At 35.9% G+C, this 72089-nt stretch overlaps 1 pseudogene; it reads left to right on the plus strand.

Annotated features, from left to right (window-relative positions):
* The first annotated feature begins 32219 nt into the window (after positions 1 to 32219).
* Positions 32220 to 37653, plus strand: LOC113938455 (annotated as a pseudogene).
* Positions 37654 to 72089: the final 34436 nt, after the last annotated feature.

Raw genomic sequence — 72089 nt, forward strand, 5'->3', positions numbered from 1 at the left:
TGGATGGCAGTAATACCATTTATTGGTATTAAATAAGGATTTAATAAAATAATTTATGTAATAAAATATGTATACTAAGTAATAAATATTAATTTCAAAGTTTATATTCTTTTTTAATTTATTTATTGTTATGTTAATCACCATATATTACATCATTAGTTTTTGATGTAGTGTTCCACGATTCATTGTTTGTTCATAACACCCAGTGCTCCATGCAGAATGTGCCCTCTTTAATACCCATCACCAGGCTAACCCATCCCCATACCCTCCTCCCCTCCAGAACCCTCAGTTTGTTTTTGAGTCCATCATCTCTCATGGTTCGTCTCCCCCTCTGACTTAATAAATTTAATTGCTGTTCCTCAAATAATGTGTCTGCTTCTACTCCCCTTCATTCTTCCCCTCCTGCTATCTTCTTCTTTTTCTTTTTTCTTAACATATGTTGCGTTGTTTCAGAAGTACAGATCTGTGATTCAACAGTCTTGCATAATTCACAGCGCTCACCGTAGCACATACCCTCCCCAATGTCTATCATCCAGCCACCCCATCCCTCCCACCCCCAACCACTCCAGTAACACTCAGTTTGTTTCCTGAGATTAAGAATTCCTCATATCGGTGAGGTCATATGATACATGTCTTTCTCTGATTGACTTATTTCACTAAGTATAACACCCTCCAGTTCCATCCACGTCATTGCAAATGGCAAGATCTCATTCCTTTTGATGGCTGCATAATATTCCATTGTGTATATATACCACCTCTTCTTTATCCATTCATCTGTCGATGGACATCTTGGCTCTTTCCACAGTTTGGCTATTGTGGACATTGCTGCTATAAACATTGGGGTGCATGTACCCCTTCGGGTCCCGACATTTGTATCTTTGTGGTGAATACCCAGTAGTGCAATTGCTGGATCGAATGGTAGCTCTAATTTCAACTGTTTGAGGAACCTCCATACTGTTTTCCAGAGTGGTTGCACCAGCTTGCATTCCCACCAACAGTGTAGGAGGGTTCCCCTTTCTCCACATCCCCGCCAACATCTGTCGTTCCCTGACTTGTTAATTTTAGCCAGTCTGACGGGTGTGAGGTGGTATCTCATTGAGGTTTTGATTTGGATTTCCCTGATGCCGAGCAATGTTGAGAACTTTTTCATGTGCCTGTTGGCCATTTGGATGTCTTCTTTGGAAAAATGTCTGTTCATGTCTTCTGCCCATTTCTTGATTGGATTCTTTGTTCTTTGGGTGTTGAGTTTGATAATTTCTTTATAGATTTTGGATACTAGCCCTTTATCTGATATGTCATTTGCAAATATCTTCTCCCATTCTGTCGGTTGTCTTTTGGTTTTGTGGGCTGTTTCTTTTGCTGTGCAAAAGCTTTTTATCTTGATGAAATCCCAATAGTTCATTTTTGCCCTGGCTTCCCTTGCCTTTGGCGATGTTTCTAGGAAGAAGTTGCTGTGGCTGAGGTCGAAGAGGTTGCTGCCTGTGTTCTCCTTTAGGATTTTGGTGGACTCCTGTCTCACGTTTAGGTCTTTCAACCATTTGGAGTCTATTTTTGTGTGTGGTGTAAGGAAATGGTCCAGTTTCATTCTTCCGCATGTGGCTGTCCAATTTTCCCAACACCATTTGTAGAAGAGACTGTCTTTTTTCCATTGGACATTCTTTCCTGCTTTATCAAAGATAAGTTGACCATAGAGTTGAGGGTCCATTTCTGGGCTCTCGATTCTGTTCCATTGATCTATGTGTCTGTTTTTGTGCCAGTACCATACTGTCTTGATGATGACAGCTTTGTAATAGAGCTGGAAGTCCGGAATTGTGATGCCACCAGCTTTGCTTTTCTTTTTTAATATTCCTCTGGCTATTCGGGGTCTCTTCTGGTTCCATACAAATTTTAGGATTATTTGTTCCATTTCTTTGAAAAAAGTGGATGGTATTTTGATGGGGATTGCATTGAATGTGTAGATTGCTCTAGGTAGCATTGACATCTTCACAATGTTGGTTCTCCCAATCCATGAGCATGGAACATTTTTCCATTTCTTTGTGTCTTCTTCAATTTCTTTCATGAGTATTTTATAGTTTTCTGAGTACAGATCCTTTGCCTCTTTGGTTAAATTTATTCCTAGGTATCTAATGGTTTTGGGTGCAATTGTAAATGGGATCGACTCCTTGATTTGTCTCTCTTCTCTCTTGTTGTTGGTGTATAGGAATGCCACTGATTTTTGTGCACTGATTTTATAGCCTGCTACTTTACTGAATTCCTGTATGAGTTCTAGCAGTTTTGGGGTGGAGCCTTTTGGGTTTTCCACATAGAGTATCATATCATCTGCAAAGAGTGAGAGTTTGACTTCCTCTTTGCCGATTTGGATGCCTTTGATTTCTTTTTGTTGTCTGATTGCTGTGGCTAGGACTTCTAATACTATGTTGAATAGCAGTGGTGAGAGTGGACATCCCTGCCGCGTTCCTGATCTTAGGGGAAAAGCTCTCAGCCTTTCCCCATTGAGAATGATATTCGCTGTAGGTTTTTCATAGATGGCTTTTATGATATTGAGGTATGTACCCTCTATCCCTATACTCTGAAGAGTTTTGATCAAGAAAGGATGCTGTACTTTGTCAAATGCTTTTTCTGCATCTATTGAGAGGATCATATGATTCTTGTTCTTTCATTTGTTAATGTATTGTATCACGTTGATTGATTTGCGGATGTTGAACCAGGCTTGCAGCCCAGGGATAAATCCCACTTGGTCATGGTGAATAATCCTTTTAATGTACTGTTGGATCCTATTGGCTAGTATTTTGGTGAGAATTTTTACATCCATGTTCATCAAAGATATTGGTCTGTAATTCTCCTTTTTGATGGGGTCTTTGTCCGGTTTTGGGATCAAGGTAATGCTGGCCTCATAAAATGAGTTTGGAAGTTTTCCTTCCATTTCTATTTTTTGGAACAGTTTCAGGAGAATAGGTATTAATTCTTCTTTAAATGTGTGATAGAATTCCCCTGGGAAGCCCTCTGGCCCTGGGCTTTTGTTTGTTGGGAGATTTTTGATGACTGCTTCAATTTCCTTAGTGGTTATAGGTCTGTTCAGGTTTTCTATTTCTTCCTGGTTCAACTTTTGTAGTTGATACATCTCTAGGAATGCACCCATTTCTTCCAGGTTATCTAATTTGCTGGCATAGAGTTGCTCATAATATGTTCTTATACTTGTTTGTATTTCTTTGGTGTTGGTTGTGATCTCTCCTCTTTCATTCATGATTTTGTTGATTTGGGTCATTTCTCTTTTCTTTTTGATCAGTCTGGCCAGGGGTTTATCAATCTTGTTAATTCTTTCAAAGAACCAGCTCCTAGTTCCATCGATCTGTTCTACTGTTCTTTTGTCTTCTAGTTCATTGATTTCTGCTCTGGTCTTTATTATTTCTCTTCTCCTGCTGGGTTTAGGCTTTATTTGCTGTTCTTTCTCCAGCTCTTTTAGGTGTAGGGTTAGGTTGTGTATTTGAGACCTTTCTTGTTTCTTGAGAAAGGCTTGTATTGCTATATACTTTCCTCTCAGGACTGCCTTTGCTGTATCCCAAAGATTTTGGACAGTTGTGTTTTCATTTTCATTGGTTTCCATGAATTTTTTTAATTCTTCTTTAATTTCCTGGTTGACCCTTTCATTCTTTAGTAGGATGCTCTTTAGCCTCCATGTATTTGAGTTCTTTCCGACTTTCCTCTTGTGATTGAATTCTAGTTTCAAAGCATTGTGGTCTGAAAATATGCAGGGAATGATCCCAATCTTTTGGTACCGGTTGAGACCTGATTTGTGACCTAGGATGTGATCAATTCTGGAGAATGTTCCATGGGCACTAGAGAAGAATGTGTATTCTGTTGCTTTGGGATGGAATGTTCTGAATATGTTTGTAAAGTCCATTTGGTCCAGTGTGTTATTTAAAGTCTTTATTTCCTTGTCGATCTTTTGCTTAGATGATATGTCCATTTCAGTGAGGGGGGTGTTAAAGTCCCCCACTATTATTGTATTGTTGTCAATGTGTTTCTTTGCTTTTGTTATTAATTGCCTTATATAATTGGCTGCTCCCATGTTCGGGGCATAGATATTTACAATTGTTAGATCTTCTTGTTGGATAGACCCTTTAAATAGGATATAGTGTCCTTCTTCATCTCTTATTACAGTCTTTGTTTTAAAATCTAGTTTGTCTGATATAAGGATTGCCACCCCAGCTTTCTTTTGGTGTCCATTAGCATGGTAAATGGTTTTCCACCCCCTCACTTTCAATCTGGGGGTGTCTTTGGGTCTAAAATGAGTCTCTTGCAGACAGCAGATGGATGGGTCTTGTTTTTTAATCCAATCTGATAGCCTGTGTCTTTTGATTGGGGCATTGAGCCCATTTACATTCAGGGTAACTATTGAAAGGTATGAATTTAGTGCCATTGTATTGCCTGTAAGGTGACTGTTACTATGTTGTCTGTGTTCCTTTCTGATCTTTGCTGCTTTTAGGCTCTCTCTTTGCTTAGAGAACCCCTTTCAATATTTCTTGGAGGGCTGGTTTCGTGTTTGCAAATTCCTTTAGTTTTTGTTTGTCCTGGAAGCTTTTTATCTCTCCTTCTATTTTCAATGTCAGCCTAGCTGGATATAGTATTCTTGGCTGCATATTTTTCTCATTTAGTGCTGTGAAGATATCTTGCCAGTCCTTCCTGGCCTACCAGGTCTCTGTGGATAGGTCTGTTGCCAATCTAATGTTTCTACCATTGTAGGTTACATATCTCTTCTCCCGAGCTGCTTTCAGGATTTTCTCTTTGTCTCTGAGACTCGTAAGTTTTACTATTAGATGTCGGGGTGTTGACCTATTATTATTGATTTTGAGAGGGGTTCTCTGTGCCTCCTGCATTTTGATGCCTGTTTCCTTCTTCACATTAGGGAAGTTCTCTGCTATTATTTGCTCCAATATACCTTCTGCCCCTCTCTCTCTCTTCTTCTTCTGGGATCCCAATTATTCTAATGTTGTTTCATCTTATCGTATCACTTATCTCTCTAATTCTGCCCTCGTGATCCTGTAGTTGTTTCTCTCTCTTTTTCTCAGCCTCTTTATTTTCCATCATTTGGTCTTCTATATCACTGATTCTCTCTTCTGCCTCATTTATCCTAGCAGTTAGTGCCCCCATTTTTGATTGCACCTCATCAATAGCCTTTTTGATTTCGACTTGGTTAGATTTTAGTTCTTTTATTTCTCCAGAAAGGTTTTCTCTAATAACTTCCACGCTTTTTTCGAGCCCAGCTAGTATCTTTAAAGTCATGATTCTGAACTCTATGTCCGACATCGTACTAATGTCCGTATTGAGTAGGTCCCTGGCTGACGGTACTACCTCTTGTTCTTTTTGCTGAGGTGATTTTTTTCTTCTTGTCATTTTGTCCAGAGGAGAATAGATGAATGAGAGAACAAAATGCTAACAGGTTTACAACGTCCCCAGCAAATATACTGTATACAAATTAGAAAAGACCTGAAACCAGGGGAAAAGAAAGGAAAAGAAAGAAAAAAGAAAGAGAAAAAAAAGAAAAAAAAGATAAAAACAAAAACAGAACAATACAAAAAAAGCAGAATATGATCAAATATGATCAGGCTAGTGCATAGATCAGTGCCACACACTAGATTTTGGGCGTATTTTGGTCTGTTAGAAAAAAGTGCCTCCTAAAATTTTAAAGGAAGAAAGACATATATGTACAAAATAAGGGTTGATACAATGAAGGGATTGAAGATGACTGTAAAGATGAAAATTATAAAAGATTTTATAAAAGGACTTGATAAGATAAGAAGTTGTTTGAAAAAAGAAAGAAGATTTAAGAAAAAAAAAGGAAAAAGGAAGAGAATGTGATCAGGCAGGAGACTAGAACAAAGCCATACACTAGTGATTTGGGGTATATTTTGATCTGTTAGAAGAAACTGTATCTCAAAATTTTAAAGAGAGAACAACTTATATATACATGCCAAAAATAAGGATAACTACTATGAAGGGATAAAATATGACTCTAAAAATGAAAAATAAAAAATGTTTTTTTTAAAAAAAAGGGATTGATAAGATGTTGGTTGAAAAAGGGAAAAAGAAAAATAAAAAAAAACAGTTAACAAAAATTAACTTTGATGAACTAATGAATCATGGTAAAAAAAAGCCATGAATTCTATGTGCAGTATTCCCCTAGCGCTGGAGTTCTCCCATTCTCCTTGATCGGTAAACTTGGTCTTGGCTTGCTGGCTGTTTGTGCTGATCTTCTGGGGGAGGGGCCTGTTGCTGTGGTTTCCAAATGTCTTTGCCGGAGGCGGAATTGCCCCGCCCCTGTCGTCCGGGCTAAGGAAGCTGCTCGGGTTTGCTCTCAGGAGCTTTTGTTCCCTGCAAGCTCTCGGTACAGCTTTGGAGGACCAGGGCGAAAATGGTGGCCTCCCAATCTCCACCCGGAGGAGCTGAGAACTCGGGGCCCCGCTCCTCAGTGCGCCCCCAGGGAAAAGCAGTCACTCCCGTCTCCCTGGTCTCCGGCCGCACTCCGTGCTCACCCGGCCTGTGACCGAGCGTTGCTATCTCTGGCACCCGACCCCGTGTGGAGTCTCCAAACCCAGCAGATCCCTGCGGTGCATTTCTGCTCCGCTCCTCCCCGGGAAGGAAGGGGAGTCTCCCCGGCTCTGCCGCTTGTTGGGTCCCTGCTGGAGGAGCAGTGGCCCGACTGGGCGTGGATCACAGTTTATGGCCACCCCGAGCTGAGAGCCCGTGACTCGGCTCCGTCTCTGCAGTTGGCTTCCCTGCTCCGATACCTGGGAGCTCTGCTGCACTCAGGCACCCCCGGTCTTTCTGTGACCCCGAGGGTCCTGAGACCACACTGTCCCGGGAGGATTCCACCCCCTGCTTAGCCACTGCAGTGACGTCCCTCAGCGGAGCCGACTTCTAACAGTTCCGATTTTGTGCTCCGCGGCTCTATCACTTGCCAGAAGCGGCTGGCGGAGGCCCCTCCCCCGCCACCTATGCTCCCGAATATCGCCTTGGATTCACTTCTCTGCACGTCCTACCTTCCAGTAAGTGGTCGCTTCTCTGTTCAGAGAGTTGTTGCTACTCTCCTCTTCGATCTCCTGTTGAGTTCGTAGGTGTTCAGAATGGTTTGATCCCTATTCAGCTGAATTCCTGAGACCAGACGAAATCTAGGTCTCCTACTCCTCCGCCATCTTGCTCCACCTCCCAAAGTTTATATTCTTAAATGAATTTCAAAGTCTGCCTTCCAAAATATTCTTAAATCTATATTGAAAATTAGTATTGGAGGGCTATTTTTAGGAGGATAATGTTAGCAACTTTAAAATTTATCTCTTTAAAATCTACAGCATTAAAATAAATAAATTAATTAATTTTTAAAAATCCACAGCATTAAGGATAGTATCACTTTCTTTTAAGTATTCTGTTGCACTTCCCTAGTTATAATGTCAAAAATGCCATTCAGTTTTATGTTTTTCAAAAAGTTTTTTTTTAATAAATATTTTAATTTATTTATTTGTCAGAGAGAGAGAGCGAGCGAGCACAAGCAGGGTGAGTGTCAAGCAGAGGGAAAAGCAGGCTCCCTGCTGAGCAAGGAGCCGGATGCAGGACTCAGTCCTAGGACCCTGGGATCATGACCTGAGCTGAACGCAGACACTTAACCAACTGAGCCACCCAGGCGTCCATCAGAAAATTTTAATGTAAATCACTGTAGCCAGAAACATACAATGAAACTTCCACTCTCCCCAATCACATATTTAGTGATTCAGCATCAGTTAAACATAGCTCAAGAAAAATTTTAATTGAATGAGTATGACATCCTTTTTAGAATCTAAAGCTAAACCCAGGGTGAGTCACATTATAGTTTCCACTACATTTTATTCCATATGTTCAAACTTAATGGCTATATAATTAAGGTCATTTAATGATCAATGTTTTAATCATTTAATCATTTAATGATTAATGTTTTAGATAGGTTTTAAACTAGTTTATTATCAAGATTTTCCCTCAATGTTATCACTGAGCTATAAGTGATATTTTAGAGTCATCTATCCTTTCAATATCAGGTTTTCAAAAATGTTAATACATAGCTCTGTACGAGCTGATAATATTTATATGACTATAATTTTAAAGCCTCTTCTCCATTAGTAAGTATAATCTTCAGAGTACCCTTTAATGACTTGATCTTGCTCTGTGATTTGCTTTGAATTGTTACTACCTAACTATATAATCACCTTGACATATCAACTGATGCTTTACCAGCATAAAAGTTCAGAATTAAAGCATTACAAGTATGGTAATTTGGTCTTAGTTAACTACAATATCGCTATCTAGCATCTAAAACAATGCCTAATATACAGGAGGTACTTAGTAAAAGTGAATTAAATAAAAACTGATCATCTAGCTTATATGAATTAAAATACTATATTCTCTTCCAAATAGAATTTCATCACTTCTGATATTTAGAAGTATGTTTTGTGTGTTCAGTTCCTAATACTCAGGGCTCATAGTGATTTTGCTGTTTATCACTGTCTTAAGACTATAGGTTAAAACTATAAAGGTCTATAAGAAAATGGAGAAAATCTTCATGACACTGGGTTATGCTAAAATTTCCTAAGTAGATTTCCTGTCCTGGAAAAGGACAGATCATAAAGAAAAAAAATTGATAAATTAGACTTCATCCAAAAAAATGAAAAGACACTCATCAAGAAAATGAAAATCTACAGAATAAAAGCAATAATAATAATAATAATCACATTGCATATATATGACAAATACTTATATCCAGACTAAAGTACTTATAATTTAATCAAAATACAGCCAACCCAGTAAAAATGGGCAAGATTTGAATAAATGCTTACCCAAAGAAGATACACAAAAAGATGCCCAACATCATCAGTCATCAGGTAAATGTTAATTAGAACCACAATGAGATACTTCTATACTCCCATTAGAGTGACTAAATTAAACTGTCTGACAATACTAAGGATCAATAAGGATGTGGAGCAGGTGGAGTTCTGTTGCTGGTGGGAATGTGAAATGGCACAATACTATGGAAAGCAGTTTGTAGGTCTTACATACTTAAATACATACTCACCATTTAAGATTCAACAATCTCTTTCCTAAACATTTTTAAAAAGAAAGAAAGAAAAGAAGGGAAGAAAGAGAGATAGAAACAAAGAAATAGAAAGAAACAAGCAAAGATTTGTACTAAATTTTCATAACAGCTTTATTTGTAATGGCCCCAAATTAGAAACATCCTAAATGTCTATCAACCAGTAAATGAACATACTGTTTTATATCCATAGAATAGAACACTACTCAGAAACTTTAAAGAAGCATCTATTTAAACAAAAAACAACACAAATAAACATATTATGCTAAGTGAAAGAAGTCAAAGACTACATATTATGATCCCATTTAGATAAATCCCTAGAAAAAACAAATACTACCAAAAGAAATAGGGTACCTATCCTTAAGAAATTCCAAAAAATCTGAGAGGAAAGAATGCTTCCAAATTCATTTTATGAGGTCAGCATTACCCTGATACAAAAATCAGATAAAGATACCCTCCACCAAGAAAGAGGAAATTAAAGGCCAATATCCCTGATGAACATAGATGTGAAAATCCTCAACAAAATAATAGCAAACTGATTTCAGCAATACATTGAAGAATCATACACCATGATCACGTCGGATTTATTTTAGAGATTCAAGGATAAACATTCACAAAACAATCAATGTGATATACCACGTTAATGAAACAAAGGATTAAAATCCTATGTTCATGTCAATAGATGCATAAAAGGCATTTGACAAAATTCAACAATTAGTAATAACAAAAACTCTTAACAAAGTGTGTACAGAAAGAACATGCCTCAACATAATACAAGTTAACAGCTAACAATGTACTCGAGAGTGAAAAACTAAAAGTTTTTCTCTAAGAAAAGTATGCCCACTCTCACCACTTTAATTCAACATAGTTATGAAAATCCTAGCTATAGCAATTAGGCAAAAAAAAATAGTCATCTAAATTAGAAAGAAGTAAAGCTGTTACTATTTACATGACATGATATTATATACAGACATACTTTGGAGATATTGTGATTCACTTCCAGACCAATGTAATAAAGCAAATATTATAATAAAGTGATTCAAAAGAAGTTTTTTTGTTTCTCAGTGCATATAAAATCTATGTATAGGGGTGCCTGGGTGGCTCAGGCCTTTGACTCAGGTCATGATCCCAGGGGCTGGGATGGAGCCTCGCATCCGGCTCCCTGATTAGCAGGGAGTCTGCTTCTCCCTCTGCCCCTACCCCAGCTTGTGCTCCCTCTCCCTCTCTCTCTCTCTCCCAGATACATCTAAAAAAATCTTTAAACAATCTATGTTTACACTATACAATAGCCTCTTAAGTGTGCAATAGCATTATTTCTAAGACACAATGTGCATGCCTTAACTAAAATATATGTTATACTAAAAATTGCTAACCGTTATCTGAACTTTCAGCAAATCATATTCTTTTTCCTTGTGGAGGATATTTTCTTGATGTTGATAGCTCCTGGCTGATCAGGGTGGTTGCTAAAGGCTGGGGTGGCTGTGGCAATTTCTTAAAATAACACAACAATAAAGTTTGCAGCATTCATTGACTATCCTTTTCACAAATGATTTGTCTGTAGCGTGTGATGCATTTGATAGCATTTCACTTGCTGTAGAACTGTTTTCAGAATTGGAATTAATCCTCTCAAACCCTGTCACTGCTTTATCAACTAAGTTTGTGTAATGTTCTAAATCCTTTGTTGTCATTTCAATAATCTTCACAGGATCATCACAAGGAGAAGTATACCTCTCAAGAAAACACTTTTTTTTTTTACTCATCCATAAGAAGAAACTCTTTATCTGCTCAAGTTTGATCATGAGATGCAGCCATTCAGTCCCATCTTCAGCCTCCACTTCTAATTCTAGTTCTCTTGTTATTTCCACCACATCTGCAGTTACTTCCTCCACTTAAGTCATGAACCCCTGAAAGACATCCATGAGGTTTGGTATCAACTTCTTTCAAACTTCTGTTAATGTTGATATTTTCACTTCTTCTCATTAATCATATATGCCCTTAATAGAATCTAGAATGGTGAATCTTTTCCAGAGGTTTTCAATTTACTTTCAATCAATATCTATGGCAGCTATAGCCTTGGGGTGGCTGGGTGATAGATATTGGGGAGGGTATGTGCTATGGTGAGCGCTGTGAATTGTGCAAGAGTGTTGAATCACAAATCTATACCTCTGAAACAAATAATACATTATATGTTTTAAAAAAAGAAGAAGATAGCAGGAGGGGAAGAATGAAGGGGGGAAATCGGAGGGGGAGACGAACCATGAGAGACAGTGGACTCTGAGAAACAAACTGAGGGTTCTAGAAGGGAGGGGGCTGGGGAGTGGGTTAGCCTGGTGATGGGTATTAAAGAGGGCACGTTCTGCATGGAGCACTGGGTGTTATACACAAACAATGAATCATGGAACACTACATCAAAAACTAATGATGTAATATATGGTGATTAACATAATAAAAAAAGTATAAAAAAAGAAATGCATTTTTTTAAATACTAAGATTTGAAAGTCAAAATGACTCCTTGATCCATGGGCTGTGGAATGGATGTTGTGTTAGCTGGCATGAAAACAATCATTGGTATCACTGTACATCTCCATCAGAGCTCTGAGGTGAGCAGTTACTGTCAATGAACAGTAATATTTTGAAAGGAACTTTTTTTCTGAGCAGTAGGTCTCCACAGGGGGCTTAAATTATTGAGTAAACCATGTTATAAACCGAAGTACTATCATCCAAGATTTTCTGTGCCATTTATAAAGCACAGGCAGAGGGGATTTAACATAAATTTTAAGGGTTCTAGGATTTTGGAGATGGTAAATCAGCATTTACCTCAACTTGAAGTTACCAGCTACATTAGCCTCTAACAGGAGTCAAATTGTCCTTGAAGATTTGAAGCCAGGCATTGACTCATCTTCTCTAGCTACATAAGTCTAAGATTGCATCTTCTTCCAATAAAAGGCTCTTTTGTCTGCATAGAAAATCTGTTAATGTAACCACCTTCATTTATTATCTTAGCTAAATCCAGATGGTTTGCTGCATGCAGCTTCTGATTCAGCACTTGCTGTTCTACCTTGTACTTTTATATTATAGAGATGGCTTCTTTCCTTAAACCTCATGGACCTGTCTCTGCTAGCTTCACACTTTTAGTCTGCAGCTGCCTCACCTCCCTCAAACATCAGAGAATTGAAGAGAGTTTGGGCTTTGCACTGGATTAGGCTTTGTTTAAGGGAATGTTGTGGGTGATTTGATCTATCCAGATCTCTACTATCAGCAATAAGGCAGTTTTGCTTTCTTATCATTTATGTATTCACTCAAGTATCACTTTTAATTTCCTTCAAGAACTTTTCCTTTGCATTCACAACTTGGCTAACTGGCACAAGAGGCCTAGCTTTTGTCCTATCTCAGCTTCGACATGCCTTCTCACTAAGCGTAATCATTTCTAGCTTTTGATTTAAAGTTAAAGATGTATGACTTGAACACTAAGAGGCCATTGTAGGGTTATTAATTGGCCTAATTTCAATGCTGTTGTGTCTTAGGGAATAGGGAGGCCACAGAAAGGGATAGAGATGGGGGAATGGTGGGTTACTTGAGCAGTTAGAACACACACATTTATCATTAAGTACTATTTTATATAGGCATGGTTCATGGCACCCAAAACAATTACAAAAGTAACATCAAAGATCACTGATCACAGATCACTATAACAAATACAGTAATAAATAACAAATACAGTAATAATGAAAAAGTTTGAAATACTGTGAGAATTAACAAAATGTGATACAGAGATATGAAGAAAGAAATACTGTTGGAAAAACGGTGCTGGTAGACTTGTTCAATTCAGGGTTGCCCCAAACCTTCAATTTGTGGGGGAAAAAAAGCAGTATCTGCAAAGTGCAATAAAGTGAGCACAATAAAATGAGGTATACCTGTATGAGATCATGTTATCTTCAAACAGAGACAATTACTTCTTCCTTTCAGTTTGGATGCCTTTTATTTCTTTTTCTTACCTTATTGTTCTGGCTTGAACTTCCAGTACTATGTTTAATAGTAGTAGTGAGAATGGGCACCCTTGTCTTTTTCCTGATCTTAGTGAAAGAGATTTCAATCCTTCACAATTGAGTATGATGTTAGCTGACATTCTATCATATATGGCTTTTATTATGTTGAGGTAAATTCCTTCTATACCTAACTTGTTGAGGGTTTTTATCCAGAAAAGATGTTATATTTTGTCTAATCCTTTCTTTTGTCTATTGAGATCATATGATTTTTATCTTTCATTCTATTAATGTGATGTATCATACTTATTGATTTGCATATGTTGAACCATCCTTGCATCCCAGGGATAAATCCCACTTTATCCTAGAGTATTATCCACTCTATGTGCTGTTAGATTCTGTTTACCAGTATTTTCTTGAGAATGTTTGCACCTATGTTCAAGAGATATTGGACTGTAATTTTCTTTTCTTGTGTAGTTCCCTTATCTGGCTTTGGTATCAGAGTAATTCTAACATTGTAAAATAAGTTTGAAGTATTTTCTCCTTTTCAATTTTTTGGAAGGGTTTGAGAAGAATTGTTATTATTTTTTTTGTATTAACCATGAATATATGAGTCTTCTGTGCAAGCTACTTTGACATATGCATTTATTTCAGTTAATGAATATGATAGCTTTTCTGTAATGCATTAAGAGAAATGTTTAAAGCACATGTAATAAAGATGTTTGGGTTTTTTAAATTGAAATTTATTTGACATATAACAATGTGTTATATTAATGCTTTCTTAAATGTTTAATAGAATTCACCAGTGAGGGAAGTCACCTGGCCCTGGATTTTTCTTTGTTGGGAAGCTTTTGATTACTGACTCATCTTCTTACTCATTATTTGTTTCTTCAGATTTTTTATGTGTTCATGATTTTCTCTTTTTCTTCATGATCCAGTCTTGGTTGGTGGTATGTTTCTGGCAATTTATCCATTTCTTGTAGATTATTCAATTTGTTGGCATATAATTGTTCATGGAAGTCTCTCATAAGCCTTTGTATTTCTGTGGTATCACTTGCAAAGTCTCCTATCATTTATGATTTTGAGTCTTCTCTCCTTTTCTTAGACCTTTCTAGCTGAAGATTTTTCAATTTTGTTTATCTTTTCAAAGACCAACCCTTAGTTTTGATATTTTCCTATTGTTTTTCTATTTCATTTATTTATGCTCTAATACTTACTATCCTTCCTTTTGGTCAATTTGGGTGAGTTTGTTCTTTTTTCTAGTTCCTTAAGGTGCTAAGTTTTTATGTGAAATATTTCTTTTTAAATATAGGTGTTTATCACTATAAACTTCTCTCTTTGGAAGGACTTTTCTGCATTCCATAAATTTTGGTATTTGTATGTTGTATTATCATTTTCATTTACCTCAAGATATTTTTTAAATTTTCTTTTTGATTTCTTCTTTGATCTATCAATTTTTTAAAGAGTGTGTTAATTGTCATATATCTGTGAATTTTTAGCTGTCCTTATGTCATTGATCTCTAGTTTCATTGCATTGTGGTTGGAAAGTCACTAGGTATAATTTCAATCTTCATAAGTTTGTTAACAGTTTTTTGTTGATCTGTCCTTAAGAATGTTTCATATGTACTGAAGAAGAATGTGTATTCTGCTTTTGGTGGTTGGAATGTTCTATATATGTGTCTTAGGTCCATTGGATCTATAGGGTCATTCAAGTATACTGTTTCCTTATTTATTTTCTGTCTCAGTGTTTTATCCATTGTTGAATGTGGGGTATTGAAGTCTCCTAGTACTATTGTATTGCTGTCTATTTCTCCCTTCATATCCATCAATATTTGCTTTATGTATTTACGTTTTCTGATGTTGGGTGCATATATATTTACAATTTTATATCTTCCTGATGAATTGGCTGCTTTGTCATTATATAATAATCTTCTTTTTGTCAGTGACAGTTTTCACTTAAAGTCTGTTTTTTTCTGAGGTAAATATACTCTCTTGCTCTCTTTTGGTTACTATTTACATATAGGATTTTTTTCTATCCATTCACTTTTAGCCCATGTGGTCCTTAAAGCTAAAGTGAGTCTTTTGTAAACAGCATATACTTGAGTTTTGGTTTTTTAAATCCATTCATCTACTCTATATTTTTTACTAGAAAATTTAATCCATTTATGTTTAAGCAATTATTAATAGGGAAGGATTTATTATTGCAGTTTTGTGTCTGTTTTGTAGGATTTTTTGTCCCTTTTGTCCTCTCTTTCTTTCCTTGTGACTCACTCAATTTTTCTAGAACATATTTTGGCCCCCTTCCCCTTCCCCTCCACTTTTTTGTATCTCCTATAGGTATTTCACTACTATGTGGCTTACATAAAACATAGCTATAATGGTCTATTTTAAACTGATAAACAACTTCAATTGCATATAAATTCTAGACTTTTCCTTCTACCTCCACACATTTTATGTTATTGATGCCACACTTTATGTCTTTTTATACTGTGTACCATTAACATATTTTTAAAAAGATTTTATTATTTATTTGTGAGAGCGAGAGAGAATGAGTGGGGAGAGGGGCAAAGGGAGAAGCAGATGCCCTGCTGAGCAAGGAAGCCAGATCCTGGGATCATGACCTGAGCCTAAAGGCAGAGGCCTAACCAATTGAGCCACTCAAGTGCCCCTAACATATTTTTGTAATAATAGCTATTTTAATACTTTTGTATTTTAACTCTTACGCTAGACTTAAAAGTGACTTATACAGCTGTGTTACAGCAGTATAGTATTTTGTATTTGTTTACATATTTACCTTGACCAGTGAGTTTTACACTTTCATATGCTTTTGTATTGTTGTACAATGGCTTTTATTTCAATCTGAAGGACTCCCTGTGGCATTATTTGTAAATCAAGCCTAGAGGTGATGAATTCCTTCAGCTTTTGTTTGTCTGGAAAGTTTTTTTCTCTTCTTTATTTTTGAAGGACAGTTTTACCACATATAGTATTCTTAGTTGTTTTTTTTCCTTCAGTGCTCTGAATATATCATTCATATCCCTTCTGAATTTCAAGGTTTCTACTGAGAAATCTGGTTGTTTTATGGGGGTGCCCTTGTACATGATGAGTTGTTTCTCTCTTATGGATTTCAAAATTCTCTCTTTGTCTTTGATTATAATGTGTCTTGAGATAGAATTATTTGGATACATCATATTTGGAATAGTTTTGGCTTCACAAATCTGAATGTCCATCTTCCTCCCCAGATTTGGAAATTTTCATCCATAATGTATTGGATGCTTGCTGGTAATCTTTAAGTCCCTTAGGCTTTTTTTACTCTTTTCCATTTTTTTTTTCTTTTTGTTCCTAGTACTGGATGATTTCAAATGACTTGTCCTCTAGTTTGCTGATTCTTTCCTCTGCTTGATAAAGCCAATTGTTATATAATTCCAGCAACATTTTTTAGTTCAATTATTATACTCTTCAGCTCCAAATTTCTCTTTTCTTCTTTTTTATAATAATATCTTTGTTGATATTTTTTGTTCATGTATCATTTTCTTAATTTTATTTAGCTATCTGTGTTCTTATAATTCATTTATAACTCTCTTAAAAATCAGCCTCTTTGGGCACATTCTGCGTGGAGCACTGGGTGTTATGCACAAACAATGAATCATGGAACACTACATCAAGAACTAATGATGTAATATATGGTGATTAACATAACAATAAAAAATAAAAAAGCATAAAAAATCAGCCTCTTTGATAATTTTGAATTCTTTGTCAAATAATAAAAAGATTTCCATTTCTTTAGGTTGGTTACTAGAGATTTATTTGTTCCTTTCATCGGGTCATGTTTCTCTGATTCCCTTTGTTCCTTGTAGCTTTGTGTTGATATCTATATATTTGAAGAAACAGCTATTCTTTCCAGTCTTTACCAGTTGGCTTCAACTGGGAAAGATATTCACAAATCACCTGAGCTAGACATTCTGGGAGCTTCTCAAACCCTCTCTATGGATGTATCTTCTCTGGGCTTTTGTATGTAAATTGCCAATTACAGGGATTTAAGATTTTTAACTTTTTTCAGGGGTCCATAATCTCTTGTTCCCTTGGGTGTTTGACTGCTCCACTGTAACCTAGGACATTGGAAGCATGCTCCACTTTTCCTCCCTTCTTGGAAAGAAGCCTCAGATTCTGCATCTTGTCCCAATCTTGTAGAACAATGCAGGGTATAGCAAGCTTCCTGCTTTTTCCCTTTGTTTTTAACTGTCCCTAGGCACCCAAACCATGTTCACCCCATCAGCTCTCCATGTACAACAAGACAGAAACCAGTCCTTTGGAAGCATCCCTAAAAACCAGAATGCTGGGGGCATGGTCCACTCCTCTCCCCCAGATTCTATGCCTCAGATTCTGCACATTCTCCCAATCTTGCACAGCTCTGCCAGCAGGAGCAAACCATTGCACCTTTCCTTGTTCTTAGCGGCCAAAACTATGCTAGTTCTGTTAGTACTCCTGGTGAGGTAAGACAGAAACTAGTTTTTCAGGCAGTGCACTGAGAGTCCAGGGTCATTGGATGCACACTCCACTTTCTCTTTTTCCATGAGAGAGGAGTCATAGACCAAGTCACTGAGCTATGCTGTTGGAGGAGGAGCTGATATGGGTAAAATGAGATTGCTCTTTTTACCCATTTCAATGTAGCTTTTTTTGGTTTTGTGCTTGTCTGAAGTACTGTAACTTCTTAAGTGGATTCAAAACTTCTCAGAAAAGTATTTTGGTCCATATGTTGTTGTTAAATTGGTGTTTCTGTGGGAGATAAGGGCTGAGACTTCCTATTCTGATTTCCTACTGACATTACTCCTGAATAGACATTCTAAATTGATTGAATCATAAGGAAAAGTAAGGTGTCTATCCTAAAAATACTTTGAAAAATCAGAGTATTTCTCTCTAATTACTCTAACAAGTTACAATTCTGTGCATTTTTATGTGGAATTTTTCTCAGAGGATGTCTTCAGAGTGGCTTATTTAACGTGTACTTATAATATCCTTTGTTATTGTACATTTTTCAAAATTAGGAGTGTTGCCTGACTGCTATTTTGTCCAATTAATATTTATAACCTAGGTTGTCCATTTCTTTCAGACCCATAGCCCAGCATCTGTTTAATGAGCTGATTCATGTCTTTGCTCATTTAGCTCTAAAAGGTTTGCTAGGCTATACATGGGAATGGAACAGTGTCATCAGAGTCCTGCAGTTTTAAAAAATGAAAACACAAGGTAATGCAGATAGAAACAGAACAAAGAAGGGAAAACCAGGCCATTTAACAGGATGCTATGAATACTCTTCAGATTTAATCCCCTATAACTTTAATTCTTGAAGGTACTGCACATCAATTCATTGACTCCAGACAAAGGCATTAGTCAGTGTCAATAAATATTTATTGGATAGCAATTGTGTACAAAGTGCTGTAGATCATTTGTTTTAAAATATTTTGTTCCTACCTGTATTAGTCAAGGTTCTCCAGAGAACATAAAACCAATAAGACATCTATCTATCTATCTATCTATCTATCTATCTATCTATCTATCTATCATGTATTATATCTATAATGTGTTTTTATATAATATATAAAGGATAATATATATTATACCTATAATATATGTTTATTGAAATTGTTCTAATGAACTGGTTTATACAATTATGAAGGCCCAAAAGTCTCACAATCTGCCATTTGTAAGCTGGAAACCCAGGAAGGCCAGTGGTATAATTCAGTCCAAGTCCAAAGGCCTGAAAACCAGAGGAGACAATGATATAAATTCCAGTGTGAAGGCTAGAGAAAATAAGGTGAGATACCTCAGCTCAATCAGTGAGGCAAGAATAAAGGATGAATTTCTCCTTCCTTCTACCTTTTTTCTGTTCAGGCTCTCAACAGACTGGATAATGCTCACCTACACTGGAGATGGCAATATAGAATTCACACATTAAAATACCATTTGCATTCAGAAACACCCTTACAGACATACCCAGAAATAATGTTTAATCCAGACACCCCATAGCCAATCAATCTGACACATAAAATTCACCATCACACTGACTTTACAATATTTTCAACTTATAAACGATGCAGATGACTACAGACAATCATACATCATTTGGAAAGGAAACCATTAGGGTATTGCATTTCTAGTTGTACAAATAAGCATCTTTCTTTTGTAAGTGTATTGTACAACATGAATTCCCTTTAATATGTATTCCTGTTCCATATATCCAACCAGCTATGCTGCTTCATCTCTTTTCATTTTATCTAAATTAATTGGGAAATCTTTCTGAGACCTCCTTGCCAAAACAAAGCCAAGGGCCATTACCAGGGCACCTTTTTGCCAACTAATGCTGATCAAATGAAAATAGAGCTACTAACATTGCAGCTAAAGGAAAATATTTTCAGCTTATTTTTTCCTCTTACATTTTACTTGGCAAGATAAATGGCAATATGTTTAATAATATGTTATAAAGAATAAAAACCATACTTTACCAAGAATAGGCAGTTTCTAATAATGTCAAGTAATCATAAACACAGTAATGGAGATCTTCATTTCCTTTCTATTTTTATCCTTTTGAAACAGTTGCATCAAAACTACATTTCAGGAAAATGGACTTGTTTCATTTTCCACTCTGAGCAAAAACTACAATATTAAATTAATTTGAAAAAAAGAACAAAGAGCTTAGTAAGAGAAAAAAATACTAGAAAACAGAGACAAAATACATAGAAGAATTATTACAATCTCAGTAAATATGTCATAATTTAAACATGGCTCTTTATTTAAATATAGACTAAGATATTGTGATACCAAGGAAAAACTATGTGGTTCCTAAATCACAATCCTCATAATTATAGGGAGACATAGAAAAGATAACTAACTTCTCTGAGTTCATGTTTTCATCTATAAAATAGAGATAATACCCACCATAGCAGTTGTGTTGAGGATCCATTAATAATAAGTGAAAAGACCTATCAGTGGCAATAAACATTGTCTAATATATGTACAAACAGAATAACAGAGTCAGCTGTATGGTATAAGTTTAATCAATTTTAGTTTCCTTGATACTATCTAGAATATTAAGACAAAAGATTTTAAAATATGAAAAACTTAAGGCCTTTTTATTTTGGCCATTTCTTTATTTCTTATGCTTATACCAACACTGGGAAAGCTGGGATAAAGTTAAAGACTCCTCAACATATGGTTCTTTAAAAAAAAATGAATTTGTTCATTATTTAGAATTGGGAGATGTTCACTTTGAAAGGAAATTTACTAGGATCGATTCCAATAACCGAAAGAAATAACTATTATAATATTTGTCTCGAACTTTTGTATATGACTATCCTCTAACAGAAATTATATTATCATAATTGGCAGAGTCAATGGTGATCTTGACAATACTATCTCAATTCTATTTCAGTGATGCACATATTACTTGAAAACATCTAAATTTACAAATAGCCCTACACTACATTAAAGTTATAAGACACTTCAATGGCTTCCTTGACTAAACATTAAGAGATTTTTTTAAGATTTTAAAAACTTTCTAGCTTTTTATTTTGAAATAGTTTCATATTTGCAAGTAAGTTACAAAAATAGTACCCAAAAAGTCTTTAAAAAGTAATTAAATAAGCTAGAGGGGAGAAGGCAATACTCTTCCTTACACTAGAATTCCAATTATACATGTAGAAATAATGATAGAAATAGAAAAATCACCATTTGGCAAACACTTCAGTAATAATTATCCCAAGCTTAAATTAATAGGCAAATATATGATCAAAACCAGAATATTTGCATAGTCTCAAAATACTTAGTAATTACAAAGTGAAAAATAATAACTTTATAGTAGCAAAACCTGGAATACATCACCTCAATTAAATGACCAAAGTTAGCATCACCAACAATGAGACGTATGGATATCATGTGATCCTTGATACGATACACTGAGAAGGGCACAACATCATTTTGTCGCATTCTTGCCAAGAAGAAGATATTTAAATAGGGCAAAAGTATTCTCCCAACACTAAGGGAAGGAAAGCTAGTTTCACAAGAATCTCCAAAATCTCTTTGTAACAATCTCTAAATGGATGAGATGTAAGTGTCTGAGATTATATAAAGACAAGATAAACTGGGATCAGTTAGAATATATCAGTTGGGGTACATGCTTAGCTGACTGGTTCTGGCTCAGGTCTTTCATGAGGCTGCAGTCCAGAGACTTGACTAGGGAAGGATTCAGACCCAAGTTCTTGGGAGGCCTCACCTCATCAATGGCTATCAGCAGGAGACCTCAGTTCTTTGCCATATGGGCCCCTGCACAAGCTACAGAGTTTCCTCACAATGTGCGTGATCTGAGAAAGACCAAATCAGAACAAATTTTGACAGAATCTACAGAGGCTTTTTATTACCTACTCTTTGAATTTGCATACTGTCATTTTCTTCCATTGTCTATTAGAAGTGAGTAACTTTTAATAAGGCCATACAACATACAAAGGTAAGAGAATGAGGGAATTTGTGGACAAATGTTAAAACCATAAAAATGGCATTATGTTAGACCAAGTGTTATGTCCTCTATGGAAGTTTAGAATCCTTTGCCTGGCATTTTCCTCTAAAGCAGCCATCTTTCCAAGCTGCTCAGAAATCCTCTACCTCATATGCTTCATTGTTTCACCTAATGGCCAGCACATGAATCCTTCTCATTCTTAATTTTCCTCCAGAACAAATGCTGGTTACATTTTCTTATTTCCAAATTTTCTACTATTAAAAAATTGTATCATGTCCACAATAAAATAAACAATCTATGAAAGACAATAATAATGATGATGATAACAATAACAAGGATAGTAGCTATCACTTACTGACCACATGAGAGAAAATGTGTTAAACATGTATTATGTAGATTGTTTCTTTTAATACCCAAATGGTGCTAATATGAGATGAAACAACTACCATTTAACTTTTAAAATTAAGGACTATGAAGTTTTAAAATGGTAAAAAATATGCCCAAGCCAGTGGTAAAACAGGTTTTAGACAAGAAAATATCTGATTGCAGAAACTATACTTTTAACTACTAGGCTATATATCAACCTTACAACAGTGTATGGAAAACAGAATGTAATTAAATGATGAATTTTGTGATCACCATAACACTAAAGCCTAGGAACGTAACCTTCCTTCACACTTCCATCAATACTCAACTCTGACTGAAGGTTAGCTTTCTCATATTATAGTCAAATGTGAGATGCAGGTTAAATGTTCCTCAGGATTCCCAGGCCAAGTAATTACGTGTCTCTATAATAGCAGTTCACCTAGTTTATTATAATTGCCTCTATTGTGATTTCTCCTACAGACCGTGAGTTTCTTGAAATCTGATTCTCTTTCATCTTTCTACCCACAGCCCATAGCCTATCACAAGGCACAAAGAAGACAATCAAGATATATTTGTTTAGTGAATACATGAATGTATGTCTTCTTCAGTTTAACAGTTGTACATATTAACCAAAACAAAGTCTTGATTTTAAAAAGGATTGATGGGGGGATGTGTTAGCCTGGTGATGGGTATTAAAGAGGGCACGTTCTACATGGAGCACTGGGTGTTATGCACAAACAATGACTCATGGAACAAACACTACATCAAAAACTAATGTATGGTGATTAACATAACAATAACAATTAAAAAAATAAATAAAAATAAAATATCACCTTTGGGTACCAAAAAAAAATAAATAAAAAGGATTGATATACCTAGAGAAAATGTATCATAGAAATTCCACTAAACAGGTTGGGTAAGATGGTTCAAATCACCTGCTTAAACTTTCATTTGCATACATTTGCATACACTGCGTGTTTTGAAAGTTTGTAGTTGTTCAACGACTAAATAAATATCAACATGAAGGAAATTCCTTTAAGTTTCAGAATCTGAACCAAAAAGTTTCAAGTCCCCAGAAATCATTCTTATTTTTCAGTCAGTAAGAAATAAAAACACCCTGACAAAATGTCACATTATAAGAGAAATAGATGTAGGAAAAGCTTTCCTTCGGGAGATGTTGTGTTCTAGAGTAGATGTTAACTTTTACACTTTATCCTTTACATGATACCTTGTCTGATAAAGACAGCAAATTTTCATAGCTCTAGCACTTAGAAGCATAGATTTTGACAAAATTTAACCAACCAATTTTATTTTTTTTTTGTAAAAACAATGCTGTAAGAACTTTTTTTTTTTTTTTACATAAAGCTTACAGAAAACTAAACTTTGGTAACTACTCAATCTTCTACTTAGAAACTTCTTACGTTTTTGTGTGTGTGACACAATATGCTCTGTATTTCAAATAATACGTGAGAAATTCAATTGGTTTAAAGAATTCAGAACCAAAAGATGGACCAGAGACCTTGACAAAAAGGTTATTCCTTTATTAGTTGGTTAATACACTTCACAAAATTAGACGATTTCTTTTTTTTTCTTTTTTTTTTCTTGCTTGAAAGACAGGCCCATTGAACCAACAACTGTAACACTGTTACAGAACACTGTAACAAAGAGCATGAGCTTTGGATTCAGACGTGAGTGGTTTTAGGTCCTTACTACCTAACTATTAGCTGAGAAACTTTAGGCAAATCACTTAAATCCTCTGATCTTGAGATTCTTTACCTATAAAATGTGGATAACAATATCTATTCATTACTACAAATATATTGTCTATAACATTTAAAGCAAATACTTCACATAGGAATGTGAGATGTTAATGATAATGATGATACTGATGATGATCATGATGACATCATGCCAAACCAAGGAACATTACAGAATCATCCACCAAGGTTAATAAATGAATACCACACATGTTATAATGCTTTACATACAATGCACACATATTTTTTCTACTCCCCCAGAAAACATATGTAAAATGTATTATTATTCCCTATTTTATAGTTGAGGAAACTAAGGTTCAATTAACTTGTTACAATTATCAATTTTGAGCACTTATTGGGTTCCAAGAAATTATATTATACATTTTATCTATGTTGCCTAATATAATTCTTAGAACAACCCTATGTACTAGACATTAATATACCCGTTTATATAACTGAGCAAATATGCAAAGGGAGATAAAGTAAACTTCACTCAACTACTAGTAAGTAGAATATCAAGATATGAACCTAGGTTATCTTCTGAAGCTTATGGTCTTAACCACTATAATGATTAGGGACTTTTAGTTATAAGCAAAAAATAAAAAATTAAAAAAGTAGGCAGTGGCTAATGAGAGCTGTCATAATCAATAGGACGAACAGTGGAAATTTCTTGGCAATGGCAAGAACCCAGGAAACTCCAGCTAACTAGAATAAAAAAATTATTAAGGATGGACTCATAGCAGACACAGACTAGTCAGGGTTCCTTTGCTGAAATAAAGTATAGCCATTTCTTCCATTCTTGATCAGTCAATCAAAATTTAATCTCAGAAGAGTCTGATTAGTAGAACAAACACCATGTGCCCATGGTAGGTAGTGAGAAAAGGAATCTGGCAGTAAAAGCCTTCAGGGATGACTTAGATTCCTGCAGTGGAATATGGGGACATAAATATACCATTTCACCAAGAATCTACCCTCAAAAGGGAGGGAAATCAGTAAACTTTCAGGATACAAAATTAATATACAAACTTTATTGCATTTCTATATACTAATAATGAATTATCAGAAAGAGAAAAAAAAGAAAACAATCCCAGTTACAATTGGATCAAAAAGAATAAAACACCTAGGAATAAATTTAACCTGTGAAAGACCTGTACACTGATAAAATAGAAGACATCGATGAAAGGAATTGAAGAAGACAAAATAAATGGAAAGATATAACATGTTCATGAATTAGAAAAATTAATACTCTTAAAATGTCCTTACTATCCAAAGGAATCTATAGATTCAGTGCAATCCCTACCAAAATGTCAATGACATTTTTCACAGAACTAGAACAAATAATTCTAAAATTTGTACCGAATCACAAAAGACCCCAAGTAGCCAAAGCAATCTTGAGAAAGAACAAAGTCAGAGGTATGGTAAACCTTGATTTCAAACTAAAGCTGTAGTAATCAAAACAATATGGTATTGGCATAAAACAAAAACAGTGATAAATGGAACAGAAAAAAGAGCCCAAAAGTAAACCCATGCATATATGGTCAATTAATTTATGACAAGGGATGCAAGAATATACGATGGGGAAAAGACAGTCTCTGAAATAAATGATGTTGGAAAAATTGGACAGCTATATTCAAAAGAATAAAAATCGACCACTATCTTACACCATACACAAAAACTAAGTCAAGATGGATTAAATACTTGAATTTAATACCTGAAATCATAAAATTTCTAGAAGAAAAGATAGGCAGTAAGCTCCTTGACATCAGCCATGTTTTTTGGATCTGACTCCAAAGGCAAGGACAACAGAAGCAAAAAGAAACATATGGGACTACATTAAACTAAAAACCTTCCGCACAGCAAAGGAAACCATCAACAAAATGAAAAGGCAACACACTGAATGAAAAGATATTTGTAAATCATATATTTGATGTTTGATAAGAGTCAATATCCAAAAACATAAAGAACTCATACAACTTAATAACAACAAAAAAACCCCAATTTGATTTAAAAAGGGGATAGGGTCTGGGTAGATATTTTTCCAAAGAAGACATACAGATGGCCAACAGAAACATGAAAAGATGCTTGACATCACTCATCAGGGAAATGCAAATCAAAACCACAATGTGATATCACCTCACATGAGTGAGATGACTAGTATCAAAAAGACAAGAAGTAACAAGTATTGGCAAGCATGTGGAGAAAAAGGAACCTTCCTGCACTGTTGGTGGGAACGTAAATGGGTGCAAACACTGTGGAAAACAGTATGTAGATTCCTCAAAAAATCTAAAAAACAACTACATATGATTCAACAATTCATCTTTTGGGTATCTACCCGAGGGAAATGAAAATACTAATTTGAAAAGATGTATGCCTCCCCATGTTTGTTATAGCCAAAATATGGAAACAATCTAAGTGTCCACTGATAGTTGAATGGATAAAGAAGATGTGGTATATATACAATGAAATGCTTTCTTGCCATTTGTGACAACATGAATGAATCTTGAGAGTATTATGCCATGTGAAATAAGTTAGACAGAGAAAGACAAATACTACATTATTTCACTTATAAGTGAAGTCTAAAAAGCAAAACAAACAACAAAATAAAACCCAGATTCATAGATACAGGAAACAGAATGGTGGTTGCCAGAGGGGTTGACTGGGGAAACATGAAATGTGTGAAGGGGATCAAAATGTATAAACTTCCAGTTATAAAATATGTAAGTCATGGGGATATAATGAACAGCCTGGGAAATACAATCAACAATATTGTATTAACTTTGTATGGTGGCAGATGATAACTAGATCAATTTTGGTAATGAGTTTGCAATGTATACAAATGACCAATTGCTCTGCTATACACATGAAACTAATAGAATATTATATGTCAGTTACACTTCAATTTAAAAAAAGCATAGAGATTCCAAATAATCAGTTGTTATATGCTCTTAGTTTGATTGGACATGTAATTCAGCAAATATTGTGATTTTTTTCCATGTAAATTTGCTCTGCTCAGTATTACTACTAAATATTGCATTCATCCTATTATGTGCAAGATATCAAGGTAATTTCTAAGGGTTCAACAATAAATAAAGCACAGTCTTGCCCTTAGGAAATGTACAGTCTGATGGAGATATCAACAAAAATGCAGAATCTCACAAAATCAGCATGGTAAGTGCCACCATGAGGTTGAGTGCAAAAGGTTATGGGAACCTAACCAATGGAGGACTCACTGCTGTCCCTTACTCATCTACTCTTCCCCCTCCCCACCCCACCACCAGGATAGGTGAGTTTGATCTCAACATATATGGATTGAATTGCTACTACCTGATGTTAATCAGCCTTTTTTTGCTCAAAAAGTAATAACTCAAAATAGGCACATTTCTTTTGAGTGGAAAGGCCAACTCTAGAACATAGTTTGTCTGACCTTTCTTAACTCACCCAATTTTATTCTATTCTTCATACTCTAGTTAGTATGTTCATTCTACCATCAACTTCTGGAGAAAAGACGGACAGAAAGTTTAGGTAAATATCTCTTGTTTAAAAAAGATGAATTTTTTTTCTTTGTTTCTTCTAAGCCAGTGCTTCCCAAGTTTAAGGTGACTAAAAATCACTGGATCTTGCTAAAATGTAGATTCTCCTTCAGGAGGGTGGGGTGGGGCTTGATGTTCTGCTCTGATATTCTGCTGTTATTGCTGCTCCTGGTTCACTTTGCACTGCAAGCATATTCATACTTATTCACACATCATATTTCAACATGCTTTATCATTTTCAGTAGTCCTACAAAAAAACACTTAAATCTGGTAAAACAACAAAAACCCCTATCATTGTCAGAATTTTATTGATAGGAAATTGATTATTAAACAAGCTACCAGTTTTGCAGGACATTGTGCATGTGGCTTGTTGGAAGCGGAACCAGCAATGTAAGAAGACTTGTGCTCTTTCTGCCATAATGCATAGCTTTCTCCATTCTGAAAGTCACCTTGCTTAGTTTTAATTCATACTAATTCTAATAATTATTTTTATTTTGCTTTTTGTTCATATTTGTTACTTCTTATCAATTCACATTATGAAAGCAATAATATTTATTCTCCACTAGACTGTCTTTTTAGACATTTTATGACTGTCATTAGAATTCATTAGAATATTTATTAAAGCTATACTTACTTGTAAAAAAGTGGCTTAAATTAATTTTTTTCTGTTATGAATATTATGTTGTTTAAAAAGAGAAAAGAAATGCTCTGGGGAATCTTTTTTTGTAAATAGGAGTTTGAGCAAAGTTTGCAGGTGAACATATGTAAGAAGTATAAATGTGCACATTTCTAGAAGAGAATTTGGAAATTTGCATTGTCATTATATGCCTCATATATGGATATTTTTGACATAGTTATTCCATTTATAATAATGTATGTCCAAATAAAATAATTTTTATGTACATTAAAATTTAACTATAAGATGTAACAATATAGTTTATAATGTACATTTAGAAATAACCAGGGACTTGGTAAATCAACCTTAGTAAAGTCATGCATTGGAATACAGGTATTATGTTGAAGAAAAATATGTTTTAAAAGATGCTTATATTTTAAGCAAACAAAAAGGGTTACAAAACAGCAATTTGGCAAATCAAATTTGTAAAAATGTATACACACACTTACCTATATGTACATATAAGTGTCACTTAACTCCGATCTCTATGCATGAATTTTCACATAAGTAATGAAATATAAAATGTTCGATTCCCTTCCCTGAGTGGACTATAACAAACAACAAAACATGCCTTACCCAAGTTTCCTTTAACCCCATGAAATAAATGTTAAACCCATTCTCAAAGGAAATATTTTGAATAGACATGAAATCATGAGCCTGCCTAGGGCCAATGTATTTGGAAGGTTCTTGCTTTAGGCTCATTTCAATAATCTTGTTTTTGAGTCCAGTAACTCGGCCTCATTTACTAGAAGATGTTTAAGCACAATTATTTCAGATAGTGTATTTGGTTTTTGACTTTGTAAGAAAAGTTTAAATAGATCTGAAAGCTTTCAAAGAGGAGTTACATACTTGCCACCCTATAGTAAAATTAAATAGCCTGAAAATAAAATGAAACAACAGATAAATCAAGGACCTCTCCAAATGACACAAAATTGCCTTTAAATTTATAGTTAAGAGTGTTTTTTTTTTTTATACCATCTTTGATTTTACTTATTTGGCCTTCTTTTGAGATTTTGTTTATTAAAAAAAAGAACTAAATCTATAACTGCTTTAGGGCTTCGAACTCCTTCAAAAGCAGACATCACGTATTTTTTTATCTTTTCAATCATGTAGCTTAACCTCGTACATTACACGAAATCAGTGCAGGATGCATATTAATCATCTGGATGAATAAATGGATGAATAGATGGATAAATATATGAGCCTATTCCTAAAGACTTGGATTTTAGGACTTACCTACTCAGTAAGAAAATAACATGCTGTCACGGTACCTATTTCAAGCAAAGCAAATAAAATTCTAAATGTTGTGACCAGGTTCTAAAGGACAGGCCCTAATATAACCTGTAGAATGACTGACCATCTGTAATTCTGGTCTTGTTTGTTCCTTCCTCCTCACTTAACTCCACAAGTCTCCTAGCAAAGGTCTATAAATAAAATCCTCTCCTCCCTGCGCTGTTTGCCCATCAGGAATAACAACAATAACATGTCCTTTTACTTCATACAACACTTTTGATTTATAAAACACTTTCACACATCACTCATTTCATTCTCATAATAACCATATGAAATAAAAACCAGGAAACAAAGGCTGAAAGAAGAAGAGAGTGTCAGCCTTTATAAGTGTTAGAGCCTATCCTCAGACTCACATCTCCTGAATGCAAATCCAACGTTCCTCCACAGGCCAGGACACATCCGCTCATCCCAGCTCCCTCCAGCACTGACAGAGTTAAAAGAATGGCCTCTAACAACCAGTCCCCCTGCTGGGTCTGCATTCCTTATTTTCTGTTAATTACCACATTGGCTGTCAACACTGTATATTTCAGGGAAAGTGACAATTTTACTTCCTTTTCTCAGACATTTGAAAGCTTCCTCTCCAGGAAGACAGCAGGTCTGGAGCAAACTATGGGAAGGACTGTGGCAAGGATTTCTCTCGGCGTTGGCAGCCTGCCCTCCCCTCACTCTGAATGGATTCAAACATGGAAGAGGTTAGATGACAGGCTGGAGAAATGGAACGTATATGAGACTTACGCAAAGTCTTCTACCTGGTGCCCCAAAAAGTTGACATTTTGGGGAATTTAGCTGGAATATCGCCTGACAAATAAGGTATGGGAAGAATGCCTTTAAATAAAGAGGATTTGTCAGGCAGTTAAAAATGTTATCAGAGAGAATGAAATTGAACAGGAAGCATGAAGGCTTCAAAACCATTCTCAGTGCTTAACCGGAGGAGCTGCTCCATTAGCTCAGCTAATTGAACACTCTGTTATCTCACCTGGATTGTCACTGCAGAAGAAGAAGGGGCTGTATTGTTGCTCCCTGAAACAGAATCTGACACTGGTGGAGAGAGGCAAGGGAGAGGATATATACTGATTACTTTATTTTGACATTAGATCTGTGCCTAGAATTAGCTGTGCTCAGATATAAATATCCTTTCAGACAGATCCATCCACAAGCAATCTATATTATAATTGGCAAAACTGGTCAAGAAGAAATAAGAGTAGAGAAAAAGGAAACTTTACCAATTCTTAGAAAGAAATAAAATCTATGTAGTGTTTTATTTGATGATGCAGGCATATAAAATAAGATGAACAGTCGTATTATACATGAACGATGACATGGTAAATGTAGAATAAAGTACTTTTCCCTTTTATACATGTGTTTTAGCTTTGTGCCCTTAATTTTCCAAAATTGTAAAATAAAAGGCATATCCCGTAATTCCAACTGAGTTTAAAGACATGCACATACTTGGGCTAGTTATTAGGCCACCTACTTAAATATAAAGTCAGATTCACATTTTATAACATATATTAAAATATATTTCAGCTGGTATATATTTTTTAATGAAAAATACCAACAATATAAGGTGAGAAGGACTTTCTCAGCCAAAATTCAATAGAAGAAATAACAAGAGCAACAAAAAATCTATTAAAAAATTGATACTGTAAAGACTGAAGTTTTTGCATGCCACAATATCATTTAAAAATCAACTAAACAGCAAATAAAGAACTAAAAAAATTGCACAAATATGAAAGTTTGGCTTAATGAATATTCTCAAAATGAGAACAAAAGCACTAAAACCAAGTAGAAAAATAATTTCATTAACTATTAGTAGCAGAAGAACAATAAATGCCCTATCAGTATATATATGAAAAACATTTAGCCTAGTAATTAAATAAATTGAAATATAAACAGTAAAATACCTCTTTAAAATGATTTTTAAATAAAAAATAGCAAATATTTTCTTAATTGATTAATGAAGGGAAAATATAACTTGAAATGTACCTAGTCAAAAAATGCTGGTGAGAAGGGATACTTGCACAAATTTTGTGAAAAGCAATTAGGCAATAATCACCTATTTTGAATCTCAATGACTCTACTTCTAGAATTCTATACAAGAGAAATAAACTGAGATGTGGGTAAATACTTATATACAAGGAGAATTATGATAGCATAAAGTAAAATAAAAATATCAGAAACAAATTTTTAAACAGTTCCATTTTATGCAATGCATGTAAAGGAAATGTGCACATTATTCAAATCATAGTTTCATAACAGATAAGACCAAATATATGGGATTGGTTTCAAAAGTATCTTGCTTACATAAAATGGAATACTATGAATCATTTAAAATATTTTGGAAATACATTCAATAGCTAAAAAAGGCATCTGCAATATTTTGTGAGGTAAAAAAAAGTAAGGTGCAAGAGAGCATGTCTAGTATAAACTCATATTTGTCATAAAATCAAATGACAGCTACTATGAACAAGGGGTGGTAATTCTTAATTCTCCTTCTCTAGCCATCTGTATTTCTGCTTCCTAGATTAACATTCATTACTTTTACAGTAAGAAAGAAAGTTAAGGAGGTATAAAGAATTAAGTTTCTGAAAAAAGGCTTACTAACATGGCAAAATATTTTTTTATGTAGTAACTAGTGTTATGTATGTGCATATGTGTATGTATGTGTATGATTGGAATAATATATATTCAAATGGTAGTACATTTTACATATGATCATTCAGTGTTTAATTTTCTCTACAATCAGAATTCTATCTCCATGCTTTTGCAAATGGAAAATAATGTATTACATGATTCTTTTTGAATAAATATGCAACAACTCATATAATAATAATAATTTAAAAAACCCAAATTCCAAAGTTAGAGAAAAAAAGAAAGAAATAAAAAGGTAGTGAGAAAAAAAAGAAAAGGTAGTGAGAAAACAAGCACTAATCAGGAACTAAAAATTGGGGATAGCTGAAATCTAATAGGTAAAATCAGCTCTGATGCTGATTTGGCACATGCCAAATCTGGGTGATGCACATGTTTTGAAGGAGAACGAGGGACAAGAGAAAACTATCCTGCTCAATGTTGACAACGTAGTGGCAAACCCCTACAAAATTCTAGCTGAAGAGCTACATGCACAGTGTAAAAATGAGCTCGAAATAAACCTGCTCCAGGACAGAAAAGTGAGAAAACTTTTCTGTAGGTTGCCACCCATAAGAACAAGGATAGTATGTATTTGAGCACAGTGTACATTAGCATGTTAGAATGCAGCAGCTATATTTTGTCTGTTATGACCGGCACCGTTCTAAGAATTTGATCAAGATTTATAGTTAACAGTAATCAATCTGCCAGGAGTTGTACATTGTCTGGTCCAATGGCCCAGAAGAAAGTAATTCCTGAAAATTTCTTTCCAAATCATATTTTTTGAAGTAGATGTAATCTGAATAGTAAGAGTCAAATGATACTGGCAGATGACTAGAGTTGTATTCAGTCATCAAAAATTGGTCCAGGACACAATCATAGTGTATGACCAAAATGTCTCCCAGAATTATGCAGGTTTCTAGGCTTCCACTCAACCTTGCCAGGCTTCAAAAAAGTGACCTTGCACCTGTGGCTTCATCCTTTCAGGTGGCTGGTATAATTGTGCTAAGAGACAACTTCATTCTCTTCCTCCGAGCCTCTTTCAAGGCACGAATGTCATATGGATTTTCCCTCTCTGCATAACCTTCACTCTCAGCTACCATTTCTCCTTCTCTCTTTTTGACATTGATTTTAACCCAAACTTTTCCATTTTTGGAAAGAATGTTAGGTTCAGCCAGTGTGCTCGCCCACACAGTAATACCAGTCTAGCAATTACCTTCTCTTCTGCCTATTCTCATCCAGACAGTTCAGGGTTGCCTAGGTATAGAACTAGCAGACTATCCCAACCACTAGACAATACAGCTGTGTTTACTGACAACTCCAATTTTTCCACATGGGCCAAAGGCACAGTCCACCCCCTCAGGCCCTTTTCTGTCATAAAAGTTTAAATGTATAGTTACAGTTTCTTGCTTAGGGGTCATCCCTGCTTTTAGCACCCACAGTTGCAACCATAGTCTCAAGACCATTGAATAAGTAGGAAAAAAAAAAGAGAGAAAGTTAAGGTGATGTGGAGAAGAATTAGATAGTCTTCCCTCATACTCTCTTCCCCAGATTCCCCCAAAAGTAGGGGAATCCTCTCTTTGGGGTGAATTCCCTCTATTGGCCCCCCTCATACTGAGTGTGAGCACACACTTGCAAAGTCATGCAAGTCAGGACTTCATGCCTTTATATCCTCCCACTTTAGACAACAGATGTTTCAAGTGGCTATCCCAGTTTTCTATCAAAATATTTCTTTGAAGATGATATGCATGTGATATGTCCATTTGATGTTATAACTCTTTGTACCTCATTGAATGCTATGAATTGTAAAAATGTATTTCTTCATCTGAAGCAATATAACTGGGTGGTCCAAATTGGTACTGTATCTTCTGTTGCAATTTTTTTATAGTGTTGTGAGCATTTGCATTAACCATCGGGTATGCAAAACCTAGTCCAGAATGTATCTATTCCTGTCAGAACCCATTTACACCATCCCAGGGCTACTGATAGTTGCCTGATATAATCTATTTACCAGCTGTGTCAGGGCCCTGCCCCTGGGGAGTCTGCCCCACAGCCATCTGCAGATTGTCTTTCTTGGTGGCAGACGGAACAGGTCTTGCTGGCATTTTTTGCCTCTGAGAGTGCGGCAGGAATATGTCCATCCTCATCCATCTCTGCATTGCTGCAGCTGCTCCATTTCCTCTGGTTTCATGAACCTGGCTGACCTCCTCCAGCAACTGCACCAGGATGTCAATTTGTTGGTGCCCATCAGCTTTTGATCCTGCAAAATTGTTCTTCTGATGCACATTAATACATCCTACCTAAGGCACCAAATATATTCCCATGGTGATTTCCCTAGGTCCATGCCTCATACAGACATTCCTTTAACAACACAGTTTTCCATTTGTCATCTTCTTGAACATATGGCCAGGCCATTGACCACTGTTCATGAGTTTATACACATCTAAACATAACCAGCCCCTAAAAAGGAAGTAAGCCATTGAAGGTGTTATCAATAAAGATGTTAAAAGGATTTAAGTTCCCTGGTTAACTTTCTATAAAAGACCAACTCTAAAAGCCCTTGTTGGCAGCCTTGGGATCCTTCTCATTCCTGAGAGCTTTTTCTGTATCTTCACTTGATAAACTTCTATCGCTTTACTCAAAAATAAATAAATAAAATAAATACCTGAGTTCTTATTGTCATTCAGTTATTCCATCACTACAAGGAAAACGGCATGCAATTTACCCCACAGAGTTGATTTGTTCTTACCTTCATCAATCAGAGTTTCTACAGGAGTCAGTCAGAGTGCAGTGGCCTTTCAAACAGGGTGCTTGCAATGATTATCCATAAACCAAGCAGTTTTCTTTTGATCAATTGAGATCTGTTCACAGGGCACCACTCATATGGCAATATCAGGTGCCAACTAAGATGGTCTCAAATCAGCCCTAGAGGAAAAGAGGTTATCTGCTCATGAATATGGTAAATACCTCCTTGCATTTCTCAAGTAGCATCTTCCTATGTAAACAATTTCAATTATATTACAGAACTCTTTTGGACACTGATTTCCTTCTTAAAGTGTTTCTCTGACATTATCGAGGACATTATGGGTATTTTGGGTTTTAGGGTCAATTTTATGATCCTTAGTAATAGGGGTAGTTTCCAGTAATGCCCAAAGCAAGTCAATAATTGTCACTTAAATGGCTTATACCATACTGCCACATCTAGAAATTTTCTGGTACAACTCCCAGCTATTGCTGCTGAGAGGCACTCATGGGATTTTGCCATAACCTCCAGTCTATATAAAAGCAAGTTATAGATATTTTCAGAATTGTATCTGAGTGTGGGCCATAAAAGTCCAAAAGTATTGACTAAGGCACTCCTTTTTTTAAATTCCGACATGCCTTAGTGTTATTCAGACTCCCATCAAATACTGCCTTTTCTCAGGCGGTTTTATAGATAGGAGCTAACAATATTCCTAGTTGTGGAATTTGTATCCTGCAAAACCCCAACAACCTGACAAAGTACTGTTTTTCTTGCTTAGTGTCAGGTAGGAAATACAGCAGTTTACTTTTGGCTGTCCATGGAATATCATGGATGTCTCCTGCCTAGGTTATTCCCTAAGTAATTTCACCATTTAAGTGAGTCTTAAGATCTTTCCTGGATTTATCAACCACATTTAATCATGGGTGTCACCATTACATTTAAGCCTGTCCTAGCATGTTCTTCAGTTTATGATATTATAATCTCAAGATAGTGTATTACTACACTTGGTACCAGCCTTGAGTCCCAATCTCTTCTACCCAAATTGTGACAGTAAACTGGTGAATTCATTAGCCTTGTGGCAATGTAATAAAGGTAAATTGGGATGCTTCCTATATGGCAGCAACCTGGTTGGCTCTTTTATAAGATGAGAATAGAGCATAAAGCATTTGTAGGATCAGTCATCGAGTTCCAGTCTTCTTTACCTTGTATTTTTCACACTTTTGAAAGCATACAAGGGACTGCTGTTGCTAGAGGAAGTACTACTTTATTCAAGCCTTGATAATCTACTCTTTGTCTTTATGAGTCATCTTCCTTCCTCATGGGTCACACAGGTTAACTGTACAGAGAATTTGACAGTATCAGTACTCCAAATTCTAACTTGTCACTAATTACAGTGATAATTTATTTTTCTCTACCAGATATCTAATACTGTTTTCCAATTAACAACTGTGTGATATTCTGTAAATTTTCATTTAGCATGTCCAATTAATACTAGTTGAAGGACAAACTTATATAGCTTCTATTTTACAATATTAGATAGGATAAATATTTTCTAGTCAGATATAAATATTCATCTCAATAATGCAATTCACATAAAAGAGATAACCCCATCATATAAAGTCTGCTCAAATATTTTAATTTTTATCCAAACTTTTACCTTAACCATCAACTATTACATGTCCATATCCTCCCATTATAATTGTGGCCCCTGTTAGGATTTCACCAATAAGTTTTAGAATCACAGTGTACAGGGGTTCCATGTCAAGGAGCTCCAGGAATGTTTCTTTTCAAATCACTGTTCACTTTGTCCACACATGTGCATATGGCCTTATGGCCCCAGCCAAGGGTCAAGTAAAGAAACTAGTCAATCTTCATCCTCTTTAGTTTACCAGACTATCACTTTCTGGTAATTCGAACTCAGGTTTCTCATTGTGATCTTTGCCTTCTGTTTTTTTTTTTTTTTTGTTGTTGTTGTTGTTGTTGTTGTTGTTTTTTAATTCCTCCAAATTAGGATAAATAGAACAGATTTATTTACAGCTCTTCAATTTTGGGGGACCAGGACTGGATCCCAACTGTCTATCAAATCTCTGAAGACTTTTGTTTTGAACTCATCATTTATTCTTTCCACTCCTTAATAATGATTTAAAGACTTTCAACCTGTTGGGATGAATCTCTTGACCATTCTCTTTTTCATTCCCCATTGCCTTGTGAATCATTCTAATATTTTTTAGAATCTTTAAGTCTCATAGGGAAAGCTGAAACAACAAATCTGATATGGCTTTTTGGATCTTTGCTTGATTTTTACAGCAGGTGATAAGGAATACCCATGCAAGGGCCCACTTAATCAAAGCATTTACCATGACTTAGCAAAAGAGAATATTAAATGGATGAACATCCCAATAATCATAAAACCAAAAGTGCTGCTGCTGGGGGCACCTGGCGTGGGCAAGAGCTCTCTGGCGCACATCTTCGGTGGTGTCGAGGATGGGCCTGAAGCAGAGGCCGCAGGGCACAGATATGATCGGTCCATCATGGTGGATGGAGAAGAGGCATCACTCATGGTCTATGACATTTGGGAGCAGGATAGCAGCCGCTGGCTACCTGGTCACTGCATGGCTATGGGGGATGTGTATGTCATCGTGTACTCAGTGACGGATAAGGGAAGCTTCAAGAAAGCCTCAGAGCTGCGGGTCCATCTGTGGCAGGCACGGCAGATGGACGACATGCCCATTATCCTAGTGGGCAACAAGAGCGACCTGGTGCGCTCTCGAGAGGTCTCCTTGGATGAGGGCCGGGCCTGTGCCGTGGTCTTCAACTGCAAGTTTACTGAGACATCCGCGGCATTGCACCACAATGTCCAGGCCTTGTTCAAGGGTGTTGTGCACCAGATACGCCTGCGCAGGGACAGCAAAGAGGCCAATGCACGTCGACAAGTGAGTACCCGGCGGTGAGAGAGTCTTGGCAAGAAGGCAAAGCGTTTCTTGGGCCACATCGTAGCACGCAACAGCCGCAAGATGGCCTTTCGTGCCAAGTCCAAGTCCTGCCACGATCTCTCTGTGCTCTAGACTCCAAAGGCACATACTGCATTGTGCATACAAATGGACAGATTGGGGGCTGGCCCAGCCACCTGCCCTGGGTGCCTCAGGGCTGGCTCGGACTCTGGGCATACCCCACCTCATGGTCATGGACAGATAGACAGTGCTGCCCGGGCAGCTCCCAGTGGCCATCAAGGGCTGGGCCCACAGTGATGCGTGTACAGGCCAGTGTGTGTCCCAAACAGCAGCCCAAGTCCAGCCCATGGGGCAGGCCTGTGTGTGGGGACAGGACTCTAGCTTTCTCCACACTTGGGGTGTGCACGCTCTGGAGGGAAACTGTTCAGTGCAGTGGTTATTTGTTTACATGCAAATTTTTGTAATAAAAGACTATTTCCTGATTTAAAAAAACAACAACAACAATCCAGCATGCCCTAAATATGCAGCATATTAGCCACTTTATTTGGGGAGTTCCACTTATCAATTAAAGGAAGGAAAGGACAATTCCATTTTTTAGTATAAACCAACTTTACAATGTCTTTTACTCAGTCCACCAGGCTAGCTGTTACTTTAGGAAAAACCTGTTGTGTGTTTGAATAATGTACAGCAGCCAGTTTTGATGGTTCAATAGCAAAATATCAGTTGTGCATTAACACAAACATCCGCCTCCATTCCACAGCATTAAAAACCAAAAAGGTTACTTTGAAGTTAGTTACTCTCATAACTTACTTTAATAAAGTTTCCTCAGGGGGCTGACTATATTAATCCACAAAATGAGAAAACTTTTTCACAATATATCCCCAGTTTCAGTAGTTTCTTGATTTTGCAAACACATAAACATGCACCTGCTACCTGGACTACCTTCTTGATGACCATAAATCATAGAAGTGCTATCTGTGTTTTCCAGAACACATTTCTCCATTGTAAATAGCCCTAAAGCGAATGGTCATAGCTCAGACAGGCTAAAATTTGATGCGAAGACCTATTCCAACCCCATCCTTTACTTTCATTTTTTCTATTACAGAAAAAAAAATTTAACCAAGTATAGAATATTGGCTTGTTTCTCACTATATTATGTTTTTGTATATATCAAGTGAGCCAACTCCTCAGGTAATAGGTCTACCATTTCCAAATTCCATTGATAACTTACCTATAGTAACTGATCATATCACAACTTCCACCTCATACCACTATTTGGTAACCATCCAGGTATCAGGGATTTGTCATCCTCACCCCCATCACCCTTCCTTTTCCCAAACAATGTTTTCATCATGTTTCAGTGAGTCAGTGTTATTCTAGTGAATTCCACTTCTGAAGCCAACTATATCAGGGGGCCCCAAGACAACCTTCATGCTCAATGATTAGCTGGAATGACTCACAGGACTCAGAAAAGTTATCATAGTGATGGCTACAGTTTATTACAGTGAAAGCATACAGACTGAAGTCAAGAAAAGAAAAAGGAACATGGGCAGATGCCAGGAGAAACCAGGAATAAGCTTCTAGATGTTTACTCTCAATAGAGTCTCATGGACACACTAAATTCTGTTAGAACTAGTCAATGAATTCAAAATTTTCAGAATACAACATGTATATGATCAGTTACTCCTCACAATCCCAATCACAGGTCCTGGACCTGTGCTATAGTAAAAGCACCTTTTTGCACTGAAAAGAAAAAAGAAAGGGAAGACAGGCAGATGACCAATAGGTGCATGAAAAGGTGCTTGACATTAATAATCTTCAGGGACATGCAAATCAAAACCACAATGAGATACCACGTCACACCTGTTAGAATGGCTCATTGAAAGGACAAAAGATGGCGAGTATTGGCAAGGAGGTGGAGAAAAAGGAACTCTTGTGCACTGTTGGTGTGGATGTAAGTCAGTACTGGCAGTATGGAGAACAGTATGGAAGCTCCTTAAAAAATTAATTATAGAACTACTATATGATCCAGCAATACCACTTTTGGATATATACCCAAAGGAAATGAAAATAGGATATTGAAGAAATATTTTACACTCTCATGTTCTTTGTAGTATTATTCACCATAAGCCAAGACACATAAACAACCTAAATACCTGTCAATATATGAATGGATAAAGAGAATGTGATATATATATAGAGAGAGATATATCTCTCTTTCTAAATATATATATATCATACATGAGTATGTGTTATAGATTTATAGATATGTGATATATTTAATACATATGTTACTAATACATGTCTCAATATGTATCATATATATCATATAATATGAATATATACTATCACATATATATGAATATTATTTAGTTATAAAAACAAAGGAAATCCTTCCATTTGCAAAAGCATGGATGGATTTTGAGACTATTACGTTAAATGAATTAAGTCAGACAAAGAAAGAAAAAGACTATATGATATTACTTATATATTAATCTAAAATTCAAGACTCACAGAAACAGAGAGTAGAATGTTGGTTACCCAAGAGTAGGGGGTAGGAAATAGGGAGGTACTGGTCAGAATATAAATTTTCAGTTACAAGATGAAAAGTTCTGGAGATCTAATGTATAGCATGGTGATTATAGTTAATAATACTTTATCATATACTTGAAAGTGCTGAGAGAGTAGATCTTAATTTTCTTACCACACACACCTACACATACACACACACACACACACAAAATTGGTAATTATGTGATAGGATGGAGGTGTTAGCTAACACTATAGTGGTAATTATTTAGCAATATATAAGCGCACAAAATCAACATATTTTACATCTTAAACTTACAATGCTATATGTCAAATAAATCTCAATAAAACTGAAAAAATAATTAAAATAAAAAAGGATAAAAGTTATAAAATTAGAAAACTACAGGTCAATCTCACTCATACATTTAGATGCAGAAATCCCATATACATTAATAGAAAACTAAATTCAGTGATCAACAAGCCATAATATAAAATGACCAAGCTAGTCTTATCTTGGAAAGGTAATAAGACAGTTTATTTTTTTAAATAAAAGAGAAAAATCAAATGAAAATATCAACAGATGCGGAAGGCACTAAAAACCTTTTAAAAGGAATCCATGAAAATTTATATCAATCTGTAAATACAAGAAAATTTCCCTAATCTAAGAATGGATAGCTCAATAAAACCTAAAGCAGATATAATTTTTAATAGTGGTAGTTTAGATTATTCTCTTTTAAGTAGAAAAAAGCCTGAATATTCACTCTTACCCTTGGACTTAACATTGTAAGAAAATAAAATGAAAAATGATTAGAGAATAAATAATAAAATTATTTTAGTCACAGATATAATTACATATTGATAAACCCAAAAGAATAACAAAGTTTAATAAGTTTTCTAGATATAAAAATCTAAATACAAAGTTAACTGAATTTATATTGACAGAATATGTGATTTAAAAAGTGGTTCCAATAGCAAGCAGATTAAAAAGATCACAAAACATGTAAGAATGTTAAAGAGAAAATTTTAAATCCCATATATAAAAACTTACAAAATTCCTAAATAAATGGTTATGTAATCAATTTTTATTGGTAAAAATGTATAGTATGTTTAATTATCAAGTTCTCTAACTTGATTCATATCATTTAATGTGATCAAAATCTCAGAAGTATAATTTTATGGCAGTTTACAAATTTTATGGCCTCACTAGATACCAAGGTTTTTTTCTAAAGCTATAATAATTAGAATAGTTTGGTAATTCCTCAGTAAAAATGAAAACAATGATGGCATAGAATGGAGAATCAGTTATACATTTACATGGGCATAGAAACTTGGTCTATGACAGAACTGATATTATATTTTAGTTGGTAAGAGAGGCTACACAATAAATAATACTGGAAATATTATCCCTACTTGATTATGCAACCAAAATCAATTTCAGTTTTCTAAAAGATCTAAATGTGAGTCATTAAAGAACAAACATTTCTGAAAATAATATAAGTGCATGTATCCCTCAGATTTTCCAAAGGGGAAAAAAAAAAACGAAACAGAAGCAATAGATGAAAGAGAAAGAGAAAAAGAGATTAATTTTAAGGAATTGACTTGGGTGATTGTGGGAACTGGCAAGTCTGAAATCCAGAGCAGTTCATCAGGCTGGAAACTCATGCAGGATTTAAAGCAGTAGTCTTCAGTCAGAGCTTTTTCTTCAGGAAACCCCAGTTTTCAAATTTCAATTGATTGGATGAAACCCACTTCAACTGATTGGATGAAGCCCACCTTGATTATTCAAGGGCAACCTTCTTCACTTAAATTCGACTGATTATAGATCTTAGCCATATCTACAACATACCTTCATAGCACCACCTAGATTAGTGCTTGATTAAGTACCTGAGTTCTGAAGCCTGACCAAGTTGACACATAATAAAACTATCACAGCACATATTTGAGACACTTGAGAATAAAAAAGAAACTTTACAAGACACAAAATGACATAAGAAACATAATAAAAGTAAGGATTAATAAACTTGACTACTCAAAATCAAGAATTTCAAATCATCAGTATACATATAAAGAAAGTGAAAACATATTGCAACATAAATGACTGACCAATATTTAGTATCAAAAGTATAAAAAGAACTTCTGTAAATCAAGAGGACAAAGACAAGCATCACAACAGCATATATACAGAAAATTATGAACAGATCAAACACATAAAAGAAAAACAAGTAACTAATAAAATACAGAAAGTTATTAAACCTTACTGGTAATCAGGAAAATACACATTAAAGTTTTCAAATAGACAATATTTAATATCTACTGCATGGGTGAAAATTAAATTGTGTGATAATACCAAATTCAAAATTATGTAGGTCAAAACCCATTATAGAATTTTGGGAGGAGGTGCACCTGGGTGGCTTAAATAGTTAAGTATCTGCCTTCGGCTCAGGTCATGATCCAAGGATCCTGGGATCGAGCCCTGCTTTGGGCTCCCTGCTCAGTGGGGAGTCTGCTTCTCCCTCTCCCTCTGCCTACCACTGCCCCCCGCCCTGCCACGGCTCATGCTCTCTCTCTCTCAAATAAATAAATAAAATCTTAAAAATAAAAAAAGAATGTTGGGCAGAGTGTAGCCAATATGAAGAACAATTTGGCATATTTAGTCAACTGAAATGAGTTAACTCAGAAATTTTACTCCTAGTGACCAAGAAATTTTACTCCCATTGATGTACATCAGAGAAAACTCTTCTCTCTATGCACCAGAAGACGCATCCAAGAATTTTCAGAACAACATTATTTTGTAATAGGAAAAAAAAAAAGAAATAACCCAAATGTCCATGGACAGAAGCTTGGGCTATAAATAGCTGTATATTCATAGACTATTCTACTCTGACATTGAACAACGTATGGAAATGCACATGGATGAACCTTAGAAACTCATTATCAATAATTTAAAAGCAATCTTCAGAGCAATACACAATTTTATGTGACATTCATAAGCATTTAAAGCTGAATGTAAAATTGTAAAGATGAGCAAAAGAATTATAAAATACAATTGAGAATATAATAATTTACCAGCAGAGAAAGGAGGATCAAGTTGCAAAAGGAGGAATCAGAGTTTCTAGTGTTTTGATAATGCTTAATTTCTTAAACTGAGCATTAAAATGCTACTATTGGTTATATTTTTGTTTTAAACTACATATGTTATAAATTTGGTACATATTTAATATTAAAACAAATTTTTATGCCTGGAATCCTTCAAAGTTGTAATGTTTATGTAACTGTAGGGCTTAAAAAACGTTAGTCCTCACCTGCCAATACCCTTTTCTTTTCTTTTTTTTAAGACTTTTTATTTATTTATTTGAGAGAGAGAATGAGATAGAGAGAGAGCACGAGAGGGAAGAGGGTCTGAGGGAGAAGCAGACTCCCTGCTGAGCAGGGAGCCCGATGCGGGACTCGATCCTAGGACTCCAGGATCATGACCTGAGCCGAAGGCAGTCGCTTAACCGACTGAGCCACCCCGGCGCCCAGTACCCTTTTCAAAAAGCACTATCGGTGGGCGCCGGGGTGGCTCAGATGGTTAAACGTCTGCCTTCAGCTTGGGTCATGGTCCCAGGGTCCTGGGATCGAGTCACACATCGGGCTCCCTGCTCCTTGGGAGCCTGCTTCTCTCTCTCTCTCCCTCTGTCTCTCATGAATAAATAAATAAAATCTTAAAAAAAACAAAGCAGTATCGGTGACTAAATATAAGCTTTTAAGAAAATATTTAAAGTAAGAGGCTTCTAAGTTGCTCAAGATCATCTTCTCCCTTCGGAGTTCTACTTCTTCACTTTTTCTCTACCTCCTACATATTTCTCCTTTTTACTTGATCATGTGGAAATTATTCCCAATGTCCATACTTTATAAGTTCACAGTGTAAAGTTGAGCCGCTACTTTATATTCTGTAAGAGGTGTTCCAGTCCTACAGCTTGGGTAGCTCTTTATTAACTGGTTTAGCATAGTGTTGTTTTCCACTTAATATTTGACAATAAAATGAAGAATTCTTTAGTTTAAATTTAGACCCTTCCAATTTGTCCATTGTAAAATCATGTAATATCATTACTATTAAGATTTATATTATTCTCCCAACAACACTCAATTGAAAATAAGAAGTTATGGTATATTTTGAATGCCCCCACCCCTTTAGGTCATATTTTGATACTAACAATCCCTGTGTAACTAAACAGGAAAGCCGTGAAGATCTATATATGACTTAAGGTTTTTTGTTTTGTTTTGTTTTCCTTCATATCTTATTTCTTTGACCTTTAGAAGATTTGCAATGGTGAATTTAGTTTTCAAAAAATGATTAAATACTCACAAGGTACTTCTGCTGCTGTTGTTTCTGGCCAGATCAATCTTAGGTGTTTTATATCTGGGTTGATGAACACATAGCCTTTAGAACTACTTTCCCACCACCAAATAGTGTTACGCTTTCAGCTAGTAAGTTATCAGGGCTAGGATAAATAAACATTTTCTCCATAAATGAGCAAAAAAAGAATGTTTTAAAAGAGAATGCCCCGAAGTTTCTGTTTTGAAGAACTATGAAAAAAGTAGAGATCAATATAGGCATACCTCAGGTTCAGTTTTAGACCACTACAATAAAGTGAATATTGCAATAAAATGAGTCTAATAATTTTTTTGGTTTCCCAGTGCATATAAAAGTTATGTTTATATTATACCATCGTCTATTAATGTACAATAGCATTATATCTAGAGAATAATACTTTATTTATTTAACTTTTTTTTGCATTTTTTTATTTTATGTTATGTTAATCACCATACATTATACCATTAGTTTTTGATGTAGTGTTCCATGATTCATTGTTTGCGTATAACACCCAGTGCTCCATTCAATACGTGCCCTCTTTAATACCCATCACCAGGCTAACCCATCCCCCCACCCTCTCCCCTCCAGAACCCTCAGTCTGTTTATCAGGGTCCATAGTCTCTCATAGTTCATCTCCCCCTCCAATTTCCCCCCCTTCATTTTTCCCTTCCTACTATCTTCTTTTTTTTTTAACATATGATGTATTATTTGTTTCAGAGGTACAGGTCTGTGATTCAACAGTCTTACACTTTAATCAAATACTTTAATTAAAAAATACTCTATTGCTAAAAACTGCTAACCATCATCTGAGTTTTCAGGAGGTTGTAATCTTTTTTGCTAGTGGAGGGTATTGGCTCAATGCTGATGACTGCTAACCAATCAGAGTGGTGGTTGCTGAAGTTTGGGATGCCTGTGGCAATTTCTTAAAACAAGACAGCAATGAAGTTTGCTGCATTGATGACTCTTTCTTTCACTGGAACACTTAAAGGTGATTGCAGGGTTTTTAATTGGCCTAATTTCAATAGTACATATCTGTAATAAATAAAATAAAAAGTGCCATTTCTATGCTTAATTTACATGTTAGCCATATATCTTTGACAAGTATTATGTCATATTTCTTCCTTCCTAGCTCTAAAAAGCAAAAAGTAGGTCCATTTAAACCACAGAAAGAAAGGCATTTACCTTATTATTCTTTGGAAAACAGAGGAAAAGGGTAAATTAATTAAAGAATTACCTTTGTAAAGTCTAAAATGAGTTTATATTTTCCATACTGCCCATTAGTAGGTTACTAATCATAATTAGAAACTTTTTGGCACATTTTAAAACATGATAAAAATCATTGTATTTTAAATGAATTGCAGATTAACATATGAAAACCAAAAGATACCATTACTAAAACATAAGTAAGTTGTCCAAAGGTCAAAGCCATCATATAGTCACACAATGATTCTAAAATTCAGTTTATTAAACATTTTTCTGAGATTTAAAAAATAGATGATAACATTGGGTCAGCATATTTACATTCCATTTATGATAAGAAGCAAATGACTAGCAATGTAGATATATGATCTACATCCCTGAGAGTCTTGGGAAAAAATTTCAGAAGTGTCCGGTATGGTAGGCAGAATCATGGCCTCTCAAAAACATCCATGTCCTAATTACTGGAACATGTGAATATGCTATTTTACATGTCAAAAGTGACTTTGCAGCTATGATTAAACTAAGCATCTTGTGATCAAGAGATTATTCTGAATTATCTGGGTGGGCTCAGTATAATCATAAGGGTCCACATAAGTGAAAGAGGGAGGTTGGCAAGTCAGAGGAGGAAATGTAACAACTGAAGCAGAGGTTAGACAAAGAGAAAGACAGAAATAACCATCTGATAATACTAGCTGCTGGCTTTGAAGATGGAAGATGGGGTCATGAGCCAAGGAATGCAGATGGCCTCAAACAACTGGAAAAAGCAAGCAGAAAAGTTTCTTCTCCAGAACCTTCAGAAGAAATGCAGCCAAACCAACACCTTGATTTTAGCCCAGTGAAAGCCATTTCAGACTTCTGACCTCCAGAACTGTAGGAGAACAAATGTGTATGTTTTAAAGCTAATAAGTTTGTGGTTATTTGTTACAGCACCAATAGGAAACTAGTAGAACTAATGTGACATAGATGTTTATGTGGCAAGTTGTCTACGAGAGACAAAATAGCTTAGACAAATGCTCAGGATTCTTATCATCATGGCTTTATTATTCAAATTATCCTTACTCTTTTAATGTTTATATATTATGCTGACACACTGTTTTCAACCAATGATAAATCAAGTAGACAGAAATAAATTTGGCCATGGAGAAATGAAATAACATAACTGAGAAGTTAAAATTAAGATAGTACATCTAGATCTAGAATTCTGTAGCCTGAAAACAAAGCTCATGCCTTTCTTTCTCCATAGCACACACAGAAGAATTAGAAAATTTGCCATATTTTATGCAGCAAATAAATTTTGATGACGAAAAGCAAATTACACAGGCCACATTCTGTCCAAAATGTACAAAACCATAAATTGATAAGAGATTTCACTTTTCAAAACCCAATCAACCAGATATTTTAGAAATACTATCCTATACATGTTTTGTACATTATGCTTGCAGATAGTCAAGTTGGTTCAGTAGAAAAGTTAGTGTATTTTAGCCAGCTTTTTTCCAAACAGATCTCCTCTCCTAATTAACCACATCAAAGTAAAATTATAGAACAGTAAAATCTATAAGATGTAGCCCAAGTTATATGTAATTGAAAGTTGTATTCAGATAAAATTTCTTGGTCTCTCTAAATTTGAGTGATGAAAAGGCAGAAAATACACTAAACATTCAACTCGAAATATAAAAAACTGCAAAAAAGTGAAGGAAAAGAAACAAAATAGAATAAAATACTAAGTTATGAAAATTGAAATAGGTGATTTAGGAATTAGAATGATAATTGCCCGAGAGGTGGTTCTTTAAAAAAAAATTAAACAAGATGAAAGTAGATTCTTATCCTAGACCACTCACAAAAATTAACTTGGAATGGATTAAAAACTTAAATATTAGAACAGAAACCACAAAACTTCCAAGAGAAAACATAAGAAAAAATTCTTTGACATGGGTTTTGGCAACAATTTTTGGATATGACACCTAAAGCACAGGAAACAAAAAATAAACAAATGGGACTATATCAAACTAAAAGACTTCTGCACAGAAAAAAAAATCAACAAATGGGAAGACAATGGGATGGGAAAAATATCTGCAAATGCTCCATCTGACAAGGAGTTTATATTAAAATTATATAAAGAATTCTTACAACTTAATATTAGAAAGACAATAACAAAGCTACTATTTAGATAAAATATTATACACACACAGAGATCAAGAGATAGACAATAGATAGATGATAGGTAGGTAAATAAATAGATGGAAGGATGGATAGATAGATAAGAAATAGACTCACATGTCTATGGAGGTTTAGAAGTTCCAAGATCTGCAGCAGGAAACTGGAGACCCAGGACAGTCAATGGTGTAGTTCTAGTCCAAATGTAAAGGCCTAAAAACCAGGAGAGCTGACGATGTGATTTCCAGTCTGAAAACCAGCAGGCTCAAAACCCCAAGAGCAGCTGAATTTTCAGTCTGAGTCTGAATGCAGGAAAAGATTGATGTCCCAGCTCAAACAGGCAGGAGGAGCTCCCTCAGCCTTTCTGCTCTATTCAGGTCTTCAATTGCTTGGCTGAGGCCCACTCACATTAAAGAGAACTATCTGCTTTACTCAGTCTCCCTATACAAATGTCAATCTCATCCAGAAACTCTCTTAGACATACCCAGAATAGTATTTGACCAAATATCTGGGCACTCTGTAGCCCAGTTAAGTTGACATGTAAAATAACCATCACAAATAGCAATGACAGGGCACCTGGGTGGCTCAGTTGGTTAAGCAACTGCCTTCGGCTCAGGTCATGATCCTGGAGTCCTGGGATCGAGTCCCACATCGGGCTCCCTGCTCAGCAGGGAGTCTGCTTCTCCCTCTGACCCTCTTCCCTCTCGTGCTCTCTCTCATTCTCTCTCTCTCAAATAAACAAAATCTTAAAAAAAAACAAACAGCAATGACAAAAGTAAATATGAATATCAACTGACTTTACCTTCAATTCTATGTCAGCACAACACATAGGCATACAAAAATTAAGATAATTCAAGGACAATTTAGTAAAGGTATATGCAGGGTACAGGTAAACCACAAAGCTTAGTGCAATACCTGACAAAGAGAGTATTGAGTCCAAGGCAACTAACAGTAACTGTGACACCCTGAGCTGAACTGCAGTGAGGAAACCAGGATAATCAGTACCTAACACCCCTTCTACTTCAATATCCTGATGGGGTTCCCCATTAACTGAACCCAACAAGAAGCCAAAGAGTAAGGGATCTCACTCAGTCCATACAGGTAACCCTGCTAGGGTGCAAAGAGGCAAGTGGGAAGATTATAACACCAAATCTCTGACAATAAAAGAATCTTTTTTCTGTAAAAAATATAATGACAAAAAATTGACTCTAGCAGTAAAAATACTTCAAACCTCACAATTGTGGAAGAACTAAAAACATTATGAGAATATTGCCTCAAAAATGGCTCCTGAACTAGATGGTTTTACGGTAATTTCTTCTAAGATTTCCAAAGAAAATATCATAAAGAAGGAAAAATGTTGAAAAAATACTTAATTAATTTTGCAAAGATCCTATGACCTAATATCAACCCTAGCCAGAAAAGAAAAAGCAATTAGAAAATCTCTTTTGGGAATATAAACATCTTAAATAACTAACAAATAAAAATTGACTTTTCATTAAAATTTAATACATCAAGGCATAGTAGTGTTTTACCCTACTTGCAAGAATTATAAAATACATTTAGTAATGAATTTCTATACTCATAAGATAAATTGGTATAGCCACTGTAGAAAACAATATGGAGGTTCGTCAAAAAATTAAAGATGGTGATACCATATTATCCAATCATTTCACTACTGGGTATCTACCCAGAGAAAATGAAAACACCAATTTGAAAAGATGTATGCACCCCTACATATTCTGTAACATTATTTACAAAAGCCAAGATATGGAAGCAATCTAAGTATCCATCAATAAATGAATGAATAAGAAAGATGTTTTGTGTATGTACACACACACACACACGCACAGACACATATATAATGAAATATTATGTAGCCATTAAAAAGGATGAGGTTGTACCATTTAGGACAATATAGAAAGACCTAGAGGGTACAATGCTAAGTGAAAGAAGTCAGACTGAGAAAGACAAACACCATATGAAGGCATGCTGGAGAGTCAAGATCTCGCATTCAGCAAGTGAATATGAGCCATCTCTCTGATCCCTGTCAGAACTCCTGACCCACAGAGTCATGACAAATTATAAAATAGTTGTTTTCTTTTAAGCCAGTAGGTCAACATAGTTTGTTAGGCTGACTAGATATGAATCAAGGGCTATAAAACTGGCTTCAGTAAAAGAGGATGAGGCTAGCACAGCAATGTGTTGAGGGCTGAGGGAGTAGGCAAGGAAAGGGGATGGGAGAGGAACAGAAGGGAGCGGAGGGAAGAGAAATGGATTGACTAGGAGAGAAGGGAGGGGAGGGGAGTGGAGGGAAGAAAGCCCATAAATAGATAACTCAATGACCTCATTTGTATTCTTAGATCCATCCAATCTGGAGTTCGCAGTTATTAGATACAGTAAATGCCCCCATTTTTTAAAGTTAGGCTGAGTTGGATTTCTTTCACAACAGACTTATAACTCGAAAGCCTCTCCCAGTAGAGGGCCTAGTCTGGCTATATACAAACTCTACACAGCAGGATAACCACTTGTCCATTAACCTTTTTAAAATATTGATGTGGATTAAAGTGAATACGGGGAAGGTAAAATTCACTTCAGCTCCCACAGGTTTGTCTTGTTTTCCTGGGGAACGAATTATATGACAAAACCAGGTCAGCAAGGTTTATGATTGGTAGAAATATAAACAGAAGGAATTGAAAGGGAGTTTAATTTTATTTTTCTTGAAATCTGATGTTACTAGCGATGGGCATAAGTCACATAATCAATTATTACGATTTGCATTTTAGTTCTTTTTCTAACTGTGTTATCATTGCTAGATCCATCTTCAGAAATGAGATTTACAATTCAGAATACCTAAGAGATTTCCTCATTTTGATTCTGCTAGAGCTACAGAGGGGAAAAATGATTTAATTATTTTGATCTGATGAGACTATCAGAGTTCCTTGCATACATAGCTTTCCTCCAGCCATTTTCAAAATGAAATAAAATAGTCTTTGAACACTATCCTCTTATTAATCACTTCCATTTTACACATTTTTGCAAACTCTGTTGTGGCTACTTACAGAAATATATCTCATCAGTCCTTGAACAAATCTAAGGAAATAATAACCTATTGGACACTGTACTGTAAAAACAACTTCATGTTGTACTACAGTGGAAATATCAATAAACAGGTTCTAAACAAGGTTGACTGTAGAAGGGACAGAAAGAAGAGAAATCACCTTGTCGCTTAGTCATTTTGAAGTCAGCTGGATGTGAAATCAATGGTCAGCAAAGAATATGGGAAGTGCCCAGAAAGTTGATCAAATCAGTCAATCTAAAGATTTACTCCTTTCATGCAACAGAACCAACAAAATTTAAATGAGAATTTAATAAAAAATAGACTTACTACTAAAAATTACTCTATAGTTCATTTACAAAGGCTGGATAGTAAGATAACTTCATATATTTGAGAAAGACTTCTCAAGTTTTCAAATGGACATGGTTCATTTTGAGAATAGAAAGAGAATTTTAAAATGTTGAAAAGTATTTAAACTTTCAAAATGTTGCAGATATTGTGCCTAATAATAAAATAGCCAAGTCTGTAAAAGAGAACAGTTCTTCTAAAAACAGGAATTGATATAAACATATAAGATTATATATATTTAATATGACAGCTATTAGGTTAAAAGACAGAAGGCATCAAAGTATGTATAAGAAATCAGTCTATCTGCCTTTAGACTCACCTTTTTTACTATGGATTATTAGGTAAATCTCACTTTAGTAAAAGAGAAAACATGCACACACAAACATTAAACTAAATGTTCACAAATTGCAGACAAGACTATTTAAAGTGATTTAGTACCCTGATTGGAACAGTTTTTCAGAAGACAAAAGCTAATGTATAATGTATAATGTTTCTCAGAAGGCAAAAGCTATTGTCTCCCTCAGGAATTAGCGTCCATATGATTAGAGCTGGTTTATCAGTATCCCAACTTTTTTAGCCCTCGGCCAGGATAACTCACAGTGACCAAGTGCTTGATAACATACCCTATATTGATGGCCTTCCCCCCCGTTTCACTTTCCCATACCCAAGAATATTTTAGTACCCTTCCCAATAAACTGCTTGAGCACAAATATTTATTGCAGTGTCTGATTTTAGACAATCCGAAGTAAGATGTATGAAAACAATTCTCATTGTTTTGAAATTATGTTAACATTTTATAATTCTCTAGATGTTCACAAACTACATTTTTTCTAATTTTTATTGCACTCCATTTTTAAATTGCAAAACCAATAAATGTGTACTTTTTCAGTTCAAAATATTGGAAAAAGTTTTGTTTCATCTCCATTTTTTTTATTTTGAAGATTTTATTTATTCATTTGAGACACAGAGATACAGAGAGAGAGAGCATGAGCAGTGGGAGAGGCAGAGGGAGAGGGAGAAGCAGACTCCCGGCTGAGCCGGGAGCCCGATGTGGGGGCTCGATCCCAGGACCCTGGGATCGTGACCTGAGCCGAAGGCAGATGCTTAACCATCCGAGCTACCCAGGTACCTCACATCTCCATTTTTATTCCTGCCTCATTTAGGTAACCCTGTTTGTCCAAGGTACTGTAGTATATAACCTTACACAATTTATTTGATGCTCATAAAGACATACATAATGAGGGATTTCTCTTTTTCCAGATTTATTGAGTCATTATTGTCATTAACATGAGTTTAAAGTGTACAACACAATGATATGATACACATTATACTGTGAAATGTTCACCACAATAAGGTTATGTGATATATCCACCAGCTCACATACTTACCATTTTTTGTGTGAGTTTTACAATTTACTTTATTTACTTTTATGTAATACTGTATTATTAATCACCTTGCTATACATTAGATCCCCAGAAATTATTCATGTAATAGATGGAAGTTTGTACATTTTGACCAACATCTCCACATTTCCCCCACTATCCCCAGCCCCTGGCAACCAGCATACTAGTATTTCCAAACTTCAGCTTTTTTAGATTCCACATACAAATGAAAACACACAATATTTGTCTTTCTCTGTCCAGATTATTTTACTTGGCATGATGTCTTTGAGGTCCAACCATATTGTCACAAAAGACAGGATTTCCTTCTTTCATATGGATGAATGACATTCTGTTATATTTATAACACATTTTCTTTATCCATTTATCCATTGACAGACACTGAGCTTATTTCCATGTCTTGGTTAATGTGAATAATGCTCCTATGAACATGGGGGTGTAGATATCATGTCAAGACGGTGATTTTGATTCCTTTGGATACATACCCAGACGTGAGATTGCTGGATCAAACGGTAGCTCTAGTTTTTTGAGAAGACTTCATACTGTTTCCATAGTGGCTACACCAGTAGCCTTCCCTTTTCTCCACTCTTTGCCAACACTTGTTATTTCTTCTCTTTTTGATAATAGCCCTTCTAACAAGTGTGAAGTTGTATCTCACTGTGATTTTGATGTGCTTCTCCCTGATGATTAGTGATGTTGAGAAACTTTCATGTACGTGTTGGTCATTTGCATGTCTTCTTCTGAAAAATATCAATTCAAGTCTTTTGCTCATTTTTGAATTGTACTTTTTTCTGAGTTATATGAGTTCCTTATATATTTTGGATATTAACCCCTTATGAAAAGATGGTCTGCAGATATTTTTCTCTCATTCTGTAGGTTACCTTTTCATTTTGGTGAATGTTTATTTTACTATGCAGAAGCTTTGTAGTTAAATATAGTCCCAATTGTTTATGTTTGCTTTTGTTATTTGTGCTTCTGTCATATCCAAAAAAATTGTTGCTAAGATCAGTGTCAAGAAGATTTTAACCTATTTTTTTTCTATTAGGTTTACAGTTTTGGATCTTCCTCTTCCATTTTTGTCTTCAAGCCATTTTGATTAAATTTCTGTGAGTGGTGTAATTAGGGGTTCAAGTTCATTCTTTTGCATGTGGATATCCAGTTTTCCCATCACCTTGACTGGAGAGACTATTTTTGCTCATTGGGTATTGTGGCTCCCTTGTCAAATATTAGTTAACCATACCTGCATGAGTTTGTTTCTGGGCTCTTGATTCTGTTCCATTGGTTTGTGTTTATTTTTATGCCAGTACCATTTTGATTTAATTACTCTAGCTATGTAGTATGATTTGAGATCAGGAAGTAATGCTCTTCTTTCTTTAGATGGCTTTAGCTATTTGGGGTCTCTTGTGGTTCCATACAAATTTTAGGTGTTTTTTTTTTTTTCTATTTCTGTAAAAAATGCCATTGAAGTTTTGATAGGATTGCATTGAATCTATAGATGGCTTTGGGTAGTATATTCATATTAACAATATTAATTCTTCCAACTCATGAACATTTTTTCCAGTTATATTTGCATCTTCTTCAATTTCCTTCACCAGTGTCTTATATTTTCCAATCTTTAGGCTCTTTGGTGGAATTTATTCCTAAGTATTTTTTGTTTTTGATGCGACAGAGAAGGGGATTTTTTTCCAGATATTTTGTTATTAGTATATAATAACATAACTGATTTCTGTATATTGATTTTGTATCTTGCAACTTTACCGAACTCATTGATTAGATCTAACAGGATTTTTTTGGTGAAGTTTTTAGAATTTTTTCTTTTTTTAAGATTTTATTTAAATTTGAGAGAGAGAGAGAGAGAGACCACAAGTAGGGGGAGCAGCAAAGGGAGAGGGAGAACAAGACAATCTGCTGAGCAGGGGGCCAACGCTGGGCTCGATCGCAGGACCCTGGGATCATGACCTGAGCCAAAGGCAGATGCTTAACTGACTGAGCCATCCAGACACCCCATGAAATCTCTAGGATTTTCTATATATAAAATCATATCATCTGCAAACAGAGACAATTTTACTTCTACTTTTCCAATTTTTTCTTGCCTGATTGCTCTAGTTAGGACTTCCAGTACTGTGTTGGATAGGAGTGGTGAGAGTGGACACCTTCTCATGTGCTTGATTTTTGAAAAAAAAAACAAAAAACAAAACACTGAATATGGTGTTAGCTGTAGGTTTTTCATATTTGGCCTTTTTTATGTTGAGGTACACTCTTTTTTTTAAGATTTTATTTATTTATTTGACAGAGAGAGACACAGTGAGAGAGGGAACACAAGCAGGGGGAGTGGGGGAGGGAGAAGCAGGCTTCCCGCTGAGCAGGGAGCCCGATGCGGTGCTCGATCCCAGGACCCTGGGATCATGACCTGAGCCAAAGGCAGACACTTAATGACTGAGCCACCCAGGTGCCCCTCGAGGTACATTCTTTCTATATTCAATTTGTTCAGTTTTAGTCATGAAAGGACATTAAATTTTAATGATTCTCTGCATCTATTGAAATAATCATTTTTATCTTTTATTCTGTTAATGTGGTACATAACATTTACTGATTTGCGTATGTTGAACCAGCCTTGCATCCCAGAGATAAATCCCACTTGATCATGGTATAGGATCTTTTTAAATATGGTATTAAATTCAGTTTGTGTTAGAAAGTGGAGGAGGGTCAGTAATGTATCCTCCAGACTGAGAACAAAAAAATAAACAAGCCACTCCACACCATTTACACAGAATTTTATTCAGGGTAACTTACTGGCAGGGGTTAATCGAATGTACAGGCAATTCAGGTGGTATGCAGCCTCTATTCTCTGCCCTTTCTCTACACCTATTCAGACCTCTAGTTTTTATGGATCGAGGGGCATGGTAGTGAGGTCACAGGGTGGTTATCTAAAGTGGCACCATCTTTAGGGAAGATCAGAACAAGCCCTCACACATTTTAGTCAGGGTCCACATTAACCTCCAGGAGGCCTGGGACACAAAGCACCAAGGGAGTTCTCTGTGGGCATGAACAAGATGGACAGCTAAAGATGGAGTCAGTTTTGCCAGCACTCCTACAGTTTGCTAATAATTTGTTGAGAATTTTTACATCTATATTAATCAAGGATACTAGTCTATAGTTTTCTTTTCTTGTAGTGTCCTCCTCTGGCTTTGGAATGAGAGTAAGGCTGATCTCATGAGACTGAGAATCTTCCCTCTTCAACTTTTTGGAAGACTATGAGAAGGACTGGTGTTCACTCTTTTAAAATGTTTGGTAATATTTACTGTGAAACCATCTGGTCCTGAGCTTTTCTTTGTTGAGAGGATTTTGATTACTGAATTAGCAGATGCTGGGATGATCTAGGGGTCTGGGTTCACAGGAGTCTTCAGGGAGCCACCTAGGGCTATGAGAGTATGTCTGGTGCTAGGATGGGCTGGCTCCGGGGTCTGCCATGAAGTCAGGTGTGACTTCACTGTCCTTCTTCCATGAGGTGGGGATCTTACTTTCCACTATGATGCCTGGGCTTGGGGACGGGGTGATGAGTGTAATGTGTATCTATCCTCCTACCCTCATCAATGAGTCTTTTCTTATGCTTTACCCAGGTGCTGTACTCCCTTGCTTGGAATTCTTAGCTCTTGTGAAGGTATTTTCATACATGGAATGTTGTTCAAAGTGATGATTCTAGGGAGGAGAAGAGCACTAGAAATTCCTATGCCAACACTTTGCTCTCTCTCCTTTTTAAAATGCTTGCTTTCTTCTTTTTATTCCTTCATTAATGTGTAAAAAATTAGTCTCACATTGAATTTTAATTCAGTTTTTTACTGTATTGCAGTTATGTCAATTCTCCTTCCAAGAATTATCAGTTCATAACTCTTATCCATTATCTATTGAATTCTTAGAAGTGTTTTATACTATTTCTAGAGATTCTTCTGTACTATTTCTATGAGTTAGAATAATATGTTTTATATATTTAAATTGACTATATAGCTGTGATCAAAATAATATGGTGTTAAAAAAGTGTATAAACAGGGTTCATAAAGAATATATACACGTATATGTGTAGATAAATGTGTAGATAGGCCCAGATGCACAGAAAAAATTAATATATGATAAAAGTGATATTTCATCTCCAAGAAGAAAGATGGTTTATTTAATGTATCACTGGTATAATGAATAATCTCTAAGAAAATAAATTTAGACCTTTGTCTCACATCACAGAAATACATATTGGGTCAAGAAGGAAAAAAGAAGACAAGAAATAGGAAAGGAAAAAAAAATCTTCAGTTCTCTAACTCAGATTTCTTATCAGAAAAATAGGAATATATAAACTCTTACAGTAAAGGTGAAATAATGAATATGACAGCTTTTGTCAGAAAAACAGAATAAAGTCATCTGTAAATGCAAAACAGAAATACTAAGCTTTAATGAATGAGATGCTCCATTTGGTGAGTGTTTTGCAGCTAGAGCTATCTATTCACTGGTAAGGCATAGACCACTATACTTCATTTATGTCCAGACTATAAATGCTTCTCTCAAAAAAAGAAAAAAAAGAATTTACAACAAAGGAGAGAAAAAGTTGTTACACCTTTGTGATAACAATGCAGATTGAATATTGACGTATAAGGAATATGAATGTGAAATTTCTCCAGCAGGTTGTAAGATATTAGTAAAGCAGAGGAAATTTGCTTTCTTCTCATTAAATCAAAGAGAAATTACTCATCTCCATGAATGCCAATGAAAGCTTTCCAAATAGTGTGGTCATAACACAGTAATTAAATGCCTAGTACCAGCCAGATTCCTTCATTTTTCTAATTATAATAATTACAATTGACCATTACTGATAATTACAGTGATCATAGTCAAATTCCAATTTTTCATTCTCTCTTCTGTAATAAATGTGCAACTTCCTTCCAGTAAAATCCACCAGGTTTTCTTTTTCCTTACCCAAATCCTTTATGACCTTTTACCCCATCCCCACACAAAACAACTCTCTCTTCATCTTTTCCTTTATTTTTATTCACCTCATAATACTGGTTTCTTTTTTTGAATTTCCCTCAGGGACTAATCAGGAGGTATGTGGTTATATAAGCATTGTATCAAGGTAAAATTAAAAGATTAAATATATAAACTATTATTTCAAAAAAGGTTCTGTGTATTCTAAGTGTCTGAATCATTTCAGACCCACATATTATCCATATAATTAAAATAAGAGCTATCAAAGATCTTAACCAATTTCTTGAGGAAAGCATACAAGTTAAAACCCTTCCAACTTTACACACATTTCTAACACCTCGTTTCTCAGCTTATATAAATGTATCATTTTTCCTAATGGCATAAGTAACAAATGGTGGTTTCTGTTGTGGGACTGCAGAGGGGCTCCCTACACATCACTTCTTTAATGTTTCTTTCCTCTTGAATTAATTCATTCCATTCTGCAGTGTCTTCCTTGAAAATGTAAATGTCTCTAAGTCAAGCTGCCCTTAATCACCCATGGCATAAATTTATCAATTTGTGTCTTTTAGGAGTATTAACTCAAAACAAGTGTTTAGGGAATTCTGAAGGCCATTTTGGCAATCTGAGTCAAAATTTTAATGCATAGATATTTTGACCCTGCAGTAATAGCTATAAAAAGGCACAGATAAGTGGCTATTTATTATAGTGTGCTTTGTTACAGTAAAAAAAATGTGAACAATTTTTATGTTCATTAATAGATAACTGACCACTTAAATTATAGTACAAATGTGCAACATAAAATATTTAGATATATAAATGATTATACACAAATTATATACTTACTGACATGAGGAGGTGTCCAAGAAATATGATTCCATCTATGTATAATTGAGTGTGTTTGTATATGTGTGTAAACATAGAGAAAGGACAGAAAGAATCACAACCACATGTTAACAGGGTTTTATCTGAGTGCAGGATCTCAGGTAACTTTAATCTTTTATAACTTTTATACAATTCTATATACTTTTTATGTATTTATAAAGGTGCAGCATGAAGCAATCTTCAAGTAGATTTTATTTAATTGCCTCTATCTATCATTTATAAATATATATATCTACTGTTTATTTTCTGGATTGGTTGAATCATGTCCCTATAAAAATCTATAATATTCATAGAAGGAAAAAGAAAACAAAAATCTATTAGATTTGTGTTCCCTACTTAGAACATTCCGACATTTTTAATTCAGTGATACAAGGACATATTTAACTGGAACACTTATTCATAATTTTGTATTAGGCAAGGCTTTGCCTCTTACTTAGAAACATTTTTGTCTTTATCAAACCCAATTTTGTGGGGGGGGGAAGGAAGAGACCTGTAGGAGAGCTGCATTATTCCCTTTAGATAAATGGAAGTTTCAGTGAACCTCTAGAAGCAGACATTCTGTGGAAATTTACTGCTTACTCGAGATCCTTGCAGCAAGCTGCTGATGGAAAGATTCTTTGTTATGTCACATAATTCTTTGCATACTCTTATTTACTATTCTTGTCTTCATACTTTTCTGGTTGATTCTAAGATTTGGCCCTTCATATTTAGCCTATAGTGGTACCCTTCCTAAATCTGGGATTCACTAAAAACCCTCATCTCTCAACACCAGTAGTTTTTACAGGGGTGATTTTGTCTTGCCTCCCCAGCCCCACTGGGGGCATGTGGCAAAGTCTGGAGATATATTTGGTTGTCATGATTGGGGAAAGGAAGTGCCAGAAATACTCTTAAACACTGTTAAGCATCCTTCAATGCATAAAACCACCTCCCCACCATGAACACACACAACGAAGAATTATCTGATCCAAAATATTAATAATACTAAAGTTGAGAAACCCTTCTGTTGATAGATGCTTTGGCTGACCGAGAAAAAAAATAGGAGACTGAAAATAAAGAGAAGTTCCCTCACTCCTTGAAATTAACTGTTCCTCAACTATGTTAACATGTAGCCACCTGAACCAGTTTTAAACCCATTCATCCATCCCTGCAAATCTGCTTCTGTGAACAGTTATACAAGTCAAACAATCAGTGACAGTCTTTTGTTTTGGAAAGTCAGATAATCGGAAAAGAATTCATTCCAATACATACACTCCTCAACAGTAATCTATAATTACTACACATATATAGATGTGGTCAAACCATTTACACCTCTGAAAATCTACCTGTCTCCAAACTTTGTCCTCCTCAAAACCCTTTATGAAATTAACAGGTTTCTTTTTTTGGGTAGAATGTGCCTGACCAACATAGTTCTATCTCACTATAGTAAACAGTAAATTTATGTTTATATTTCAGAGAGCAATAAATCCAGAATTGTCAAAGCATTATGAGAATACTTCTCAATATCCAAAATTAAAAGGTAAATTATTGATTTTTTATAATAAAGGAAAGCTATGCTGATCAGGAAAAACAGACTGCTGATTTTATATAGTGATTTGGGGAAGCCTGGAGTTCTTCCAATAGGAGGTCTTGGCTTTAATATCACACCAAAAACAGACAAGAAATAAAGGTCATTATGATTGGTCAACAGTATGTGCTTGCAAATAATGTCTTTGGTTTCCAAACCAAGCAGAGGCTAGGAAAGGGCCATATAATAAACAACCTGATGGTGTTAATAATGGAGTACAGACTAAACAAAAGAACATTTTTTTCACAAATTAACAAATCATGAAAGATTTATAGGGCACCTAGGGAAAGTTTGACCAATTAACTTTTTGTGAATTTTCACCAGTCTAAAAAAATATTAGCCCTTAGAGCTGCATTAGAATTGAAAGTTATTTGGCTGATGCCTCCATGAAAGATCTTCTTATACATTCAACAGAAGGAATAAAATCCAGGCAACAGCAAAAATATATAAACCAGAATCTGTGTGTGTGTGTGTGTGTGTGTGTGTGTGTGTGTGTGTATAACAGTAAAAGCAAATCAAGTAGCAGGAGAATAAACAGGATAAAAAAAAAGATTACTAAATGGCATACTTTCAAACCTAAAGTTCTAATGACCTTGTACAGAAACCTAAGTCTTAAGTATTTTCCATATCAAAGAATATATTTGTGTAAATAACCTCATACAAAGACTAGGCTTAATTATACAAAGACTCTGGTCTATCAACTTTATGTAAAACCTTACTTGGTTACAGATTCTTTTTTTTTAATAATTTTTTATTGTTATATTAATCACCATACATTACATCATTAGTTTTTGATGTAGTGTTCCATGATTCATTGTTTGTGCATAACACCCAGTGCTCCACGCAGAATGTGCCCTCTTTATTTTTTTAAAAGATTTTATTTATTTATTTGAGAGAGAATGAGAGATAGAGAGCACGAGAGGGAAGAGGGTCAGAGGGAGAAGCAGACTCCCTGCTGAGCAGGGAGCCCGATGCGGGACTCGATCCCGGGACTCCAGGATCATGACCTGAGCCGAAGGCAGTCGCTTAACCAACTGAGCCACCCAGGTGCCCAGAATGTGCCCTCTTTAATACCCATCACCAGGCTCACCCATCCCCCCACACCCCTCCCCTCTAGAACCCTCAGTTTGTTTCTCAGAGTCCATCGTCTCTAATGGTTCGTCTCCCCCTCCAACTTACTCCCCTTCATTCTTCCCCTCCTGCTATCTTCTTCTTTTTTCTTAACATATATTGCATTATTTGTTTCAGAAGTACAGATCCGTGATTCATCAGTCTTGTACAATTCACAGTGCTCACTATAGCACATACCCTCCCCAATGTCTACCACTCAGCCACCCCATCCCTCCCATGTCCCACCACTCCAGCAACCCTCAGTTTGTTTCCTAAGATTAAGAATTCCTCATATCAGTGAGGTCATATGATACATGTCTTTCTCTGATTGACTTATTTCACTCAGCATAACACCCTCCAGTTCCATCCACGTCGTTACAAATGGCAAGATCTCATTCCTTTTGATGGCTGCATAATATTCCATTGTGTATATATACCACCTCTTCTTTATCCATTCATCTGTCGATGGACATCTTGGCTCTTTCCACAGTTTGGCTATTGTGGACATTGCTGCTATAAACATTGGGGTGCATGTACCCCTTTGGGCCCCTACATTTGTATCTTTGTGGTAAATACCCAGTATGCAATTGCTGGATCGTATGGTAGCTCTATTTTCAACTTTCTGAGGAACCTCCATACTGTTTTCCAGAGTGGTTGCACCAGCTTGCATTCCCACCAACAGTGTAGGAGGGTTCCCCTTTCTCCACATCCCCGCCAAATTCTGTCGATTTCCTGACTTGTTAATTTTAGCCATTCTGACGGGTGTGAGGTGGTATCTCATTGAGGTTTTGATTTGGATTTCCCTGATGCCGAGCGATGTGGAGCACTTTTTTATGTGCCTGTTGGCCATTTGGATGTCTTCTTTGGAAAAATGTCTGTTCATGTCTTCTGCCCATTTCTTGATTGGATTCTTTGTTCTTTGGGTGTTCAGTTGGATAAGTTCTTTAGAGATTTTGGATACTAGCCCTTTATCTGATATGTCATTTGCAAATATCTTCTCCCATTCTGTTGGTTGTCTTTTGGTTTTGTGGGCTGTTTCTTTTGCTGTGCAAAAGCTTTTTATCTTGATGAAATCCCAATAGTTCATTTTTGCCCTGGCTTCCCTTGCCTTTGGCGATGTTTCTAGGAAGAAGTGGCTGCAGCTGAGGTCGAAGAGGTTGCTGCCTGTGTTCTCCTTTAGGATTTTGATGGACTCCTGTCTCACGTTTAGGTCTTTCAAACATTTGGAGTCTATTTTTGTGTGTGGTGTAAGGAAATGGTCCAGTTTCATTCTTCTGCATGTGGCTGTCCAATTGTCCCAACACCATTTGTTGAAGAGACTGTCTTTTTGCCATTGGACATTCTTTCCTGCTTTGTCGAAGATTAGTTGACCATAGAGTTGAGGGTCCATTTCTGGGCTCTCGATTCTGTTCCATTGATCTATGTGTCTGTTTTTGTGCCAGTACCATACTGTCTTGATGATGACAGCTTTGTAATAGAGCTGGAAGTCCGGAATTGTGATGCTGCCAGCTTTGCTTTGCTTTTTCAGTATTCCTCTGGCTATTCGGGGTCTCTTCTTGTTCCATACAAATTTTAGGATTATTTGTTCCATTTCTTTGAAAAAGGTGGATGGTATTTTGATGGGGATTGCATTGAATGTGTAGATTGCTCTAGGTAGTACTGACATCTTCACGACGTTTGTTCTTCCAATCCATGAGCATGGAACGCTTTTCCATTTCTTTGTGTCTTCTTCAATTTCTTTCATGAGTATTTTATAGTTTTCTGAGTACAGATCCTTTGCCTCTGTGGTTAAATTTATTCCTAGGTATCTTATGGTTTTGGGTGCAATTGTAAATGGGATCGACTCCTTGATTTGTCTCTCTTCTGTCGTGATGTTGGTGTATAGGAATGCCACTGATTTCTGTGCATTGATTTTATATACTGCCACTTTACTGAATTCCTGTATGAGTTCTAGCAGTTTTGGGGTGGAGTCTTTTGGGTTTTCCACATACAGTATCATATCATCTGCAAAGAGTGAGAGTTTGACTTCCTCTTTGCCGATTTGGATGCCTTTGATTTCTTTTTGTTGTCTGATTGCTGTGGCTAGGACTTCTAATACTATGTTGAATAGCAGTGGTGAGAGTGGACATCCCTGCCGCGTTCCTGATCTTAGGGGAAAAGCTCTCAGCTTTTCCCCATTGAGAATGATATTTGCTGTAGGTTTTTCATAGATGGCTTTTATGATATTGAGGTATGTACCCTCTATCCCTATACTCTGAAGAGTTTTGATCAAGAAAGGATGCTGTACTTTGTCAAATGCTTTTTCTGCATCTATTGAGAGGATCATATGATTCTTGTTCTTTCTTTTGTTAATGTATTGTATCACGTTGATTGATTTGCGGATGTTGAACCAGGCTTGCAGCCCAGGGATAAATCCCACTTGGTCATGGTGAATATTCCTTTTAATGGACTGTTGGATCCTATTGGCTAGTATTTTGGTGAGAATTTTTGCATCCATGTTCATCAAGGATATTGGTCTGTAATTCTCCTTTTTGATGGGGTCCTTCTCTGGTTTTGGGATCAAGGTACTGGTGGCCTCATAAAATGAGTTTGGAAGTTTTCCTTCCATTTCTATTTTTTGGAACAGTTTCAGGAGACTAGGTATTAATTCTTCTTTAAATGTCTGATAGTATTCCCCTAGGAAGCCATCTGGCCCTGGGCTTTTGTTTCTTGGGAGATTTTTGATGACTGCTTTAATTTCCTTAGTGGTTATAGGTCTGTTCAGGTTTTCTATTTCGTCCTGGCTCAATTTTGGTAGTTGATACATCTCTAGGAATGCACCAATTTCTTCCAGGTTATCTAATTTGCTGGCATAGAGTTGCTCATAATATGTTCTTATAATTGTATTTCTTTGGTGTTGGTTGTGATCTCTCCTCTTTCATTCATGATTTTGTTGATTTGGGTCATTTCTCTTTTCTTTTTGATAAATCTGGCCAGGGGTTTATCAATCTTGTTAATTCTTTCAAAGAACCAGCTCCTAGTTTCATTGATCTCTTCTACTGTTCTTTTGTTTCTCTTTCATTGATTTCTGCTCTGATCTTTATTATTTCTCTTCTCCTGCTGGGTTTAGGCTTTATTTGCTGTTCTTTCCGCAGCTCCTTTAGGTGTAGGGTTAGGTTGTGTATTTGAGACCTTTCTTGTTTCTTGAGAAAGGCTTGTATTGCCATCTACTTTCCTCTTAGGACCACCTTTGCTACATCCCAAAGATTTTGAACAGTTGTGTTTTTATTTTCATTGGTGTCCATGAATTTTTTAATTCTTCTTTAATTTTCTGGTTGACCCATTCATTCTTTAGTAGGATGCTCTTTACCCTCCATGTATTTGAGTTCTTTCTGACTTTCCTCTTGTGATTGAGTTCTAGTTTCAAAGCATTGTGTTCTGAAAATATGCAGGGAATGATCCCAATCTTTTGGTACTGGTTGAGACCTGATTTGTGACCTAGGATGTGATCTATTCTGGAGACTGTTCCATGGGCACGAGAGAAGAATGTGTATTCCGTTGGTTTGGGATGGAATGTTCTGAATATGTCTGTGAAGTCCATTTGGTCCAGTGTGTCATTTAAAGTCTTTATTTCTTTGTTGATCTTTTGCTTAGATGATCTGTCCATTTCAGTCAGGGGGATGTTAAAGTCCCCCACTATTATTGTATTGATGTCAATGTGTTTCTTTGCTTTTGTTATTAATTGCCTTATATAATTGGCTGCTCCCATGTTAGGGGCATAGATATTTACAATTGTTAGATGTTCTTATTGGATAGACACTTTAGGTAGGATATAGTGTCCTTCCTCATCTCTTATTACAGTCTTTGTTTTAAAATCTAATTTGTCTGATATAAGGATTGCCACCCCAGCTTTCTTTTGGTGTCCATTAGCATGGTAAATAGTTTTCCACCCCCTCACTTTCAATCTGGGGGTGTCTTTGGGTCCAAAATGGGTCTCTTGCAGACAGCATATCATGGGTCTTGTTTTTTAATCCAATCTGATAGCCTGTGTCTTTTGATTGAGGCATTGAGACCATTTACATTCAGGGTAACTATTGAAAGGTATGAATTTAGTGCCATTGTATTGCCTGTAAGGTGACTGTTACTGTATATTGTCTGTGTTCCTTTCTGATCTATGCTGCTTCTAGGCTCTCTTTTTGCTTAGAGGACCTCTTTCAATATTTCTTGTAGGGCTGGTTTTGTGTTTGCAAATTCCTTTAGTTTTTGTTTGTCCTGGAACCTTTTTATCTCTCCTTCTGTTTTTATTGATAGCCTAGCCGGATATAGTATTCCTGGCTGCATATTTTTCTTGTTTAGTGCTCTGAAGATATCATGCCAGTCCTTTCTGGCCTGCCAGGTCTCTGTGGATAGGTCTGTTGCCAATCTAATGTTTCTACCATTGTAGGTTACATATCTCTTCTCCCAAGCTGCTTTCAGGATTTCCTCTTTGTCTCTGAGACTCGTAAGTTTTACTATTAGATGTTGGGGTGTTGACCTATTTTTATTGATTTTGAGAGGGGTTCTCTGTGCCTCCTGGATTTTGATGCCTGTTTCCTTCCCCACATTAGGGAAGTTCTCTGCTATTATTTGCTCCAATATACCTTCTGCCCCCCTCTCTCTTTCTTCTTCTTCTGGGATCCCAATTATTCTAATGTTGTTTCGTCTTATCGTATCGCTTATCTCTCGAATTCTGCCCTCGTGGTCCTGTAGTTGTTTATCTCTCTTTTTCTCAGCCTCTTTATTTTCCATCATTTGGTCTTCTATATCACTGATTCTCTATTCTGCCTCATTTATCCTAGCAGTTAGTGCCCCCATTTTTTATTGCACCTCATTAATAGCCTTTTTCATTTAGACTTGGTTCGATTTTAGTTCTTTTATTTCCCCAGAAAGGGTTTCTCTAATAACTTCCACACTTTTTTCAAGCCCAGCTAGTATCTTTAAAGTCATGATTCTGAACTCTATGTCCGACATCGTACTAATGTCAGTATTCAGTAGGTCCCTGGCAGACGGTACTACCTCTTGTTCTTTTTGCTGAGGTGATTTTTTTCGTCTTGTCATTTTGTCCAGAGGAGAACAGATGAATGAGAGAACAGAATGCTAACAGGTTAACAACGTCTCCAGCAAATATACTCTATACAAATCAGAAAAGACCTGAAACCAGGGGACAAGAAAGGGAAAGAAAAAAGAGAAGAAATAAAAGAAAAAGAAAAAGATAAAAACAAAAACAGAACAAAACAAAAAAAACAGAATATGATCAAATATGATCAGGCTAGTGCATAGATCAGTGCCACACACTAGCTTTTGGGCATATTTTGGTCTGTTAGAAGAAAGTGCCTGCGAAATTTTAAAGGAAGAAAGACTTATATATGTACAAAATAAGGGTTGATACAATGAAGGGATGGCAGATGACTGTAAAGATGAAAATTATAAAAGATTTTATAAAAGAAATTGATAAGAAGTTGTTTTCAGAAAGAAAGAAGAAGATTTAAAAAGAAAAAGAAAAAAGAAAAAAAAAAGGAGTGAATGTGATCAGGCAGGAGAATAGAACAAAGCCATACACTAGTGACTTAGGGTATATTTTGATCTGTTAGAAGAAATTGTATCTCAAAATTTTAGAGAGAGAACTTATATATATATGCCAAAAATAAGGGTAACTACTATGAAGGGATAAAAATATGACTCTAAAAATGAAAAATAAAAAATGTTTTTTTAAAGAAGGGATTGATAAGATGTTGTTTGAAAAAGGGAAAAAGAAAAATTCAAAAGAAAAACCAGTTAAAAAAATTAACTTTGAAAAACTAATGAATTATGGTAAAAAAGCCATGAATTCTATGTGCAGTATTCCCCTAGCGCTGGAGTTCTCCCGTTCTCCTTGATCGGTAAACTTGGTCTTGGCTTGCTGGCTGTTTGTGCTGATCTTCTGGGGGAGGGGCCTGTTGCCGTGGTTCCCAAGTGTCTTTGCGGAATTGCCCCACCCTTGTGAGTCCAGACTAAGCAAGCTGCTCCGGTTTGCTCTCAGGAGCTTTTGTTCCCTGCAAGCTCTCGGTACAGCTTTGGAGGACCAGGGCGAAAATGGTGGCCTCCCAATCTCCACCTGGAGGAGCTGAGAACTCGGGGCCCCGCTCCTCAGTGTGCCCCCAGAGAAAGCAGTCACTCCCGTCTCCCTGGTCTCCGGCCACACTGCGTGCTCACCCGGCCTGTGACCTAGAGTTTCTCTCTGGCACTCGACCCCGTGTGGTCTCCAAACCCAGCAGATCCCTGTGGTGCACTCCCGCGCCGCTCCCCCCGGGGGAGGGAAGAGAGTCTCCCCGGCTCTGCCGCTTGTTGGGTCCCTGCTGGAGGAGCAGTGGCCCGACTTCCAGGAAGTGGTCGCTTTTCTGTTCAGAGTGTTGTTACTCTTCTTATCTTCGATCTCCTATTGAGTTCGTAGTTGTTCAGAATGGTTTGATCCCTATTCAGCTGAATTCCTGAGACCAGACAAAAACCAGGTCTCCTACTCCTCCGCCATCTTGCTCCGCGCCCCCCCCCCCCCGGGTTACAGATTCTAAGATAAAGTAAATTCAGCAAGAAAAGCTCAGTGAAACTAGTCAGAACTTAAAACACTATTGAGACTGACTCACGTGGCCCAAAATATAGAATGAGAACCCAAGGGGCCTGAGGAGAACACCTGTTGCTCTGAGCATCCCCTGTAATCCTACTATGCCTAGATCTTCAAAACAATCTCTGTAGAACTGAGGTTATCAAAACTTAAAAAAGAAATGATGCCTCTATCTGCTTCTCTATCAGGAGGATAAAATATTTCACTTTAAGAGCCTTGACCCTCAACCTAGATTTTCTAGAAAATGTTTTTTTCTCCTTTCTTTGCTGTATTTAGACTGTATCATGAGGTTGTTCAGATTGTGTAGCACATTCCTTGGGAAGCATTTAATTGTTTAATTGATGAATTTGTTGAAAAATTCTTAGTGAATAGTAATTATGTAACAGAAATAACTTTAGGTGTTGCATGGTCAGCAATATTTGTTCATCTGTGGGTCATTATTTATCTGTGATTGGACTATTTACCTAGAAAGTTCTAAAATTAATTTTAATATCATCTAATTTGTTGTCAGTTAAGCCTCAGAAAATAAGCATGCAAACTTTCTTATTTTATTCATATAAGAATAGAAAATTCTGGTATTCTGATTTTTTGAAGAAATATGGATGCTAGAAAAAAAATAATTTGATGTTCTTGGAAATGTTTGTCATTAAAATGGCCTATTGGCGTAGAAGAAAAAAGTTAACACATTAATAAGGCCATTTTTAGTACATATATTCAGATTGGTCAGTATTATGGAAAGTAATTTGTTTGTAAAATAAATTTATTTTCTTTCACCATCACACAAGTGTCCACCCAGTTAAATAAAACAAAAATTTAGAGGGTCTCCTTGATTTCCTCACTCACCTCCAATCCATCAGTTAGTCTGTCCTACCTAACTGCTATACCCCTAAAATGTAAACCTGCCCCCTCATTTCCACTGCTACAGTTAGTTCTCTAATCCTTGTCCAGTTTACTACGATAGCCTCCCACATCCTCTCATCTGTTATACTCTTGGATTTCTACAATCCACTTCTCAAAAAGCAGCCAAAAATATCACATTAAAATATACACCATGAAATATAACATCCCAGTTTAACACCCTCCAATGACAAAATCCAAAACTACTTACCAAGGTCATGACTGGTTTTAATCATGCTGTTTTAATTTGTTGGCATGACTTCCTTCTTTTTTTCTCCTCATTCAATACAATCCTGCCTGACTGACTTTCTCTTCCTAGAAAACACCAAGCACTTGTCTCACGGCTTTTGCATCTATTATTCTACCTGCTGAAACCGATTCCTCGTGCCTTCGTTGGAAGATTTTTATAAACTATCAAGTCTTACAGCAACAGTCACCTAGTCAGACTATGCATGGCCTTTTCACATTGCTCAGCTTTATATGTGAAGCATACATTCTTCATTGTACACTTATTAAAATATGACATTACCTTCTTTAATATTTCTCTTGCTCCATTATTGTCTCCCTCACCCATTAGAATGTATGCCCTAAAAATATTTGTCTATCCTGTTCACTAATGTCACCTTAGTACCTACAACAGTGTTTGGAAGATAGTAAGTATTCAACAAATATGTACTGGTGAATACATTTTATGATTAATTGACTCATGAAATCATGCATGTAAATGGGACAGGTTCAGGGGAGTCAGGAAAATATCTTACATGTCTGAACTGGGAAGCCCCCACAAATAATTGCTGGATCCCCATTTCTGACTTTTATTACAGTTCTTTCTTGTCATTCTCAACAATGATATTTAGATTTGGCTCACCAGAGATTATTTGATAGTTTTCTTCTTTAAAAGTCATACTAATTTCTAGATCATTATTTTCCAGTGGTGAAAGATATTGACACATACTCCATAAGCACATCTTCTTCAGGGTATCTGGTAAAATTGTGAACTGGATATAATTTTCAATGGTAGTTTATTAAGTGAGGAAGCATTTAAAGACCAGAATGTTCTCTAAGCCCTGGAATGTTAGAGGTAGAGAACATCAGTCTTGAAAACTCTTAGAATTTGGTGCTTGTCAATAATTTACCTCCCCTGATATGCTATTATCCTTCCTTTTTGCATCAGTGAAAAGTTTTTTTGTGTGTGTGTGTGTGCAATTATACCATTCACCTACACAATGTGGTCATATTATTTTCTCCCCATTCAATCTTCACCAAAATGACATTGAACTTTATGTAGAAGTATGTGGTATGTGAAGAGCAGCATAGTAGTAAAAAGAGATTGACTAAATTTGGAACTAGACAATCAGGGGTTCAAATACTGACTCTACATTTGCTAGCTGTGTAAAATTAGGAAAATTTTGTAACCTCCTTGAGACTATTTCTCACCATTAATACTTAAAATATCTCACAGTATTGTTATGACTAATAAATTTTACAAAGAATTTGTTCAATATAGTGCTTGACACCTAGCAGAAATAACGTAAGTGTAATTTACCTCTTATAGCTTTTCTGTCTACCCTTAATGGGAAATGTTCTGAGAACATTGGAAAGGCATATACAAATAAATTTTTTAAATATAACCTCTTATATAAATGTAGAAAAATAATATACAAATTCTGGCACCTCTTAAATGCAAAGCATTGTAAATAAATTTATAGATATTAACTTAAGAGACTGCATGTTGAAAATAGACTTTTTTACACCTAAGAAGGGTTCAGAAGAACTAACAGCAAAGAAGCTGTTCACTGAGGGGAGATCAGGCAGGTCAGGCACAACACTTACCAGAGAAGCTAGCCCTTTCCTTTGTGGTTCAGCTCCAAGAGAAGGATCCAACACAGAGGGCCAAGTTTTTTACTTTGTATTTTGGAATAGTTTCAAATTTACAGAAAAGTTACTACATAGTTCATATAACATTCTTGTACTATACTCGTTACCATTATTTTTAACATTTTCCACATTTATTTTCTCTCTCTCCCTCTCTGTCCTCTCCCCTCTTTTTCCCTCACCATGTACATGTTTTTTTTTTTTTTTCTGAACAATTTAAGAGCAAGTTGCAGACATCTTCCCCATTTACTTCTAAATACTTCAGTGTAAATTTCCCAAGAACAATAATATTATCTTACCTAATTAGAATATAATTTACAAAGTCAGGAAATCAACTTTGATACAATATAGTATCTAATCTATAGGTATTATTCAAAGTTTACCAACTGTCTTAGTAATGTCCTTTCTAAGCAAAAGACTATCCTAAATCATTCAGTTGTCCTAGCTCTTTAATCTTTTATCTATAAAAATTTCTCTCCCTTTGTTTTCATGTTATTGATAATGTTTAAGGGCAGAGGTCAGTTATTTTTTTGAAAAATGTCCCTCAATTTGGGCTTGTCTGATGGTTCTTCATAACTGGATGAAATGATGACCTATAGAGTCTATGTATTCTACTCAAGGGCCAATGTCTTCTCTAAATCTTCTAGCTCTATTTGAAATCACACTGATCTCTTTGTTCTCTGCACTCTTATTGTATTTAGGGTCAATACCATAACATTAGACCTAAATCTTTTGTAACTGACGTAAATTTACCTGAGAAGAGAGGGTGTCTTCTATATCTGTCATCATATAGCCCTCTGTATAGGAAGAAGGCAATCATTTAGGCTTCATGTCAGAAAAAAACATGTGAAATCTATGTTTCAGAAGCTATGTTTACCCAACGAAAGCTAAGCGACAGTGTCCATTTCATCATTCAACTGGATTCTCTGAACCTCCATTAATTTCTAAGGTCGTCAGTGGAAGAAAGCAGACAGACTATTTAAATTCATCTTATTCCTGTCATAATTAGCTTAGGAGATTCTGAGGAGACAATGATTCTAGAGGTGAATCTGAAGTTATGATAGAAAGAGGAGAAAATTAAATTGGGTATCCATAAAGGTAGGAGAAAAAATGAGTACACATGTTTTCTTTCACAGTTTTTTTCAACTACAGCAGAATGTTTATTGTTATGTTTTAGTCTAGTGTGTGTGTGTGTGTGTGTGTGTGTGTGTTTTAGCATGCTAGAACACACAGCCTGGATCATCATTCAGCACCCCAGAGTGGCTCATGACCTGGAAACTGACTTGTGTTACTCTAGTGTATGAGACTTCAGGTACAGATACTATTGTTTTCACCTCCATTGGCTGGGCTTCCTATGGCTTCTGAAGTGTTACCAAGCAGAAACAGGCTTTCCAGGAAGCCTTTGCATTAGGGAACAATTAAGATCAGCTGTTCTCCATTCACAGCAGTTTGAGGCCCCCTGGAGTTTCTGTAGATTAAGAGTTTGAAGATTTGGTGACTTTAATATGCTGAACTTTTCGCAATGAGAGCTGAAAACATGGCTATAATAAGGATCCCCTTGTGCACGAAAAGCTTAGAGAACAGAGAAAATA

Source organism: Zalophus californianus, chromosome 8, assembly GCF_009762305.2.
Source record: "Zalophus californianus isolate mZalCal1 chromosome 8, mZalCal1.pri.v2, whole genome shotgun sequence".
NCBI lineage: Eukaryota > Metazoa > Chordata > Mammalia > Carnivora > Otariidae > Zalophus > Zalophus californianus.